The sequence below is a fragment of the Cervus elaphus genome, chromosome 25 (assembly GCF_910594005.1).
Source record: "Cervus elaphus chromosome 25, mCerEla1.1, whole genome shotgun sequence".
NCBI classification, from domain to species: Eukaryota; Metazoa; Chordata; class Mammalia; order Artiodactyla; family Cervidae; genus Cervus; species Cervus elaphus.
The window spans coordinates 27389716-27461804 of NC_057839.1; the positions used below are offsets into that span (position 1 = coordinate 27389716).

Genomic DNA, 72089 nt, shown 5'->3' on the forward strand with positions numbered 1-72089 from the left:
TATCCCTCCTCCTTCTTTACAGAGGTGGCATATTATATACATTGTAAAGCAACTTTTTTAAACAACATATCTTAGAAATATTTCCATGTCGAGATATAGGAAATGCCCTTGTTCTCTTACTACACCATCACAGCACACTATATGGATGTACCATAATACACTGAAACATTCCATCTCCCATTTGATGGATGTTTCTGGGTACTATTTTGATCAAGCTACCTTACTGAATTCTCTTATTGCTTATAGTTATTTTTTCTATTGATTGTTTTGAGTTTTCCTGGGTTATAATATCAGTTCCAATTTTATACTCCTAATTTCCTTTCCTTGTATCATGTCATTAGCTGTTAGAAGACCAGAGTTTTTAAAGGAATGGGGCTTAGATAGAGAGGATTGTCATTCCAGGTAGGAAGAACATCAAAGACTCAATGATTTAAAACACCATGCTGGGAGCTAAGAAATACAAGTAAGTAACAATAATAAAGGTAAGGTACAGAAGGACTTAAGGAAAAAACATGCTGTAGGGGGATGTGACTGGACAAGGATGAGAGGTATTTGAAATGAGCGAAATGAAAAGACCAGGCAGTAAGTAGTAAGATGGTTCTACTGAAGGACAGTGAACCTGAGGCCAGAAGCTCCTGCGGGAACTACTGAATGATTCCAGGTGAAACATGATCAAGATGAACAATGTCACTGAGAAGAGAGAGTAGAGGATGAAAAGAACAATACTACTTAAAAGGTAAAGCTTGCAAGCTTGAGGCAGAGGCATGGAAGATAAGAATCTGGACAGTTAGATGATGTCCCTAAGTGAGATAAAGAATGCAGTGGAACTCATTCTGGGAGGAGAAGTTAGACTTTCAAAATGAACATCTTGAAGTGTACTTCACTAAACGAAGGAAAGGTATTATGTTACCCCAACTTTGAATTGCCTGACAGCCATGTTGGTCTCCTGTTTGGCAAATGATAGAGCTTGGAATAAACCCAGCTTTCTTAATGCCAAGATCAGCAAACATGCCACAGTGCACACTGCTTTCAAAATCAGCAGAGCATGCAAAGAACATGATTGAAAACATGTACAGCGTTGAAATGAGGCAGCAAACTTCAGGAGAGAACAGTGGAGGAGGCCGTGCTAACTGGATAGATGGGATCCCACAAGTAGCAGAACCCTAACAATTGGGGCTTTCACCCCCAAGTTTAGAGATTGCAAATGGAAATTAAGAATTTTTTAAGGTTATGGACATTTTAAGTTATCCCCCTATAGCACCTCTGTCTGAAAAGGAATCTACCATGAAACCTGAAAGGCCCTTGGGCATTTTTGCTGGCATGTGGAGGAAGCAGGGCAATGATTTTCCCAGCTCATTTCTCAGGGTTGTTTGCTAAGGGCAACCTTGAGGAATGAGATCAAGTGTCCCCATGGGGCAAAGGGGAGGCTGTTCACTGCTGGTTCTTAAACAGCAGGTTTCCCAAGCTCAGCATTCTCTCCTGTTACACCACTCACTGCCTGCGCAGATGGCCATCCCAGGCCCCTCTGTTACCCCCAAGGGACTTGCCAGTGGCAAGAAGTCCTTGCCAATGTGGCAGTGGTCATGCTATGCCATGGGTACTAAAGTCCCATCTTGGTGAAACACAAGTCAATGTCTTCCACCAGCATTCATGAAATACTTAGGCTAATTTGTTAGCTTAGAAATAGGATAAAATCAAATCCCAGATCATGACCATCTCCCCTCTGCTAATTTTTATTTTATATTGAAGTGTAGTTGGTTTACAATGTTACATTAGTTTCAGGTGTACAAGAAAGTGATTCAGTTATATGTATACATATAGTGATTCTTTTTTTCTGATTCTTTTCCCATGTAAGTTACTGAGTAGAGTTCCCTGTACTATACAGTAGGTCCTTGTTGATTATCTGTTTTATATATGGTAATGTGTATGTATGTGTCAATCCCCAACTCCCCCACCTTCTCCCTTTGGTAATCATAAGTTTGTTTTCCATGTCTGTGAATCTGTTTTTGTTGTAAATAAGTTCATTTGTATGATTTTTTTAGATTCTACATAAAAGTGATATCATATGGTATTTGTCTTTCTTTTTCTGACTTACTTCATTTAGTATGATAATGTCTAGGTCCATCCATATTGCTACAAATGGCATTTTTCCTTTTTATAGCTGAGTAATATTCCATTATGTGTGTGTATATATAAGCTATTACTTTTATAGCTGAGTAATATTCCATTGTGTGTGTATACATGTGTGTGTGTGTGTGTGTGTGTATACACCCCCTATCTTCTTCATCCAAATTATCTTTCTTAAGCTAGCTTATAGCTTAAAAACAGGATAAAATCAAATCCCAGACCCTGACCATCCCCACCCCTTCCAATTTTGAGTCACAGCACTTAGTCTGCCCTCTTCAGCTCCTGGGAGCCCCCTTCACAGCCAAGAGAAGGTCTGGTGGGAAAAGCAAGGTCAGGGAGCCCACTGAGCTGGGTCTTTTGTTGTTGAGCAAGGACCACCTAACTTCCTCTCCCCACCTCATTGTCTCCTCATGATGTGGGTGATGTCACAGCTCTTGGCACCCTCATGACTCATGTTGACTCTCTAGAGAAGCAGAGAGTGAGTTTAGATTGTTCAGGGTATTTCTAAAAGTGCAGCATTGAATTTACACTCAACCATTTCTATAGTTCTCTGTCTAGTTTACTGATTGTGACTCCACCCTGAGCTTTCCCCACATCACCTGCCTCAGTCCACAGCCCAGAATCAACAATCAACAAAAGTTCATAGGAACAGAGAAAGCAGAGGTCTGAGAGGAAATGCAGCACCAACTCGTGATAAATGTACAGCAATCCATTCACTGCTTCCTTATTATTTTTATAACACTTCTTCCATGGTAAGTAATCCTTTGCTATGGCCTAAGACCCCAAAGACCTCTCCCATAACCACAAGAGAAAGAGTAAATCAGAAATAAACCAGCTTACACCAGGCATAAGGTTTATTGTTACCTGGTGGTTCAGAAAACCCCAGGCCTTGAACTTGAAGTAAGCTGATCCCAGATTGCCAGCACTTCCCAGAAATAAACAAAAGTCTTTTTTTGAGGATAATTAACACAAGCCTAGACTTTAAAATATTTTCATAAATTATTTTTTCAAGTACAACTCCACCTCTCAATGAGTGCCAGAAACATGAGGAGACAAGGCCCTGAATAAGAACCAACAGACACAACAGACCACAGATCCACAGGGAATCTAGCTGTTAGAATCGTCAGACACAGACTGGACGACAGTGTTCCAGCTTGGCTGATGTAATCTCAGTGCAGTGTAGACTTTCTCATAGAACCACTCACTTGTCCTCTCCAGCCCTTCCCGTCTTCTAGGAGCTCCCTCCCTCATCTTATCTTTTCCAGAATCTTCTCTCTTTTCCCAGAGACATCTTCTCTTTTCTTTTTCAAGATTCTCAGATTTTCTCAAAGTGGTTAAACATGCAGACTCTGGAAACAGCCTGCCTAAAATTCAGTCCTGGCTCCACAATTTACCCGGGGCGAAATTACTTAACCTTTAAGCCTGATTGCCCCATCTATAATCTGCCTCATAAGGTTGTTATTAGGGTTAAGTTAATTAATACAGACAGTGTATATAAAAGGGCATAGAGTTAGACAGTGCTCAATAACTCTTAGCTGTTAAAGAAAACTCCAAATAGAACTTCTCTGACAGTCCGATAGTTAAGACTCTACACTTTCACTGCATGGAGCACTGGTTCTATCCTTGTTTGGGGAAGTTGGAGCTGTGGCCAAGAAAAACGAAACAAAAAAACTCCAAATCACTAAGCTTTCTTGTTGTTGTTGTTCATTTGCTAAGTCATGTCCAACTCTTTGTGGCCCCATGGATGGCAACATGCTAGGCTTCCCTGTCCTTCACTACCTCCTGGAGTTTGCTTAAATTCCTGTCCATTGAGTTGGTGATACTCTCCAACCATCTCATAGGGTTATATAGTCAGGGACACAGCCAACTGCCTGCCTCTGCCTGGAGCTTCTGTTCTGGATTTCACTTCCGCCCGGGTTTCTGCTCCCATGACCACCAGCCCCAGGAATCCACCGCCCTCTAAAGCTGTGGCACAAGCTTGAACAAAACTCCACCCCCCTCACCCATCTCCTCAACACCACCATCACATGTAGGGGTTTCAAATGTCTTTCTTAATTTATCGAAACACAGAAAGAAAACCAAAGAGAGAGTATGGGATACATATAAACCTTTTGGCTTACAAGGTAGAGGTCTCTATTTCTATCACAACTCAGCTCCAGCTCGCCCAGTTTTGTCCCACTCTGCTCCCCATCACAGTATGTTTCTCCCAGCTTCTAAAGCGGGTAGGGAGTGCTCATGGGATCCCCTCCCTGACGCTTTACTCTCTACCTCTCAGCTTGCCTCCCTCCATCTGGGAGAAACCGTGTGCCCACACGGGAAGCACCAATAGGCACCTTGATTCTTCTGGAATTGAGGCTGAAGAATGAGTCGAGTTGTTTCTTACAGAAATGACATCACCCTCAGATGAGCTGCAGCTCCTTGGTAAGGAAGAGACCATCCCCACGATGGGCCAGATGTTACATGAGCACAGGTCAGGACTGGGATGTGTTTGCCCTCAGGTGCCCCCTCCCCCTGGCCAGTCCCCTCCTTTGTTCTGTGTCCTGGGGCCTGACCCCTCCTGGATGAATTTCCCAGGCTCCCCGTCAGTGAATGTCCCACTGGACTCGGTCATGGGAGGTGCTAGAGGGAGACTGAAGTGGGAGGAATTGAAACGCTAGAGGCTCCTCCCGCTCCCATTCTGGGGATGCTGTGGCAGCAGTTGCAGCTCTTCTTTGTCGAACTTTCCCACAGGCCCACCTCTACCAGTTTCTGCAGGTCAAACTGGTCTCTGCTTTACTGGTCCAGTAAAGCAGCCTCTTCCCTTTGACCCCCCCAAATCACAGACATGGCAAAGAAGTGGCTTCCTGCTGTTGCTAATTTCTAAGTTGTCCCACTGTCCTTTATTTGGCTTTTCAACTTTTTCTATCACCTACATAAGTAATATACATTAAATCCCCCAGTTTCAAATAGTCATGATGGTTTCTGCTTTTCTGGTGGGGTCTGGACTGATACACAGATCTTGATAACATAATCATGGCATTTTTATAGGAATAATTAAACACATATAATACCATGACTTGGGCATTCTGTTAAATTCTTTTATCTTAAAAGATCTTTGAAAAATCTGCTACCCTTTCCTGATTTCTTTTTATTGCCAAACTTCTCAAAAGTGCCCATTCACCACCACCACCAGCATCATCATAGCCAGCTTAAAACCCAGGTGGCTCTGTGGCAAAGAATTCACCTTCGGCCCGCCAAGCAGGAGATGCAGGTTCGATCCCTAGGTCAGGAAGATCCCCTGGAGAAGGAATGGCAACCCACTCCAGTATGCTTGCCTTGGAAATCCCATGGACAGAGGAGCCTGGCAGGCTATAGTCTATAAGGTCACAAAGAGTGGGACATGACTTAGCAACTAAACAGCAGCAAGCGCAGTGCCCCAGGAGAGTAGTGAACAGTATGGAGCATCACACAAACCAGCTGTCCGTTTCCTTCCCTGATGCACTAATGATGTAAGGGAAGAAGCCAAGCTTCATTTCCTCTCTTTTATGATTTTCAACTCATTATTAAATTTCCTGGCTTTGTCCTCCTCTTCTACCACTACTTTAAAGTAGCTGACCAGGAAATTCTCACATTGTACAGGTCAACTAACTTCCACAGCACTGGGTTGCCCATGTTCCCTCTTCTACTGGTATTTTTCTTCTTCCTCCTCTACAATCTATTTTTCAGGGAGCTTCACATGTCATGGTTTCAGTTCTTAAATATATCAACATATTAAATCTCAAACTCATACTTCCAGCCTTGCTTGTCTTCCAGGCAGATGCTTGGAAGGCAAGGCTGAATGAGGACATGTTTCACAAGCCCTACCCATCGGTGGCCCAGCTGATGCACAGAGGATCAGGGTCTACTTTTGTTCTGTCAGGGCTTCCCTCACAGCTCAGTTGGTAAAGAATCTGCCTGCAGTGCAGGAGACCCTTGTTTGATCCCTGGGTTGGGAAGATCCCCTGGAGAAGGGAAAGGCTACCCACTCCAGTATTCTGGCCTGGAGAATTCCATGGACTGTATAGTTCATGGGGTCACAAAGAGTCGGACATGACTGAGTGACTTTTTCACTTTCACTTCAGTTTTGTTCTGTCATATCCTCATAAATACATAATGTCCATTCTGCCAAACTGAAACCCTTGAAGCCCTCTTTGGAGCTAATATGATGAGCAATATAGAATTGTTCTTGAGCAGGAATACCATGGGATTAATCTCCCTTTTTCTTTTTATCTCTGAATCTAAACTCTGGTATCTGGCTTTTCAACCCTTCCATTGACCAGCCCTGCCTCCTGTACAATGTCACAAACCTCCATCCATAGTTCTTCAGGCACTCTGTCTATCAGATCTAATCCTTGAATCTATTTCTCACTTCTATTATATAATCATAAGGGACTTGATTTAGGTCATACCTGAATGGTCTAGTGGTTTCCCTACTTTCTTCAATTTAAGTCTGAATTTGGCAATAAGGAGACCATGATCTGAGCCACATTCAGCTCCTGGTCTTGTTTTTGCTGACTGTATAGAGTTTCTCCATCTTTGGCTACAAAGAATATAATCAGTCTGATTTTGGTATTGACCATCTGGTGATGTCCGTGTATAGAGTCTTCTCTTGTGTTGTTAGAAGAGGGTGTTTGCTATGACCAGTGCCTTCTCTTGGCAAAACCCTATTAGCCTTTGCCATGCTTCATTCTGTACTTCAAGGCCAAATTTGCCTGTTACTCCAGGTGTTTCTTGACTTCCTACTTTTGCATTCCAGTCCCCTATAATGAAAAGGACATCTTTTTTGTGTGTTAGTTTTAGAAGATCTTGTAGGTCTTCATAGAACTGTTCAACTTCAGCTTCTTCAGCATTACTGGTCGGAGCACAGCTTGGATTACCGTGATATTGAATGGTTTGCCTTGGAAATTCACAGAGATCATCCTGTTGCTTTTGAGATTGCATCCAAGTACTGCATTTTGGACTCTTTCGTTGACTATGATGGCTACTCCATTTCTTCTAAGGAATTCTTGCCCACAGTAGCAGATATAATGGTCATCTGAGTTAAATTCACCCATTCCAGTCCATTTCAGTTTGCTGATTCCTAAAATGTCGATGTTCACTCTTGCCATCTCCTGTTTGACCACTTCCAGTTTGCCTTGATTCATGGACCTAACATTCCAGGTTCCTATGCAATATTCCTCTTTATAGCATCAGACTTTACTTCTGTCACCAGTCGAATTCAAACCTAGGTGTTGTTTTTGCTTTGGCTTCATCTTTTCATTCTTTCTGGAGTTATTTTTCTACTGATCTCCAGTAGCATATTGGGCACCTACCAACCTGGGGAGTTGATCTTTCAGTGTCCTACCTTTTTGCCTTCTCATACTGTTCATGGGGTTCTCAAGGCAAGAATACTGAAGTGGTTTGCCATTCCCTTCTCCAGTGGACCACATTCTGTCAGAACTCTCCACCATGACCCGTCCATCTTGGGTGGCCCTACATAGCATGGCTCATAGTTTCATTGAGTTAGACAAGGCTGTGGTCCATGTGATCAGATTTTTCTGATTTTTCTGTGACTGGGGTTTTCAGTCTGTCTGCTGCTGTTGGAGAAGGATAAGAGACCCAAGAAAAAGAAATGTAAAAAGGCAAAATGGCTGTCTGAGGAGGCCTTACAAATAGCTGTGAAAAGAAGAGAAGCAAAAGGCAAAGGAGAAAAAGAAATATAAACCCATTTGAATGCAGTGTTCCAAAGAATAACAAGGAGTGATAAGAAAGCCTTCCTCAGTGATCAATGCTAAGAAATAGAGGAAAACAATAGAATGGAAAGACTAGTGGTCTCTTCAAGAAAATTAGAGATACCAAGGGAATATTTCATGCAAAGATAGGTACAATAAAGGACAGAAATGGTATGGACCTAACAGAAGGAGAAGATATTAAGAAGAGGTAGCAAGAATACACAGAAGAACTATACAAAAAAGATCTTCACAACCCAGATAGTCATGATGGTAATGATCACTCACCTAGAGCCAGACATCCTGGAATGCGAAGTCAAGTGGGCCTTAGGAAGCATCACTACAAACAAAGCTAGTGGAGGTGATGGAATTCCAGTTGAGCTATTTCAAATTCTAAAAGATGATGCTGTGAAAGTGCTGCACTCAATACACCAGCAAATTTGGAAAACTCAGCAGTGGTCACAGGACTGGAAAAGGTCAGTTTTCATTCCATTCCCAAAGATAGGCAATTCCAAAAAATGCTCAAACTACCTCACAATTGCACTCATCTCACACTCTAGTAAAGTAATGCTTAAAATTCTCCAAGCCAGGCTTCAACAGTACGTGAACTATGAACTTCCAGATGTTCAAGCTGGATTTAGAAAAGGCAGAGGAACCAGAGATCAAATTGCCAATATCCACGGGATCATCTAAAAAGTAAGAGAGTTCCAGAAAAACATCTATTTCTGCCTTATTGACTATGCCAAAGCCTTTGACTGTGTGGATCACAAAAAACTGTGGAAAATTCTGAAAGAGATGGGAATACCAGACCACCTGACCTGCCTATTGTGAAATCTGTATGCAGGTCAGGAAGCAACAGTTAGAACTGGACATGAAACAACAGACTGGTTTCAAATAGGGAAAGGAGTATGTCGAGGCTGTATATTGCCACCCTGCTTATTTACAGGGTACATCATGAGAAATGCCGGGCTGGAGGAAGCACAAGCTGGAATCAAGATTGCTGGGAGAAATATCAATAACCTCAGATATGCAGATGACACCACCCTTATGGCAGAAAGCAAAGAAGAACTAAAGAGCCTCTTGATGAAAGTGAAAAAGGAGAGTGAAAACGTTGGCTTAAAACTCAACATTCAGAAAACTAAGATCATGGCATCTGGTCCCTTCACTTCATGGCAAATAGATGGGGCAACAGTGAAAACAGTGACAGACTTTGTTTGTGGGCGGGGGGGGGGGGGGGGCTCCAAAATCACTGCAGATCATGACTGCAGCCATGATATTACAAGATGCTTGCTCCTTGGAAAAAAATGTATGACCAACCTAGACAGCATATTAAAAAGCAGAGATGTTACTTTGCCAACAAAGGTCCATCTAGTCAAAGCTATGGTTTCTCCAGAAATCATGTATGGATGTGAGAGTTTGACTATAAAGAAAGCTGAGCACTGAAGAATTGATGGTTTTGAACTGTGGTGTTAGAGAAGACTCTTAAGAGTCCCTTGTACTGCAAGGAAATCCAACCAGGCCATCCTAAAGGAAATCAGCCCTGAATATTCATTGGAAGGACTGATGCTGAAGCTGAAACTGTAATACTTTGGCCACCTGATGAGAAGAACTGACTCATTGGAAAAACCCTAATGCTGGGAAAGATTGAAGGCGGAAGGAGAAGGAGACAACAGAGGATGAGATAGTTGGATGGCATCCCCGACTCAATGTACATGAGTTTGAGTAAACTTTGGGAGTTGGTAATGGATAGGGAGGCCTGACATGCTGAAGTCCATGGGGTTGCAAAGAGTCAGACACGACTGAGGGACTGAACTGAACTGATTGACCAGCCCCACCTACCTCTTAGCCTCCTGTTGCAGCCTCTAAGGTGTAAACCTTCACCCTGATCAGGCTGGTTCTTTACTGATCACCCTCATAAGGAAGGATCTCCCCAACACCCTCTCTAGGACTGACTGAGAAATCACAAAGCAGAGAGATGTGAGAGAATGGTGTCTAGGGTCAGACTGCATGGGTTCAAGCCCTGGTTCTATTTCTTACTGATGTTGAACAAATTACTACACTTCCCTGGTGGTTCAGATGGTTAAGTGTCTGCCTGCAATACAGGAGAGCTGGGTTCAATACCTGGGTTGGGAAGATCCCCTGGAGAAGGAAATGGCAGCCCACTCCAGTACTCTTGCCTGGAAAATTCCATGGATGGAGGAGCCTGGTAGTCTACGGTCCATGGGGTGACAAAGAGTCGGACACAACTGAACAACTTCACTAAGTGAGTTTGGAAGAGGATTCACTGTGGTTAGTCAAGCTTCCAGATGAGGACTGAGCCCTGGTTGATACCTCATTGATGGCACCTTACAGAGGACCCAGCTGAGCCATCCTCTGATTTCTGACCCACTGTGAGGTAGTAAACATGTTGTTTTAAAGCCACTAGTTTGCAGTAATGTCTTGTGCAGCAATATATATATATATATATATATATATATATATATATGTATATGTATATGCTTAGATACCCTCAGCCACAAAATGGGGAAAACATAATATCTGGATCTCAGGGTTGCTGTATGGAGTAAGTGATTGGTATGTATAAAGTCTTTAGAACTTTCCTGGCACTTGGGTGACATGTGATTGGAAAATCAGGCATTGAGGAACTACATCACCTGTTTCTCTTCCCTAGCTTGGCTGTAGCACCATGGAGTCATCAAACAGGAAATGACTTTCTAATTTTAACCAATATTTTATATTTTATTCCAATGGCACAGAAGTGCAAATTGCTGCAAGTTTTAGGAAAAATTTGCTCTGCTAGCAGAAGGACTCTTTTTTCCTCCCTCCTGCCACCCAAATTCTATCCCATTCTTTAAGAGCCAACGTAAGTCCCACTTTCATGAAACTTTTCTGTTACTTCAGACTATAACAGACTCTCATTTCTGGACAAGTTAGCATTGAATTGTTTTTATGGGTCAGTATGTTCTGTTGGGGTCTCCAAGGGGGTTCCCTTGATAAGTAGGTCTCCAGAAATTCCCTGGTGGTCCAGTGGTTAAAAATCACCTGCCAGTGCAAGGGACTCGGGTTCAACCCCTAGTCTGGGAAGATTCCACACGCTGCATGGCAACTAAGCCTGTGTGCCACAACTACTGAAGCCCGCGTGCCCTAGAGCCCGTACTCTGCAACAGGAGAAGCCATCACAATAAAAAGCCCGTGCAACTAGAGAGTAGCCCCCACTTGCAACAAAGACCCAGTTCAGCCACAAATAAATAAATAAGTAAATACATATTTTTAAAAACTAGCTCTCCAGTTCTCAGACTGAATTCTGAACAAATGGAGAACTATACCAAATGGTTGGCTGGCAGAATCCGATCAACACTTGAATTGTTGACCAAGCTAAGTTGGAGGATGCGCTGTAGAGTGAGAGTCCAGTGACTCTCTAATGTACCTGCGTTAGAAAAATGTGTCTCTTGCTCATGGGGTTGCCCCCAAGGTTACCCCACTCCAGCTGAGTCACTCCACTTCTCGTGGAAAGGAGAAGAGCATGAGTGGCCCTGGATATGTTTCAGGAAAAGCCCTCCCCTTGCCAACCAAGAAGTGGGGGAAGGCCCACCCCTCTAGCATGGCCTTCCCATGTAAACCATAAATTCTTCGAGGGCCTGGCCTGGATCTTAAACTTATGATACATTTTCTGTAGTATTGAGAAGGATGGGGTACTTAAGAGCTGGGCAATAAGAATAATTCCAGGATCTGTTCTAATTTCTTTCCGCATATGAGCTTAGTCAATCCTTGCAGCAACACTATGAAGCAACTGGTATTAACACCCCTGTTTTCCTCAATGAGAAAACTGAGGCATAGAGCTGAACCCCATCTGACTGCAGTATGTATGTGCATATGTGCTCAGTCATGTCCAACTCTTTGGACTGTAGCCCGCCAAGCTCCTCTGTCCATGTGATTTTTCAGGCAAGAATAGTGGGGTGGGTTGCCATTTCCTCTGCCAGGGGATCTTCCCAACCCAGGGACTGAACCTGCATCTCCTGTGTCTCCTGCATTGAAGACAGATTCTTTACCGCTTGAGCCATTGGCGAAGCCCTGTCTGGCTTCAGAGTTCATGCTTTTAACCACTTGCTGACACTGCCCTCATTGAATTGCAAGGGCCCTAGTGTTGGTAGATGTGGAGATTGTGAGAATTCAGGAGCTAGATGGGAACAACATCATTAATGTCCAGCTAAGGGAAGTTCTGTAATGACTAGTGCTGAGAGAGAATTCTAAGAATTGGAGAGGATTCTATAGCACATGTCCTTTTTTCTAAACTGTCAGAAACTACCAGAAATCCTGTGAAATGTTCAGTTCTGTACTACTATATGAACTTGGAAAGAAGTCTGTTCATTCATCCTGCTGAACAACTGAAATAATTTATGTAATACTAGTCATGAATGCAAAAGTGTATTAAAGTGGTCACATATGACTGAAAGGTAGTCTCTGACTCTGTTTTGTTGCTCAGATGATTAAACCGCCATTTGTTTTATAATAGATAAGGTTATCCTTTATTTCATTGTTTTATAGGATGGCCTGAGAGTTAAAATTCTGTCCAAATATTTATTATATTTGACCCCATAATTTTGCATTCTTTCTATTTCCGTCTTTTCCATCTGAATCCAAGTGAAAAATAGATGTCCTTCAGGCGTTTTGCCTATTTACCACTAGAGGGCACTATCTAGTCTTTTATCTCTGAAAAAACAAGCCCGAATTAAGTGTTCTTTGTTTCCTGCATGTCTCTCACACGTGGAAGGAGGCCAAAAAAAGCTGTTTAACAATCTGTCTCAGATTTATTATAGGAAAATCATTTAAAGTAGGATGGTGCAGCACTGAAGTTCTCAGTGCTTTAGATACATTAGCTCTGAATCCCACAACCCTCCTTTTATGGATGAGGAAATAGAAGCTCAGGAAAGGCATATAACTTCCCCAAGGACACACAAGTACAGAAGGACGACTCAGTTTAGGCTCTGAACCTAAATCAGGATTGAATAAAAAAGGAAAATTTCCATGATGCCACCGACTGATTTCCTGAACTGAGAAGAGGCCCAGGAAGTTTCTTCCCACCGCAGTTCACTTTGATAATGCGAAGTTATAAGGAGTTGAAGATAAATAATAGCAGCAACTCTAAATGTATTTATAGCTAACAGAGTCTGACAAAACAGCTGTCTGGATGTACTAGACCCTTTGTTTTCAATTCCACAAAACCGAATTCGTCACCACCCTACTTGCTTGAATGTAATTAGTGGGATCATTTAAGGGGACAGATAAAGCAGTTTCTTTCCTAAAAGGAACCATGTTTCTGCCTTAGATCTGACCTTCTGCTAACCTTCATCAACTACTCTTTCTTGGGTGATCAAGTGTAAATGCCAAGGAAAGGGGCCATTTTTAGTGGTGGTTACCTGTGGGTCTTGATAGTACAATTTCTGTTATGAAGTGGTGCTATAATGACTTCCCATTTTTCCACAAACATGGCTTCATTTGGCAGTGATGTGCATTAAATTTATCTCACACTAAATAATGACTCCATGGAAATTGATTGAGGTATGCACTTTATAATCCCTCATTTCCAGTATTGGCCTGAATCTAAACCTGTTCACCAAGATCATAATGAGGTTAGAATTATTATAATGTCCTTGCATTTCCTGGCCTAGGTGCTATTAATAAGGTGCTTATATCATTTTCTATGAGGAGATGGAAAATAAATTTTCAGTCCTGACAAAACCAATTATATATAGAAAAAGGTATCCAGAGTTATCCTGTACGAAACCCATCCTACCTGGAGATAAAACCACTTAAACCTTAATCTTCAAGGAAAGGAATAAAGAATACACACTGTCAGTGACAGTTATTATAAAAACAGGACCAAGAATTAGTGTTTTTGTTCTGTAACCTTAGGCTACCAAGCCATTTCATATTAAGTCTGTGAAATGTAACGTCATAGCGCTAAAAAAATCTGAAGAAAGAAAAGTACAAGGAAACTTTATTCCACACATATTGCAAACACTCATTTCAGTTGAATTAGACATCAGGCACTTTCAGTCTGGAAATGTTTTTGGCTGGGATCAGGTTTTTAATTCTCTCTTCTCTGAGATCTTGGAGCCACTGTTGTTCCCCAAATAAGCTTGTTGACATAGATTTGGTTTTTTAATTACTACATTATTCTAATGATAAAGAAGCTTGTTAATTCCACTAACCAAAAACCTCTGAAAGAGCAATAGCATCTAAAGATTTTATTATTGAAATAAAGTTCATGTACAATATTGTTAGCTTCAGGTGTACTTCATAGTGATTTGACATTTGTATATATTACAAAATGTTTGCCATGATGTCTGATAAACCTGTCCCCATATAAAGTTATTACAATATTATTAACCATATTCCTTATGCTGTATATTATATCCTTGTGGCTTATTTATAACTGGAGATTTGTCGCTGTTAATGCCCTTCACTGTGGCAATCTAAAAACCAAAACAAAAATGAGACTCATAGATACAGCGTCTAGGGACTTTAAAATTCATTTGTAGGCGCATAGCCTTCTGTGCCATTGTTCTGTCACTATATGGTGCAAGAACTAGGCCCAAGTGTGCATTCGAGGCAGACTCAATTACGGTCTATTTTGATCACTGGCTTTCCGAGGCCTCAGGCCTCCCTCTTGAGCCTGAGATTCATTCTTTCTTATTCAAGGTGCAACAGTGTTTGAGAGAAGCACGTTCCAAATCACAGGGATCAGGTGACTCAAAATTTTCTTTCTGACAAAATTAGAATGCAAACTAGCTCAGCAATTCCTGGGGAATTCTGCATCACTTTTAAAGCTTTAAGTTCAATTATCATACGTGGAATGAGTTCGATATAAATAAGGAAACGTGATTTTAATTGCCTCTTTTGTTTTGAAATGATTGCAGATTTACATGCAGTTGTAAAAAAGTAGTTCTCCTGTACCATTTTCCTGTTTACCTGCAGTGGTCTTGCTGGACTGACTCTAGGACAATCTTGACTCACGGTCAAGAAATAGAGCTGAAAATAATTTGCTAGGAAAGTAATACCCTAGGAGTGATACCCCTTTATGGAGGATCTGTCAGTGTATCAAGGATACTATGGGAGAAGAGAGCAGTCATTTCTCTCAGATGTCATCCTTAAAACTCCAGTGCACTTGAGCATTTGCAGTTATTTTAAATCACTTGGGAGAGGGAGATGATCTTGAGTGCTTTGAATTCTCGTCTGCTCAGCACCTTTATTTCTGCCCTCGAACAGGCACTTTCCGCCCCCTTCCGCCCTGCCTTGTGCCCAGGGTGGGGGCAGCAGCAGGGAGCGGCCTTGGCTGAGCTGCACCAGTGGGCTCCTTGGACCATCTGGCTCCCAGGTCAGTTTACTAGTGAAAACCCAGGGGGCAGGAAGACAGTAAAGCCAGTGTGTATTCCCTTGGCCCTGTCTAGCATCCTCGGCTCACTGTGTCCCTCTCGGGACCACAGCCCCTAACGGACCGCTTTCTGCACAGAGCTCCCCTCTCCCAGCGCGGCGCGTCCTCCCTGCTCTCCCTGCTGCAGGTCTGGTGGCGGGCGGCCCCTCATCCCAGGCCACGACATTTCATAAACTATTTTCTGTCTCTCCCCTGGCGTCTGCCGTCTGTTTTTTCCCCGAGACTCCAACCGTTAAGTTCAGCAACCACCACCTTCTTCTTCTGTCTCTCCTCCTCCTTGCTTTGTGGACACCGGTCTCCTGGTTTTCCTACTCAGAGATTTGATGTAGAGGAAGTCAAGAATGAAACCCCAGGAAATCCCAGCATTTGAAAGGAGAACAGTTTTAACAAAGAGAATAGGATGCTTGGTAGACTCCCAGACTCTCATTCTGATTCCTAGCTTACAACACCTTTTTTGTGTTCCAGAAGCTTCTTTCTGGAGGCCCATAGAAGCCCCAAACTGAACACTTTATGGTGAATGCTATGATGAGTGGCCCAGAACCCTCCAAAGGTCCTAAATCACCCAGTTGGTGAGAATACTATTGGAAAACCACCTTCAGCTGTCTGACCTCTTCAGGCAAGAAAATGGCTTTGTCCAAAGAGATCCTGCTCTAAGGAGCTGTCTGTACCCCATTACTAGTCAGCAAGTCAGGCCTGACCTCCTCAGCCCAATTCAGGGCAACTCTTATTCCTTATCTATGGCCACATAATCTCAAAACTGGCAACTTAAGACAGCATTTATTATCTCACATTCCTGGAGGTTGGGAATACAGGTGTGCCTTATGTTCTGTCTCAGAACTTCCCAAGAGGTCATTCAAGTTGCCTGTGGGGCTGCGATCACTTGAAGGGCCCACTTCACTGTTGGCAGGCTTCGGTTTCTCCCTACCTGGCTCCTCCACAGAGTTGTTCATGGCATGGCAGTAACTGCTGTCAAAATTCCATTTTCCATGGAAAGTGGTCTTCCTTAATGACTTCAGCCCAATGCTCTAACCTTCTGGTCCCCTCAGTTACTTCCAGCTGTTTAAACGACTTCTCTCCCCAAGATTCAGTGATGTTTATTTCAAAGCTCCAGTTCCACATCGAATCACTGTCTCTCCCACCTCCTCTCCTGCAGCAGATAGGGTTGTGGCTGTGGTCTGATCCACACACACCTGCCCATGTTTTTCCATCAGATGAAAAGTGAAAGTCACTCAGTCATGTCCAACTCTTTGCAACCCCATGGACTCTACAGTCTATGGAATTCTCCAGGCTGGAATACTGGAGTGGATAGTCTTTCCCTTCTCCAGAGGATCTTCCCAACCCAGGGATTGAACCCAGGTCTCCCACATTACAGGTGGATTCTTTACTAGCTGAGCCACAAGGGAAGCCCAAGAATACTGGAGTGGGTAGCCTATCCCTTCTCCAGCGGATCTTCCCAATCTAGAAATCAAACTGGGGTCTCCTGCATTGCAGGTGGATTCTGCAGTGAATCCATCAGATGCCCCGCTGGTAAAAGTCAGGGAACAGGATTGAAGAAGGGAGAGTGCCTTGTATTGTCCTTGTGGTTAGTGTGGGCAGATGAAGGCTGACAGTGTTGCCTGACAAAGAATTTGCTCCTGGGCAGTAACTCTAGCTGCTAGGGGTGCCTCGTGAGAGAGCTTCCTTCTTGACTTCAGGCCCAGCCCGAGCCGGCAGCCACATATCCCGTCCCTCCTCGCCCAGTGCTGTGGCTTTCCCAGGTAAGACCAACCCTTCAGACATGATCTACTCACCACAGCCAACTCCTGTGTCTTCAGGCATATTGTAGGATTCATCTTCCAAACCTCTCGGACTTTGAAGGGGGACAGTCTTGACCCCGCTTCACCCAGCAGTTCCCCACCATAGCATCTCTTCCCGATGTACTTTTCCTCGATCCTGGTAATACAGGGGCTAGACAGAGAGCCTGTAACTGTCCAGACAGGGGCCAGCAACAGCAGAGACTCACACCTCTGAGCAGTCCTCTTGGCAGCTCCCTCCCTCAGCTTTGAGGATGAGAAGCGGCCCAGACCCACCCTGACCTTGTTCTGGGGGATAAGTAGTTCTGCATGAGCAGTGTATTTCTACAAGAGGCAACAGCCTTCTCCCCTTCAACCTCATCTTATATGAGGGTGTGAGGTGTTGGTGCTGGTTCTGCTTCCTGGTTCCTAGCGAGCCCTGTTAAGGAGGGGATGGCCCCAACAGCTGTGCTTCTAGGCATTTAGAATGTGGGGTATTTAGCTCATTTGACCCTCAGCTGTGAGTCTTAGGACAGCCTTAGTCACCAGTACTTAGCAGCTGTCACTCATGTTTAAAGTTAACCATCTTTCTCCCAATCACACTCTGATCTCTATTACCTATTTTGGTAAAAGTTATCCCTTTCCTTCCTGTAGGGTGATCACTGCCCTAGGATGAAGAAGCATCCGTACTGAAAGCAAGATACTCCTGGGAAATTGGAAAGGTCAGTCACCCTACCTCTCGTTTCAGTGACTCCAAGTGGGAGCTGTGAGTAGTTCTATTCCTCCCTGTCTTCATGGCCCCTGCGCTGTTACTCAGTGATGCTGTTCCTCTACCTTTAAAAGCCTGTGTATCTCTGCCCCCTTTCCATTCCGCACTGTCTTATGCTACTGATTCTCAACTGTCTTTCTTACCAGAATTGCCTGGGGCAGTTTAAAACTACTAATATCTGGATCCCGTCTCCAGAGATTCTGATTCAAATGATCTGGGGTGGGTCCTGGACAGTTACCAGGTGATTCTTGTGTGCCTTCTCTCACCTGAATGATTGCTAATCTGAGTGATCCCAGCTGCAGGTTCCCCCCTCTAATCCATCCTTCATGCTGCAGCCGGTTTTCTTTCTTTCTAAAACACAAAGCTGACCATGTCACAGCCCTGCTTAAAACTCCCCTCTGCGTCCTCATTGCTTTCAAGAAAAAGCCTTAATTCCTCAGCATGACAAAAGGGGAGCAGAGCGTGGGAGATGCAGCTGGAGCGGGAGTCAGGGGCCGGATCATTCAGGGCCTGGACCCTTAGGCTGTACTACTCGAGTAGAGATCAGTGATGAATAAATCAATCCCAGTCACAGACCTTCTCCTCCAGAGCTAGTGGGCTTAACCAGTACAGTGACTACAGTCAGCGTCCCCCCAGTCCAGGCAGAATGAACCATGCCCTTCCTTGTACCATCCTAATAACCTGAATGTGCTTTGACTCTAGCGCCTGTCACCTTTATTATTCATGTATGTAACTGCTTGGTGTTGAAGATAAAACAATGAAAATGGTATAATTCTTGACCTCAAGTCACTGATGCTATGGTTTTTAGAAAGTTACATACATGAATAATAAAGGTGACCATAGCATCAGTGACTTGAGGTCAAGAATTATACCATTTTCATTGTTTTATCTTCAACACCAAGCAGAGTGCTCAATCCATACTAAATGCTCAGTAAGCAGTTTGCTGAATGAAGGCAAGATACAATGGTTGAGTCTTTCCCCAGAAGTATTTAGAGCTGTGGATTTCACTCCCTTCATCTGTTAAGAATGTCACAGTTCTGTGCCTTCCGCTAGAATGGATTAATTATGGAAGAATAAGTTATGTATTCAGAATTGTCTAATTTGTCATACACATTGTGTGTGCCAGGTAGAGGGAATCCTCTCTCACAGGGGAAGTATAGGGGGTGACAGGTCTTCCTATGGCTCCTAAAAGTAAAACAAACCCTGGGTCATCAATTAGCCCTGCAGTAGAGATGAGTCATAGCATGGCCTTTGACTAAGGATATTGGCACATTCAAAGGCAGTCTGAAGGTAAAAAGAGGCATGGTCTTTTAATGGTAGAATTATGGGTGGTGAGGCTTGTTTTTGGTCAGGAATCATAACCCCTAACTTCTCTAATTAGCTCTGAGCAAGAGCACTAGAGAAAGCCACAGAAGGATGTCTGCTGAGCCCCTAAGAGAGCTCTCACTCAGCTCCCCGGTGGGAATTCCTTGCCCAAACTGGTGAGAGCCCCCCTCCACAATGCTTCCCAGGAGCAGGAAGAGCCATGTTGCCGCCTTGCCAGTGTGCCCTCCTAATTTGTCACTTATTCTGGAATAGACTACATCATACGTTTTTACTCAAGTCGAGCTTCTCAGTGCCAAAGCTATCCTCTCCTCCAGGGGCAGGCTGCACATGAGCCTCACAACCTTTGGCTCTAAAGACCAACTCAGTCTCACACTGATCTTCAGTCTCTTTTACTCACATACTTGGTTTCTCTGGCCCTTCAAGTCATCTGACTTGCTAATAATTGCTTCTGACCCCTATTTGTTTTATTTGTATTTGCATTCTCTTCCAACAATCACTAATTTTAAAATATGGTAACCCAGCAGGGTGCTACCAAAAGCAGTTACTCTTCCCTCCATCCCTGTCAATGTATTATTTCCCCAGGTTACTGGTTAAGTACCGTGATCAGCCATCCTGGTTAACATGGGACCTAAGATTTTAGTACAGGGCAAACTGGGACAATTGGTCATCCTACATCAGGTGGCTGGCTGGTAACATCAAAGGAATAATACAGTCACTAGAGACTCTAGGTCAGAAGGCAGGAGGGAGTAAATGCTAAAGAGAAAATGAAAGAGTAGATGGAGTACAAGTACATATATTTCTACTTGTACTACCAAGTTGAAAGAAGGCACAGAGGGACTGAAAGCATTTGTAGAAGAAAAAATCAAGAATAATCAAAATATTATTAGGAGAAGACAGAACTCTGGGAAAATGAAACCTTCCAGGTGTAGAGAACTATACCTGGGAACCACTGCAGAAAGAATAGAAAGGTAAATAGAAGGACAAGCACTGTGTATGCCATATTGATGAGCAGTGAATAGGAAGGGAATGAAGAGCAAGACTTGTGAAAGCATACCTTTCTACATGTGGTTATTTCTTTTTTTCAAAATGTTTCTTCTGAAAAGAATAGTATACTCTTTCCTGGTGTTAAATGTAAAACATAGCATTGTATAGTGTTTGAAGAAAATAAGAACAAGAATGAAATGAAAATGAAATATTAGTTGCTCAGTTGTGTCCAACTCTTTGTGATTCCATGGACTGTGTCCATGGGATTCTCCAGGCAAGAATACTGGAGTGGGTTGCCATTTACTTCTCCAGGGGATCTTTCCAACCCAGGGATCAAACCCAGGTCTCCTGAATTGCAGGCAGATTCTTTTTCTTTTTTTCCATTTATTTTTATTAGTTGGAGGCTAATTACTTTACAATATTGTAGTGGTTTTTGCCATACATTGACATGAAACAGTCATGGATTTACATGTATTCCCCATACCAATCCCCACTCCCACCTCCCTCTCCACCCGATCCCTCTGAGTCTTCCCAGTGCACCAGCCCCGAGCACTTGTCTCATGCATCCAACCTGGGCTGGTGGTCTGTTTCACTGTAGATAATATACATGTTTCAATGCTGTTCTCTCAAAACATCCCACTCTTGCCTTCTCCCACAGAGTCCAAAAGTCTGTTCTGTACATCTGTGTCTCTTTTTCTGTTTTGCATATAGGGTTATCATTACCATCTTTTTAAATTCCATATATATGCGTTAGTATACTGTATTGGTCTTTATCTTTCTGGCTTACTTCACTCTGTATAATGGGCTCCAGTTTCATCCATCTCATTAGAACTGATTCAAATGAATTCTTTTTAATGGCTGAGTAATATTCCATGGTGTATATGTACCACAGCTTCCTTATCCATTCGTCCGCAGGCAGATTCTTTATCAACTAAGCCACGGGGGAAGCCCCGGGAACAGGAATAAATCAGTTTAAAAATAATTGCTTGTGTGAAAGTAATTTTCCCTTATCCCTCAAAGAGAGGGAGGCTATCATCTGCTGGAAAATTACTAGGTCAGCCTATATTTAGTCTAACTTCTTGGGGTAGCAATCATTTTGTTAACTTGACAAACATTAATAAAGTGTCTAAATGAAGTGTCAAGTTCCATTTAAAATTCTGTACAGTCGTTTTTTTCCAGGATTTGTTTTGTGTTTTGTATTGGCTCAGTCACTGTGGGACGCTTAGCATCCTCAGTTCCAGGGCGTTAAGTGTTTGGAGGCCCCCAGGCATAGTAACAATCCCTGGTTGAGAACCATTTTCAAACTTGTCCCATCATACATATCTCAGGGGACACCAATCAATTACAAACTCAAGGGCTCTCCACCTCACATCTGAATCAGTATCTCTATTGGAGGAACCCGGAAATCTGGATATTCAATAGGAGTCCATCCCAGGTGACTCTTAAAACCAGGCAAACTTAGAAAACAATGACTCTGTATCCCTTCCCCCTGATATGCCAATGTGATCCCAGGTGCTTTTGGTCAGTCAGAAGTTTGCTGCAGTCTGATGACACCTGATAAGCTCCTGCCTAGTCTCCCCTTTATGTCACTAAATTGGATTGACACAGGTAGAAGAGAATTGACAAAGAAGTATACTCAGTAGGTTGTCTTAAATAGAAATGTTTTGGATGGGAATATTGTCTCCAAATGCTTGATGTCCCCGCAATGAAGGACATTTTATTCATTGTACTAAAAAGATTATTCTACGCATCTTATCATGATAAAGCTTCTTAACGTGTCACAAGTGCACTTTTGAAGAAATATGTACTTACATACTACTTCACAGAGCAATGTGAAGGTTTTTTTAAGACTTGGCTTCAGTAAGCAAAAAAAAAAAAAAAAATGTAGAACTTTAGAAATAACCAAGTAGACCTTTAAAAAGAACAGTAATTATGATCCACTAGTGAAGTTTATTTTTTTGGTCATATTGTTGTTCAGTCTCTAACTCGTGTCCGACTCTGTGCAACCCATGGACTGCAGCATGCCAGGTTTCCCTGTCCTTCACTGTCTCCCAGAGTTTGCTCCAACTCCTGTCCATTGAGTTGGTGATGTCATCCAACCATCTCCTCATCTGTAGCCTGCTCCTCCTCCTGCCCTCAGTCTTTCCCAGAATCAGGGTCTTTTCCAGTGAGTTGGCTCTGCACATCAGATTGCCAAAGTATTGGAGCTTCAGCTTCAGCATCAGTCCTTCCAGTGAATATTCAGGGTTGATTTCATTTAGGATTGACTGGTTTAAGCTCCTTGCAATCCAAGGGACTCTCAAGAGTCTTCTTTTGTTATATGTTTTAGCCTTTTTATTTCTTTGGTTGCTGTTCAGTCGCCAAATCATGTCCCATTGTTCACGACCCCATGGACTATAGCACACCAGGCTTCCTTGTCCCTCACCATCTCCCAGAGTCTGCCCAGGTTCATGTCCATTGAATTGGTGATGCCATCCAACCATCTCATCCTCTGTTGCCCTCTTCTTCTGCCTTCAGTCTTTCCCAGCATCAGGGTCTTTTCCAATGAATAGGCTCTTTGCATCAGGTGGCCAAAGTATTGGAGATTCACCTTCAGCACCAGTCCTTCCAGTGAATATTCAGGGTTGATTTCATTTAGGATTGACTGGTTTAAGCTCCTTGCAATCCAAGGGACTCTCAAGAGTCTTCTTTTGTTATATGTTTTAGCCTTTTTATAAAGCATAAAGTGAGATGTGTCTAGTTAACTTACATGACATGCCCATGAGAAAATTCTCAAAGATACTTGTAATACATAAAATAATGGCTATCATTTATGGATACTAGGCATTGTATAAGTACCTGACCTTTTATAGTGTGACCAACCATAATAGTCTGCCTGGAATGTCTCAGCTTTAGCACTGAAAGTCTTACCAAGAAACCCTTTAGGCCTGGATGGACCATGCCTATTTGTTACCCTACATATTCTTCTGATTTAATCTTCAAAACAACTGCATGTGATTTGTACTATAATTATACCCATTTTACAGGTGAGGAAACTGAAGCATAGAAGGGTTAAGCAAACTGACAAAAATGACTGGTCTAGAAAGTTGCAGAGTTGGTTCTCAAACCCCCATCTGTTTCCATTTGTTTGCTTCCAAAGTCTACTTTCCTAACTATTTTTTGCCAAGAAGTTACAGTCCTTACAGGTTTCATTATTTCTTCCTTGTCCCAGGAATAAGGTTTATCTATAGACTTAGCATCAAAGAGCCTATTTAAAATTTCCTAGCAAATTAAAAAAAAACAAAAATAGTTCCATGAGAAATTGTATCCCATTCGATAGCAACAGAAAATTAAAGCCACATTGAGTTCTCCAAGCCTTTGTATGTTGCTTGGAAAATTTGAGAATACTGGGCTTGGGGAGATGAGACAAGAGCACAGGGAAATCCCACCCTTTTGAAAAGTAGTGTTTGGGGAGAATGGTATGTGCCTGGCAGATACACTGAAGAGTGTGGCCACCCCAGCATTTCAAAGAGGATGAGATAGTGATTGCCCTATCCAGCCACATCCACAAGGGGAATTGAAGAAAGGGATATGTTTCCTGGCCTGCCATTCAACCAAGATGGCTCATTTGATTTCCCCCACTAATAAACCCTGAGCTTAAATGAAGTTTTGGGCTGCATCTCCAGTTCAAATTGGAAAATAATTTTCAAATTCACTGAAAACTAGACTTTTAAAAATTTGTGCTTATTGCATCTTATAGATCATATCCTCTTGGGATTGTTGGACCTGAAAATTCTGATTTCTTCAGAATAACCCAACAGAATAAAGATAGGACATATTCATTGAATTAGTAAAACATTTTTGCGTGTATTGAATCACCCTTGTGACCCAAGAATAAATCCATCTTGATTGTGGTATATAATCCTTTTTATGTATTGTTGGATTTGATTTGCTAATATTTTGTTGAGGATGTTTACGTCTATATGCATTAAAGATATTTGGCCTGTGATTTTCTTTTTTTTTTGGTAATGTATTTGGTTTGAGTAACAGAGTAATGGCCTTGTAAAGTGAATTTGGAAGTATTCCTTCCTCTACAATTTTTTTGAATAGTGTGAGAAGAAAGGTATAAGTTCTCCTTTATATATTTGGCAGAATTGCCCTGTGAAGCCGTCTGTTCCTAAACTTTTGTTTTCTGGGATATTTTCTTATTACAGATTTGATTTAGCTTCTATTCTAATGATCAATCTGTTCAAATTGTCTGTTTCTTCTTGACTCCTTCTTAATAGGCCATGTATTTCTTCTAGGTTGTTCATTTTATTGGCAAATAGTTGTTCATAGTAATCTCTTATGATCCTTTGTATTCCTGTGGTATTGGTTCTAGATTCTCCTTTTTCATTTCTGATTTTACTGATTTTGACTTTCTTTTTTTCTTGATGAATCCTATTAGAAGTTTATCAATTTTATTTTTTCAAAAAACTAGCTCTTGATTTCATTGATATTTTCATTTTTTTATCTCTGCTTTATTTATTTCCTCCCTTTGTTATTTTTTTCCTTCTGCTAGCTTTTGGCTTTGTTCTTTTTCTAATTTTTTTAGGTGGTAGATTAGGTTGTTTGGAGATTTTTCTTTCCTTTTTTCTGAGTAAGGCCTGTATCACTGTGAACTTTCCTTTTAGAACCACTGATGCTGCATCCCATAGATTTTTGGAAGTTGTGTTTTCACTGTTGTTTGTCTCAAGGTATTTTCTGATTTCCTCTTTGACCCATTGATTTTTTAGTAGCATGTTGTTTAGTCTCCTTGTGGTCATTTGCAAGTCTGATCATTGCAAGTTTTTCCGTTTATCTTTCTGTGGTTGATTTATAGTTTCATATCGCTGTGATCCAAAAATTACTGTGGTCTTAAATTTGTTGAGGCTTGTTTGGTGTACCAGTATGTGGTCAATCCTAGAAAATATTCCATACATACTTTAAAAGACTGTGTATTCTTTTAAGTTTTTTTTGGATGTAGCCTCGTATAGATATCAATTCAGTCCAACTATTCTATTGTGTCATTTAGCATCTCTGTTGCCTTATTGATTTTATGTCTGAAAAGCTGTCCATTGTCAGAGAAGTATTAAAGTCTCCTTTTATAATTGTATTCCTGTCAATTTTTCCATTTACTGTCTGTATTTGTTTTGCTCCTATGTTGGGTGCATGTATATTAATGAGTATAATATTCTCTTCTTGTATTGATCACTTTATATTATATAATGCCTTCTTTATCTTTCATTATAGCCTTCCTTTTAAAGTCTATTTTGACTGATATGAGTATTGCTATTCCTATTTTCTTGTTGTTTCTGTTTGCATGAAATATCTTTTTCCACCCCTTCACTTTCAGTCTGCGTGGGTCTTTCACCCTGAAGTGAGTCTCTCATGGATAGCAGATTGGGGGATCTTGTTTTTTAATCCAGTCTGTCATCCTACGTCTATTGTTTGGAATATTTAGTTTATTGACATTTAAACTAATTATTGATAAGTATATACTTATTACCATTTTATTTCTTGTTTTCCTGTTGTTTTTGTAATTCTTCTTCGTTTCCCTCATTGTGGTTTAACGGTTTTCTTTTGTAGTATGCTTGAGTTCCTTTCTTTTCTGTTTTTGTGTATCTATTGTAAGTTTCTGATTTGTGGTTACCATCAAGTTCATATATATTGACCCGTAATTGTATCGACTTGCTTTAAATGGATTATCATTTAAATTCAGACACATTCTAAAGGATCTACATTCTTTACTCCCCTCCCCTACATCTTGTGTTTGGAGTTTTATATTTTACATCTTCATGCTTATTATCCTTTTACTCCTGATTATAGCTACTGTTGTTGTTTAGTCACTAAGTCATGTTCGATTTGTTTGCAACTACATGGACTGTAGCCCACCAGGTGTCTCTGTTCATGGGATTTCCCAGGCAAGAATACCGGAGTGGGTTGCCATTTCCTCCTCCAGAGGATCTTCCTGACCCAGGGATCGAACCCGGGTCTCCTGCATTGGCAGACAGATTCTTGCCACTGAATCACCAGGGAAGCTCTTATTGTAGTTATGGCTGCTTTTATAATTTTTTGTCTTTTAATATAGATATTGGCTTAAGTAATCTTCAGTCCTTACTTTATATGTGCCTGTATTGGGGGGATTTTCCTTTCCCTAATAGATTCTTACTTCAGCATTTCTTTTAGGATAGGTTTAGTATTGCTGAACTCTTTTAGCTTTTGCTTGTCTGAGAAATTCTTTCTCTCTCCTATTCTAAATGATAATTGTGCTGGGTAGAGTATCCTAAGTTGCAAGTTTTTGCCTTTCAGGACTTTGAATATATCATGCTACTCCATTCTGGCCTGCAAAGTTTCTGCAGAGAAATCAACTGATAGCCTTATGGGGATTCCCTTGTATATGACTCTTCATTTTTCTACTGCTGCCTTTAGAATCCTCTCTTTAATTTAAGCTGTTTTAATTATGATATGTAGTGGTATGGGGTCATTTGGGCTCATCCTGTCTGGGACTCTATGCTTCTTGTACTTGGCGTCTGCTTCCTTCTTCAGATTTGGGAATTTTTTATTCATAATTTCTTCAAATACATTTTTGATCCCCTTCTCTCTCTTTTCTCCTTCTGCAACCCCTATAATGTGAGTGTTGGCACATTTTATATCATCCTATAGATCTCTTATGTTGCTTTCTTTTCATTTGTCTCTCTGTTTGCCATTCTGATTGGGTGATTTTCATTATTGTATCTTCCAGATCACTTATGCATTCTTCTCTGTCATTTAGTCTGCCATACATTGCTTTTAGAGTGCTTTTTATCTCAGAAATTGAATTATCTGTTTTTGATTGGGTCTTCTATACAGTTTCTAGTTCCTTATTAAAATGATCTGGGCTTATAAAAATCCTTTCTTAATTCATAAGTATTTTATTAACAACTTTTAAAACTCATTGTTTGGTAGACTGATTATCTTTCATCTATTTTTTCAGGGGCTTTTCTCTTGCTCTTTCAGTTGAGAATATTTCCTCCACCTTTTCGTTTTCTTAACTTTCTCTGTCTCTGTGAATAGAGGTGAAACAGTCCTATATTGTGGTGTTTTTATGTGGGAGCATCTCTATGTAGACTGCATGTGCCCAGTGTCTTTGGTACAAGCAATTTTATGTGAATGCCAGCCACGTCCTTCCTCAGGTGTGCTGGTCACTATCACCTTGATAGGGGGTGTGGCTTGTGTTGAAGGAGCTAAAACCTGCCCAAGGTGTGAGGTAGGATTTCCTCCCTGCTCAGTGGCTTCACCCTCTTATCAGAAGCAGGGTCTGTTCCGAAGTTTCTGGAATGGTAGCCTTGAAGGTTGGGCAGGTTTTGTTCCTTTTGAGCGTGTTTTCCCTTCTCCCCACACTGGGGCCTTGCCCTTTGCCCCAGAGGAAGGGAATGTTGAAGCATGTGGGGCTTGTGTGCTTACAGAGGTCCAGGGTGCTTTCTGTGTGTGTGTCTGCACCTCCACTCACACACAGCCCATGTTGTGGTTGTCCCAGATCTACTACAAGGTTGTGACATGAAGTCTGCAGGGCCTGAGTGTTTGCTCCACCAGTACTGGAGGTTGCAGCATTGCAGTTGCAGGAATTGAAACAGCTATGCCATAGTCAAAAGGCTGGGCTACTTCCATGGTGCTGTTGAGTGAGTGGCAGAATGGCTGCCATGGCCCCACCTGAATCACCTCCCCAGTCACCTCTACATCTCTAGATTAAGTCTTTTCTCAGGACCTGGCTGTCCTACATGCAGTGTAAAGCTAGGGCATGGAATGGGCAGGGAGCATTTACTCAGCTGGAACTGGGGATGGCCATGTTGCCGGGGGAAATCTTTCTTGCAGCCTTGGTTGTTTTCTTCCAGCCTTCTGTCAGTTTCCAGTTAGTTTTCTGTGAGAACTCTTCCACATATAGGTATATTTTTGATATGTTTATAGTAGGAGGTGAGCTCCATGTCTACTTACTCCACCGTCTCCTGACCCCTCTTCACTTTTGGCATTTTGAAACTTAAACTTTGATTCTTCTCTGCCTACAATAAGCTTTGGGCATGTCCATATTATGAAGTACAATACTTCCATTAAAATCACATCCCCAACAAAAACTTTTCGACATAGAGATATCCCCACAAAAAAAGGTGAAAATTTTATATACCTTTTCTTAAATTTATTTTTTAATTGGAAGAAGATTGCTTTATAATGTTGTGTTGGTCTCTGTAGTACAACAGTGTAAATCAGCCATAATTATACACACATCCCCTCCCTTCTGAGCCTCTCTCCCCTCCCCCCATGTATACCTTTTACAACTTGCTTTTCCTCCTTACATTTAGTGAGTATTTTTCCACTTCACTCAATATTTCTCTGGAAAATTATTTTTATTAGCAAGATAGTATTTTATAACTTGAATAAACTTTAGTTTGTGTAACAAATTTCTTACATTTTCAACATTTCCAATTAAAGAATGCCTCACAAATTTTATATAATTTTATTGTAACATTAGAGTAAATTCTTTAATTCTTGCTCTTCTACTTCTAAAATTATATTAAGAGCCTTAACATACTCTCTGGCAGAAAGATTGTTCTAATTTATGCTACAAATCAGCAACATAGAGGTATTGTTTACCATACTAAGCAACACTGAATATCATCATAATCTTACAGACTAGATAAAATCCCCCCAAAATGCAAATATTTCTTCAGTTCAGTTCAGTCACTCAGTCATGTTCGACTCTTTGCAACTCCATGGACTGCAGCACGCCAGACTTCCCTGTCCATCACCAACTCCCAGAGCCTACTCAAACTCATGTCCATCGCGTTGGTGATGCCATCCAACCATCTCATCCTCTGTCACCCCCTTCTCCTCCTGCCTTCAATCTTTCCCAGCATCAGGGTCTTTTCCAATGAGTCAATTCTTCACATCAGGTGGCCAAAGTATTGGAATTTCAGCTTCAGCATCAGTCCTTCCAATGAATATTCAGGACTGATTTCCTTTAAGATTGACTGGTTGGATCTCCTTGCAATTTCCTCTTATGTTTTCCTATTTTTTGTTGTCTTTTTGCTCCTTGGACACAAGAGGCCTTTCTTGTGCCTGAGGAAGGATATATAGGTGGATACACCATTCAGAGTTACAAAGGGACACAAAAAGCATACTTAGCTTGGATTTGTAAGAAATATATAATAAAATGATTATTTACAGAGATGTGGGCAGGGCTGAGGGACCAAAAAAAATGTTGAGGCACTGTGATATTGGGATTTCTAGTAAGAAACATATATTCCATCTTGGACTCCATTTCTGTCAAAGAGCTTCTAAAATCCTTGGAGTTTCCTAAGTAGAGAGAGAGAAAAAAGACATTTTTTGTTATGTTAAGAGTGACCTTTGGAAAGCCCCTAGGTGACCTAAGGATGAGGGCTGGTTGTCAGAAGAGCCAATCATGTGGTTAGAGGCTTGGAAAACTTCAGTCCTCATCCTTGGGAGAGAAAAGGAACTAGAAACTGAATTCAATTACCTATGGCCAAGGATTTGATCAATCATGCCTATGTAATGAAACCTCCCTAAAAACTCAAAAGGAGGTGGTTCATAGAGTTTCCATGATGGCGGACAATTCGAGGAGAAAGGCCCCCAGAGAAAGTATGAAAACTCTTCCCACTTTCCCCGTATCTTGTCCTTTGCATCTCTTCCATCTGCCTCTTCCTGAGTTTATACTGTATATTACAATAAACTAGTAATCTACTAAGTATTAGTAAAATGTTTCTCTGAGTTCTCTGAGCCAGTCTAGCAAATTAGTCCAATACAAGAAAGGGGCTATTAAAACTGCCAATCTGTATAGCCAGTTGATTAGAAATACAGGTGATAAGCTGGGCTTGCAACTGATGTCTAAAGTTGGGGTTAGAGGAGCAATCTTGTCAGACTGAACCCTTAACCTGCAGGATCTAAGGGTAGATAGTGTCAGAATTGAGATGAATTTTAGCATACCCAGCTGGTATAACAGAATTCCTTGGTGATATGGGGAAAACCCCCATACATCAGAATTGATGCACATTTATAGGCACCCAGAGACCAGTAACAATGGGAAGTCATTACCCCCTTGATCCTAAAGGAACAGGGGAAAGACAACAGAACTATCAATGTGGGCTGGAGCCAGAGGAGAAAAGGCAGTCTCATCAGGGCTGCTGACAGAGGGAGGCAATCCCAGCCACAACCTGGAATCAAAACAGCAAGAGGCAAGGAATAAAATACTTCAATCTGCCTGTCTTTCTGCAGGCTGCTGTCTTATTGGTGCCTTCAGCTGGGTAAATTGAACTTGAAATCAGAGAGTAGTGCCCTGAGGGCACAGAACAGGGCACAGAAAGACAAGAGAAAAATAGAATAACCAGCACAGTGTTGGTTGGATACTTTTAGCATTTTTTGTTTTTTACATTTAGTACTTCTATTTTATTTTTACATTCAGTACTTCTAAAATTCATTTGTAATTTTTCTTTTGATTGTAGTGTATCATAGGAATGAGCTTTTTATTTAGCTTTTATAGATACCTATATAGTTATCTTAGGTACACATGCTGTATCATATTCCTATCCATTTTATCAACTGCCATTATCAAACTAAATTTTTACAGTGGGGTTCTTTTCAGTGTTTCCTATTCTGTTCCACTGATTCATTTATTCTTGTGCAATAACACAGTAGCATGACATTATTGTAGCATGACAGTATGTTTTAACGCTAGGTACAGCAGCTCCCAAGTGTTCTTAAGTTCTGATGAAAATTATTAGGAAAAAGTAGCTTTGAAAACTAGGGGGAAATGTCAAATATAAAAACCTTAGTTATTCAGCTATGTTTTGAAATGGATACTGCTATGTGATATGTGCAAGTTTTCATTCTTTACTATGGAATCTCAATATATATTACTAGATAATAGACGGAAGTTTTTGTTTCATTATATTCATTATTTTGGCATATTTTTTAAATTCCACATACACATGATAATATACAGTATTTTTCCTTCTCTGACTTATTTCACTAAGTACAATATTCACCATGTCCACGTATGTTGCATATTGCAAAATTTCATTCTTTTTTTTAATGGCTGATTGGTATTCCATTGTGTTCATATACTGCAACTTCTTTATCCTCTCATTTGTTGATTGACACTTAAGTGACTTCCATATCTTTGCTGTTGTAAATAACGCTGCTATGAACATTAGGGTGCATACATCTTTTCAAATTAGTGTTTTGTTTTGGTCAAATATATACCCAGGAGTGGAACTGCTGTATCATATGGTAATTCTATTTTAGTTTTTTTGAGGAACATCTGCTTTTCTACAGTAGCTGCGCAAATTTACATTCCCACCAACAGTGGACATATCCTCGCCAACATTTGTTACTTGTGGTCTTTTTGATGAGAGAGTCTCTGACAAGTGTGAGGTGACATCTCATTGTTTTGATTTGCATTTCCATGATATTAGCAATGTTAATTATCTTTTTATGTGCCTGTTGGTCATCTGTATGCCTTCTTTGGAAAAATATCTATTCAGGTCTTCTGCCCATTTTTAACTGGGTTGTTTGAGTTTGTTTTGTTTGTTTGTTTTTATGTTGAGTTGCATGAGCTGTTTACACATTTTGGATATTAACCCCTTAGTAGTTGTATCATTTGCAGATATTTTCTCCCATTCAATAGATTGTCTGTTCATTTTGTTGATGATTTCCTTTGCTGTGCAAAGCTTTTACATTTAATTAGGTCCCATTTGTTTATTTTTGCTTTTGTTTCCTTTGCCTTAGGAGATTATTCATATATATTCTCAAATAGAAAACATACACATATATTATTTTCAAGTATACATAGTGCATTTAAGAAAAATTACTACATACCAGGTCATAGAGAAAATCTCAACAAATTACAAAGAATGGTATTCTAGAAGCCATCTTATATTACCTCAATATATTTTTTGTATTTGTCCTTGAAGTTAGAAAACACTAATAAACAGGATTTTATAAATATATACATGCAAATATACATGCTCTTATATAGTAAACAATGCTGAGGAAACATAAAAGAAAATAGTTACTTAGAATAATTTATTTAGTTACTTAGAATTCTTCATTTTTCAAATTTAAAATTACTATTCTGTTATTTTGTGGAGAACATCTAGCCAACTCAATTGCTAAAACAGAGTTATTTTCAAATTATGTCTAAGCTATAAATCAGCATATTGAACCAACATTTTAATTCTTGTTTCCAGCTAATTATTTGAGAGCCTTTGAAGAGAGCAGAGGTTATTATTGAAAAGCAGATTTTTGTTTAGTTTTAGTTTAGTTGCTAAGTCATGTCTAACCCTTTGTGACCCCATGGACTGTAGCCCACCAGGCTCCTCCCCCAGGGGATTTCCCAGGCAAGAAAACCAGAGTTGGTTGCCATTTCCTTCTCCCGGGGCTCTTCCTGACCCAGGGATCAAACCTGCATCTCTTGCATTGACAACCAGATTCTTTGCCGCTCATCCACCAGGGAAACCAGTATTTTTGTTAAGCTTGTGTAAATGATTATTAGGTATTTTGGATCTTTTTTTTTTTAACCTGAAGTTGTTGTATTTTTTAAAAATCCTTCTTCAGATGTGCTAAGACCATTAATAGCAATTTCCAGATAATCACAAGTAGGTGAGAAATAAGGTAAGGGCAGTCAGTGGGATAAAAATCTCCATTGATTTTTGGACTTCCAAAATCTTGGAGAAGTTTAAGAGGACTTACACTGCAGATTAAAAATTAGATCAAAATATGAGGTGATCCAGTGATTAAGATACTATGCCTCCACTGCAGGGGGGATGGGTTCTATCCCTGGTTGGGGAACTAAGATCCTGCATGCCAAGTAGTAGGGTCAAAAAATACAAACAGAAAAAAAAAAAAAAAAATACAAACAGGCAAACAAAAACACCAAAAAAACAAATATATATAGATAGCAAATATACATATTATATAATATATATAAATTATAATATATATCATATGGAGATGTATGTCTTTTGGGATATATAATATACATTAATTAAATTAATTTATATATTATATAATTTATGTATTATACATGTTATATATATAAAATATCACCATATATATTATACATATATAATATATATAACATCACCACATATATATTATATATGGTAATGTTATAATAATATTGTATATAATATACAATAATATAATGACATATATAATACATAATAATATAATATTATATATAATACATAATATCATATATAAGGTCATGTTAAAGTTTATAATTTGAAGTCAGTGTAGATGCTATAAGACTGACTTGCCTGGTACCCTCTTCCTACAGCTCTGGGTCTGAGACTGCTGTGAATACAAACCCTGTGTACCTTCTGGCCTGCCTCCTTTTTTTGCCGCTGCCGCCTGCCTCCCAAGCCAGGCTGCTGCCACCTTTGCCAGAGCCTCTGCTAAGCTTCCTCAGGTGGCTGCTGTTCAGGCGGAAGCCCCGAATCTGCTCTTTTCTCCCTGACTGAGCTCTAACCAGGCTGCGTCATCCTTCTGCCCCCAGAATGGATGAAATGTCACCCTGTGAGGCATGGGTCTGACTTTCTGAGCAGTCACTAAGGGGCTGCATGATGCCACTCAGAGTTCAGGAGAGTCTACTCCCTGTGAGTTGGAACCTGACTGATGAGATATGGGAAATAGTAGGGAACAGGGCAATTTCCCTCTCCTTTATACCCTGTGGAGTGCTCTAAGATTCGATTTCCCCCCGAAGGTCTTCTGGAGACTTCCAGGTGCCTAGCTAACACCCCTGCCCAGAGGCTGCAGTCTCTTTATATGTGGCCACTCTTATATGGCCACAATGAAAGATATGGGCAATCTTTCATTGTGAAACAGCGGCCAGCATGGCAGCACATCACATCACTTTGTTTCTCGTATTTTCTTGCCTTTTTCTCCCTATTTCCTTACCTTCACCATTCTGGGCTTGCATGTGCCAAATTGTATTGCAACTTGAAGGCACCCAAATAGTGTCTCAGGCTCTATCTTTTCGTAGAAAAGATTTCCTAAAAGAGAGCTATAGCAACAGTTCTCACTTTAGTGGAGAGCTGGTGTTTTCCCCTGGCCCCTATGAGTCACTCTCCACTTTTCTCCACCTTGCTCTCTCCCCTGGGAGGTTGCTGAACTGTATCTAAAGGACACCCACACCCTCTGGCTACCAGATAGGTCCAGCCAATAGGATACCCCGGTAGGAGATTGGAGGGAGAAAGTATTTATTTTCCTGGTGCCTATGAGTCACCTTGGCTGACTGTGTCCCTCAAGATGAAAGTCAGAGCTGGAGTTCTTCTCTATCTGACCTTCTTTTTGATTTCTGAGACCTGCTTCCTCCTCTCCTTTGGACCTAGGGAACCTAAGAGCTCCACACTGCTACCCCCAGGGTAGGGAGCTGCCTTGTGGCTCATGTCCACCCTGCCCACTCCTCTGTAATTTATCTCTTTATAAATAAATTATTCTAATTTGAATTATTCCAATTTGACAGTGCCATCTGCTTCCTATTGGGATGAGTAATGAGAAGGAATGGTTAAATGATATTGTTGTTTATCTGTGTTGGAATTGTGTGTGACCATTACACATCACTTAATGTTCTCTAGCAAAAGAAAGCAATGCAGTATTTTTTTTTTTCCTAATCACTTAAGAAGTCAAGCAATCAGGGTTCTAGCAAAAACAAACAAACAAGACCAGTCAGAATTCCATCTCCTGTGTGGATGAAAATAATCAAAAAGTAATCTATAATAGGAACAGAAATTATGTAAAAGAAAATAAAAAGAGTTTTATTTGAGCCAAACTGAGGACTATCACCTGGAAGAGAGCCTCTCAGCTCTGAGAAACTGCTCCAGAGACACTTGATTGTCAACATAGTTTTATATCTTATCAGAACCAAGAACATTAAATAAGTCAGGCATATACTTCTCTAGTGGCTCAGACGGTAAAGAATCTGCCTGTAATGCAGGAGACTCAGTTTCAATCCCTGGGTTGATCTTTCCAGGGAAGATCCCCTGGAAAAGGGCGTGGCAACACACTCCAATATTTTTGCCTGGAGAATTCAATGGACAGAGGAGCCTGGCAGGCTACGGGCCATAGGTTTGTGGAGAGTCAGACACGACTAAAGCAACTTAGCATTGCTGCACGCATACTCCTTCAAGGTTTCAGAAAAACAGATTAGAGTTAGTGAGTCAGCACGGCCTTTGCACCGAGGAAGGGAGTCTTATGGAAGGAGGACCAGCACTGGCATCCCAGGAAGGGAATCATTTGCTCTTTATTTTTAACATAGACATTCCTTAGTGTGCCCTTTTCTTTAATAATGAAAGCAGGTGTAAAACAGGCTGTTTTAGTTAGCAGTTAAAATTCAAGTCAACTCATGTATTAGCCAGAATGACTTCCTCATACCTCAACATGTGAAATTTTCTTTTATCACCTGAAAGGGTCTTTAAAGGGAATCAATAGGGAATTGTGAAGTACCAGGAACAAGAAATGGCAGAAGACATCACCACCCCAAGTGTTGAAGGGGCATAAGGAAGAAAGAGCGTTGGAATACTGGTGCCTGATACGAGTCCACGTCTTGGAAAAGAAGCTGTCCCTGCAGACCTCCAGTCCTGCGGAATGCAGGTCCTGCCAGAGCCTCATCTGCAGCAGGCTGGCAGTAGAGAATGAAATGCCCTCCTCTTCCGCCCCTCCTGCCCACCGGCTTCCTCTCTCCAGCCCCTGGTCTGCAGTCACTGCCTCCTATTGGCTGAGCCCAGTTGGAAACTAGAATGAATGGCCCATCAGGGTGGGCCTGCTTGGGCTCTGAGTGGGGCTGAGTGGGGCAGATGATGGTCTGGGTTGCTGGGAGGTGAGGAGGGCAACAGAAATTAACCAATATGATCAGGATATCAAACCCTTTGCAAATATAACCCTAATTTTGAGAAAAGTGATACATGCATTTATGTATAAGAGAATTCTGAACTATAAATTTAAAGTAGCTATCTCATGTAGTAGAAGAATAATCAATGGTTTTTATTTTTTATAGTGCTTGGTATATCTCCCAAATTTTAAAAAAAAAAGTATTACTTTAAACTTTATCTTAGGAAAGATAATTGCTAATTGAATGATGTGTTTAATATTAACTTTTAAAGGAAACATTTCCTATCAGTGGCTCCTCATGCTAAGAACTTCACTTTCTGAAATTTCTCAGATCTCACCTAGAGTAAGATCAAGGCCAATGAGAGGATGTTTGTGTTTGTTTCTCAAAGCACTAGCTTGTTTTCACACTATCCTGCCCAGTAATAAAAAAGAATAATCTGACGTGGGACAAAGGGCATCCCAGTCCTAGTGACATTAGTAGATGTAATCCATTAATTACTATTAACTTTGTTATGTAGCAGAGTTGGTCTATGACATTCAATTTGTCAAAGAACCAAATTTGTGATCCTAGAGTTGAATGTACAATCACCAACTTCATATAAACATCTAGCTTCAAAATGCTTTCAATTTAGTTAGACTATAAACTAACATCTCTGTTTTCAAAACAACTTGTGTAGCTTCTGATTTATTTTTCTTTTGTTTCATGTCTCTCGCATCTGCATGTAAACTACAAATAAAGCACCATAGAGGAACTCAGGGGTATTATCAGCAGTCAGCAGCTACCCTGCTGTTTTCCATACCCAGATTCCTCTTCTATTCATAGCATTGTCCTCAGCCTCACATGGGGTCTGGGGTAAAGGCAGCTACTTTCCCCCACAGAAATACTTCACATGTAGAGAATGAGATAGCAAATCCTTGGGATGTCACAGACCAGCTGTTGAAGGCAATTGTTCCTAACCACCAATGTCTCAGCCGCTCCTTTGGGCCAAGGCAGCAGTTGGGGGAGATAGAAGCAGCCAATGTTCTGTATAAACTCAGACACCCATGTAAGCTCGGGCCTCAGAACTTCATTGCCTGCCAAGCTATTTAAAGCTAAGGATTATGCAGTGAGAACAGATGCAGTACATTTTGCCATCTTCTGAAATCTAACATTTTAAGTAACATTTAAAGAGCATAGTTTAAATTTTCTTGAATTCAGTCATTGTACTTTTCAAAGTGGTTTCCTAAACTTCATATTAATTTAAGTATGACTTAATACATCTTAATATTTCATAAATATCCACAGAACATACACTGTACTTTGAAAAACGTTGCAGCTAAGATTCAGCTTAGCTTTTTTTTTAAAATGAGGTACATATTTGGAACTTTTAAAAATCAGATTTATATCTGAAAATTCCAGTGTAAGTTTAAAACAGTAACAAATGTAGTGACTCATAAATATATTTCAGATCCAATTTTCCAGTACTATTTTTTAACCTTCAAATTCTATATTTACAAAGCTATGCTGTAATAAAATACACTGAAAAGAAAAGCTTATTAAGCAAAGGCGATCACAGCTCTTTTTAGCAATATAAAACACTTTCATAAAATGGATAAGAATTTCTTAAATTGGTGTGGCTCTTTTGCCATCAACTATTACAAATGCAAGCTTCCCTGGCATTGTTGAAGTAAGGAAGAAATAATTCTGAGTCGTTTCTGCTATCAGACTACAGTCTTCTAAACTGTCAATGTTTCAGGTGTTAAGAATAGCATTAACTTGAGCTGTAGGAACATATTTAACAAATTTCCTTTCGGAATAAAAATAAGAAAGACAACCTCAACATACCAGGAACTATGTCTGTATTTTTAATCTTCATAAAAATCATTTCAAACGTGGGTAATACACACATTGCCGTGATACCATGGTCTAAACTAGGATCTTCCTCTCGACGTATGAACAGACACTAACCCGACACGATGTCACTTGGTCCCAGCCGAATCCTTTACTTCCACCACTAGAATTCCATCATGACAGAGGATCGCCGACAAATCTTTGGTTTCAATGCCGTCGGGCAGTTTATACTGTCGGGTGAAGCTTCTGGAGATAAAACCGTGCTCATCCATTCTGGTTCCATGTTGAGCTTTTATCAGCAGCCAGCCCTCGAAGGTCTGAATGATGATATCTTCGGGGAGGAATTGGACCACGTCCAGCAGGACCTGGAAGCGGGACTCGCCTCTCTGGGGCGGCATCTCAGCGGCGTCCACTGGAGGAGCCTGGGCCGCCCTGGCCTTCCCCAGGTCCACCGTGGTTGGCCCGGGCAGTGCATATAAAGCGTGGTCCAGCCTGCAGTCTTCCAGACCTCGAGCTTCGAACTCCTGTTCGTACCGCACTGGAGTCTCGATGAGGTGCCTCAGTATGATTTTTGCCATAGTGGAGGCAAAGCCGGCCTCCAGCAGCGTCCTCCCGGGCCGATGTCCGCGTGGAGCTTCGCCGCTGCCGTCCGACTAGGTTATCAGGGGAGAGCTGCTCTTCACTTATAACCCCGGCGCAGACGCAACCCTTTAATTAGACCTGAATCACAGTGCCGCACGCTCGCTCTTGTCTTTTTGCTCCTGCTGACAATGAACGGCTATTTATAGGGTGTGTTTCGAAGTTGCTTTTAGCACACAGCCTGCTCGAGCTGCCGAGTCAAGGATTGCCCTTACATTCTCAGTTATCCTTGGCAAGTGTGTAGGCCTCGCTTACCCAGAGAGAAAAAGTCAGAAACAGTATTTGAGAAGTATCTGAGTGCTCTGTCTTTGTGAACTACAGTGATCTGAGGGATCAGAACAACCTAGAGATGAGCACTTATCTTGTATGAACTAAGTCTGCACTAATCCTAGTTTCCCGGCGCCAAGTCAGGGGGAGGTGACTTGAGCTTTAAATTGATTAGGAATCAATTACACACACACAGGCACATTAAAATCTCAAACATTCAACAAGCCCTCAGCCCTCTGTCCTATACATTTGCTTTCATTTCATCCTTTAATCTTCTATCCTTAAGTGACATCTGAGCCAGGCCATCTGGGTTTATTAAATTTGACTCATGAAAAATGAGATCAAATGACTGAGCCAGACAGTGATGTCCAACCTCAGATGGGGTTGGAAAGGCATAGAACAGAGAATCTTAGCAAGGAAAATAGAGCTCCAGTGCAAAGAAAAAGGTTAAAGCTTTTTAACTCTTTGATACTAAAGCCCAGAAAACTAAGGATTAATCTAGTTGCAGCTCTGCTGTTGAAATGGCAAAAATAAATAACATACTTCTTAACTGTAACCCTCTTAACATTAAACATATTGAAAAAGAATGAGGTAACTATCCACTGCTATGGCAAGAGCTTCAAGACATGTTAAGTACAAAAGGAAAGTCCAGAACAGCATATATGTGCTGTATTTGTCTTTTTTTTTTTTAAAGTAGGCGTTTGCTTGTGAAATAGAATCTGAAAGTTATGTCATGGGGAACAGAAGTTGCCTTCTGGGATTGGAGCAGAGTGATCAGAAGGCAGGGGCTAAAGGGAGACTTGCTTATCACTATAAACACATTTGTGCTTGTAACTTCTATAGTGTGTTTGTAATGAACATACACACAAGAGGGTTTAAAATATAGAAAACTTCCTCTCCATGGAGGTTAGTATTCTCTAGAATAGGTAGACTCCAGAATACCTTTCCTTAAAACACATGTCCATTTTCTTAGAATTAAAAATAAATCTAACTAGCTTTTAGTTTTAGTTTTTTATGGTAAAGAATCTTCCTGCAATGCCAGAGACCCAGGTTTGATCCCTGGGTTGGGAGGATCCTCTAGAGAAGGGAATGGCAACCTACTCCAGTATTCTTGCCTGGAGAATCCCATGGACAGAGGAGCCTGGAGGGCTACAGGTCAATTTTTTAAAAATTAAAAATTAGAAAACAGAAGGGAACAATTTCCTTTAGCTCTTTTATAATATCCTAAAACTCTGAGTGGATATTTTGGTATATAGCTTAAAATATGCCTTAATTATGTTTTTCACACACAGCTTTTTTGACTTGCATTTTACAGGTTGATGACCCTCAATGGAAAAATGTACTCTTTGAAATATTAATGTCCATTGGCTCATAAAATATTGGAGAGGTGTTTTCATTGATGCTGCTCTGAGTGGTAAGTCAAAAACAGAACTCACTACCAGTGGTAGGAAATGTATAAGGTACCAAGGATTTGGCTTTAAATTGCTGGAAAGAGTCATAGCAAAATTGAGAAGAAAGCATATAGATTTTCTATATATCCCCTGCCCCGACACATACATAGTATCCCCCATTGTCAACATCCCCACCAGAGGGTACATTTGTTACAATCAGTGAACCTACATTAATACATAATTTACATTAGTGTTTACATCACTCTTTGTGTTGCACATTCTATGAATTTGCCCAGAGGTTGAAGGAAAGTTATGACCAACCTAGATAGCATATTAAAAAGCAGAGACATTACTTTGCCAACAAAGGTCCATCTAGTCAAGGCTATGGTTTTCCCAGTGGTCATGTATGGATGTGAGAGTTGGACTGTGAAGAAAGCTGAGCACCGAAGAATTGATGCTTTTGAACTGTGGTTTTGGAGAAGACTCTTGAGAGTCCCTTGGACTGCAAGGAGATCTAACCAGTCCATCCTAAAGGGGATCAGTCCTGGGTGTTCATTGGAAGGACTGATGCTGAAGCTGAAACTCCAGTACTTTGGCCACCTCATGCGAAGGGTTGACTCATTGGAAAAGACCCTGATGCTGGGAGGGATTGGGGGCAGGAGGAGAAGGGGACGGCAGAGGATGAGATGGCTGGATGGCATCACCAACTCATGGATATGAGTTTGAGTAAACTCCGGGAGTTGGTGATGGACAGGGAGGCCTGGCATGCTGCGATTCATGGGGTCACAAAGAGTTGGACACGACTGAGCAACTGAACTAAACATAATCACGTGTATCCACCAAAATAGTGTTATACAGAGTTGTTTCACTGCCCTAAAAATCCTTTGTGCTCCATCTGCTCACCTCCCCTCCTCCCAAGCTTTGCTCTGAAAAACTGCTGTAAAAAACAAGCCTGTTTATTTGCTGTGCTGGGTCTTCACTGCCGCACTCCAGCTTTCTCTAGTTGTGGTGCGTGAGGGCTGCTCTTCGTTGCAGTGCTAGGGCTTCTCTCAGAGGTGGCTTCTCTTTTGTGGAGCATGGGCTCTAGAGTGCAGGCTCAGTAGTTGTGGCACATGGCCTCATTGCCCGGGATCAAACCCATGTCCCCCTGCATTGGCAGGTGGATTCCCAACCACAGGACCACCGGGGAAGTCCAAAAAAAAAAAAAAAAAGGAATGTCTATTTAAAAAACTAAAAGTTCTCTAAAAAATAAATACCTTTTAGAAAGGTGCTGGTAGGGTTGACAGAGAAAAATATATCCAATTAGTCTTATGGTTTTCTTGCCTTTAAGGATCTCAAAAATAGGTGAGGAGGACTAGATATGAGTGATGTTTCCATGTTGCTTGTATGATTGAGTTGCTGAGGTTTAAAGGGAGTATTCACATTTCTGGCGCAAACACCCAAGACTTCTACTTCTGCTATTTCCCCCAAACGGCCCTTTGACCCTAATCCTGCGCCTTCTATCCTCCTCTAGGCTTCTGTTCAACCACTTACCTCTTTCTTGATGTTCTCTAGTCTCTCACTGTCCACAGGCTCCTCTCCATCAGCGTAAAGTCAGTTGTACCCCACCTTTTTAAACCAAAACAAGACCTACTAGCCCTTATGTCACCCGCTAGCTAATTATTCCCCTCCCAGCCCAGTTCCTTGAATTTTTAGCCTGTGTTCAATGATCACTCTTTGTGCTACTGCAAAATAACTCTGCCCTGGATTGATATCAAAGTCAGCCTTGTTGCCAAATCTATACTTTAACCTTATCTTCCTTAACCTCTTGAGCATTTGACATAAGCCTCTCATCAGGAAAGAATGTGAACTATTTTTGTCCTAGCCCTGTCAAGAGGACAAGTAGAGTTTTCTCTTATCCTATTCCATGCATTCTCAGTGGACGTGATATCACCCTCAAGGGGGCAAAAATTGGTTCTTATGGAGCAAATCAATCAAACAAAAAATCCATGTTATCTAAAGATTATACCAAATCTTAGCTCTAAGGAATGGATTATGGTCTTCCAAAAGGCCCAGGTACATAAACAGACATAAAGAATATCTGTGGAATTAAAATTTCATGGGGGAGAGGGAGGAGAAATCAGGTGGACAATGTCTTAAAGACTCCTGGGTGTGGAAGGCTGGAGCAATAATAAAGGAAAAATTGAGGATACAGTCCTAGTCGTCTTCATGCTCATCCAGAACCCAATGGCATCAGGGGCTCTTTGGGGGAATTTCAGTACCAACAAGGCTTAGGGTCTGAGAAGGTTCCCTAGAAAGAGTAATCTCATGGCCTGAACAAGAAGATGATAGAGTGGGACAAAAGGAGCTTTGGGAATTCAAGTGTTCCTGGCAACAGAATGACATGTTCCAGGGCCTGGAACCAGAAGCAAATTCTGTAATTGGAAGACAAAGGACACAGTGTGACCACAATGCAGGCCACAGAGTAAGAAGTGGGAGAAATGAGGCTGGAGAGGTGGGGAGCAGGGACCAGATCAGAAGAGACTTGTATGTCATTTTTGTTTTCAAGTATCTACCAGTTGCTCTAAGGGTGATTATCAGAATTCTTGTTTTATAGTAAACACTAATCTTTTTCTTCATAGTCAAAAGGCCCACTGAGGATTTTTTTTCCAAATTAAGGTTTAAATTCTATTCTGAAATATAGGAGTTAACTTCACAAAGACCCAAATCAGTACCTTTTTCACTTTTCTGACTATACCCACAATAAGAAACATATCATCACCAGTGAACACACATATACACATGTGTGTGCATGCTCAGTCATGTCCAACTCTTTGTGACCTCCTGGACTATAGCTCGCCAGGCTCCTCTGTCCTTGCGATTCTCCAGGAAAGAACACTTGAGTAGGTTGCCATTTCCTCCTCCAGGGGATATCTTCCTGACCCAGGGATCAAACCCACATCTCCTGAAGCTCCTGCATTAGCAGGCAGATTCTGTACCACTGAGCTACCTGGGAAGCCCACATATACCCATACTGGGTACAAAACATTTAGCTTTACTACATATAATGCACTCTGATGGTCTCTGTTTGATTCCATTTAGCTTAACAGTGAGCCTTCAGTTCAGTTCAGTTCAGTTGCTCAGTCGCGTCCGACTCTTTGCAACCCCATGAATCGCAGCGCGCCAGGCCTCCCTGTCCATCACCAACTCCCGGAGTTTACTCAGACTCATGTCCATCGAGACGGTGATGCCATCCAGCCATCTCATCCTCTGTCATCCCCTTCTCCTCCTGCCCCCAATCCCTCTCAGCATCAGGGTCTTTTCCAATGAGTCAACTCTTTGCATGAGGTAGCCAAAGTACTGGAGTTTCAGCTTCAGCATCAGTCCTTCCAATGAACACCCAGGACTGATCTCCTTTAGGATGGACTGGTTGGATCTCTTTGCAGTCCAAGGGACTCTCAAGAGTCTTCTCCAAAACCACAGTTCAAAAGCATCAATTCTTCGGTGCTCAGCTTTCTTCACAGTTCAACTCTCACATCCATACATGACCACTGGAAAAACCATAGCCTTGACTAGATGGATCTTTGCTGGCAAAGTAATGTCTCTGCTTTTTAATATGCTATCTAGGTTGGTCATAACTTTCCTTCCAAGGAGTAAGCGTCTTTTAATTTCATGGCTGCAATCACCATCTGTAGTGATTTTGGAGCCAAAGAAAATAAAGTCTGACACTGTTTCCACTGTTTCCCCATCTATTTCCCATAACGTGATGGGACCAGATGGCATGATCTTAGTTTTCTGAATGTTGAGCTTTAAGCCAACTTTTTCACTCTCCTCTTCCACTTTCATCAAGAGGCTTTTTAGTTCCCCTTCATTTTTGGCCATAAGGGTGGTGTCATCTGCATGTCTGAAGTTATTGATATTTCTCCCGGCAATCTTGATTCCAGCTTGTGCTCCTTCCAGCCCAGCGTTTCTCATGATGTACTCTGCATATAAGTTAAACAAGCAGGGTGACAGTATACAGCCTTGGTGTACTCCTTTTCCTGTTTGGAACCAGTCTGTTGTTCCATGTCCAGTTCTAACTGTTGCTTCCTGACCTGCATACAGGGTTCTCGAGAGGCAGGTCAGGTGGTCTGGTATTCCCATCTCTTTCAGAATTTTCCACAGTTTATTGTAATCCCCACAGTCAAAGGCTTTGGCATAGTCTATAAAGCAGAAATAGATGTTTTTCTGGAACTCTCTTGCTTTTTCGATGATCCAGCGGGTGTTGGCAATTTGATCTCTGGTTCCTCTGCCTTTTCTAAAACCAGCTTGAACATCTGGAAGTTCATGGTTCACGTATTGCTGAAGCCTGGCTTGGAGAATTTTGAGCATTACTTTACTAGCATGTGAGCCTTGCAACTCACTAATTGATTTTACAGCCACAGTTTGGAAAGCACTTAGTTAACTTTTTATATTATTAAGCAAAGTAGCTCATCATCCTTGTAGGGTGAATTATCCCTCTGTAGGGAGACTGTGATGGGCTCCACTGGTTTTTCTTCTGTGGCTGCAGAGAGATGTTGAGTGGGTAAGGAAGCAAGAGATGTAGCCAGACGGCATGGCTTGTGTCAAGTGCTGAAAGGTTAAGAACGATAAGGATGGAAGCTCAGACTTAGCAGTGAGGGTGTCTTTGATTCATGAGGGAGAGTCAGAGGCAAAATTGGGCAAAGGTTGAATTGCAGTTGTTTGGGGAGTGCATATTGCAATTTCAAGGAGTTGGGTTGGGATGAGATGGGACACATTCACTAGAGGCTGACATAAAGTCTGGAAGGCTTGTTTTGTTTTAATAAGATTTTCTTAAGAAAAGTGACCATTAGTCTGATGAAAAGGAGAGAACTGATTAGCAAGGGGCCCTGATGGACCACGGTTGATGGAGTTTGAGACCTGAAGGGCCAATATCCTAAATATTCCTTTTAAACAAAGTAATTTTCTTATGCCATTCTCAAATCATGAGTAAGGTTTTTGTTCAGTGTTTCAGCCTGGTGTCAGATAGGCTTTGAGAGAATTAAGGCAGAGATTGTACCAGGCTTTGGGGAAACCAGTGCAAAGGGCCTCTGCTATCCAAGGAAGCAGTAATGAGACAGAAGCGGATGATATCAGCAGTCTGGAAAGAGATAAAAGTGACAACCAAGTTAGAACATAGACACATGCCTGAAGGAACCCTAAAAATAAGTGAATGATAATTTGATTGCACCTTGCTGCAATCTTAGAGGCTGGAGTCAGCTCTGGAAAGTTGGCCTTATGGCCATGAAGGAATTTACATTTTAGATAGAAGCCGTAATAAGCATGGATACATTTTAACAGGGTTTGAAAGGACGGATCAGGAGTGAGCCCCTGACTGTGTTCACTCTGCCTTCCCTGAGTGCCTCCTGTTGGGTTTACCAAGGCGCCCACACTGAGGCTTGACCCTGCTTCTTCTCCCAGGCCCATTATAACCAACAACTCGTCAACAGCCTCAGCTTGCTACCACAGGAACTCACATCAAATCTGACCTTCTCAGAGCCTGTGGCATAGCCAACAACCAGGAGTCTGCCTGTCCTTCTGAGTCTCCAGCCAGATTCCAAATTAGAGTTGGAATCAACCAGCCCTTGGAGTTGGCCCAATTTGTAAAGCTGAATGTTGGCCGCGAGTTTCTCCTTTTGAGGCGTTCTTTCCTGCCAGGTTCCACAGGTCCTCTTAAGGCCTGGATACTGTTCTGAATCTCAGCTGGTGCCTGGGTCCAGGGGACTCAGGTAGAGCTGCCTATTCTTCCTGTAGGCATAGATCCTAGTTTCTCTGTCTTCCACCTTCTAGCTAGGCTCCTACCAAGCTATCTGCATTCTGGCTTAAAACAGCACCCGGGATCCTTGCCAGCCATAGAATGATGACCTGTAACCATCGCTCGAACAGCTGTGCCTTTTGACTTAGAGGTGGGGCCTCTAGTGCAGCCAGCGAGAGCAGCCAGGTAGCTTCGTACCTCCCCTGCCTCATCCTCCTTTTCCTGACGTGGATTTTCTGAGCACCAGTGGACCTCACTCCTGAACCTGGAGCCAAGTCTCCGTACTTGGGCCCGTCTCATTTCCAGTAGATCCACTACTTCATGGTGGTTAATAAAACAGACTAAACATGTATTCTTTGGCACACAGCTTCACTTGAGTATGTTTCAATTTCTTCATCTCTAAAACAACAGAATGTACCTCCCAGGGACATTGGTAAGATTAAATCTGATTCTGGCCATAAAGCATTTTCACTATAAGGCATTGTGCTAAGTGATCAATAAATGAAATGTTCCTGGTGATCTCTCTAAATCATAAACAGAATGGACACTTGAAGTTATTTGTTGTCAATCAAAAACTTTAATCCTTTTTCTCAGCTACTCTTTAGAATCCTTATGAAAAAGCATATAAATCTAATTTTCTAGGGCAATACATGTTACTGAAACCCTGATGGTATTTTAAATGGAATATATTCTAAAATCTTGGACACAGAGGGTGCTTTTGACTGTCACTGAGTGGTGTAAGGTTTCTACCTCCAGAATAAGACCAACCAAGCAGCTGTCTTTGGCTCATGTTAACATTCCCATTCGAAGAGGCGGTTTCTAAGATATACTAAGCTCCTTTAGTTGCTAGGCCAAAAAAGCAAGACATGACATATTAGTTTCAGACTGGAAAGAAGCTGAGATCCCGGAATTTCTACTGAGCTGTAAAACTAAATCCAGACGTGGTTGTGACGTGCAAGTCTGAAAATGAAGCCAGAAGTGGTTTCCTATTTTTGTGAGATAACTGCCCTCTGGTGGCAGAGATTAGAGTTACACTCATAAGAGACATACTAATAAACGAAATTCTGAATGAGCAACTCATTCCTCTTGTCTTTTGACTCTGTATTCCAGATAAAGGTGCTCATACACTGAGCCCATTTTACTATTCTTCCTAACCCTTTCAGCTTTTAGATCATTTGTATTGGGATGGGAGGTGGGATAAGGATTGGGAAATTTTTGAAGAATAAATTTTAAAATCTTGCTTTCTGATTGAAAACTACCAAGCATAAACTATGCTGATTCTATATAAATGTACCTAAAGAGTGTGATTAAAGGAACAGTTTTTAGGGGAAATAAAGACCTAAATTTGAATCCTCACTCTGCCCTTCACTATCTGTTTGATCTAGGGCAAGTCACAACCTCTCTAAGGCTTCATTTCTTCTTTGCCAGGAAAATGGGAAAAATACATATCTCTCTTAAGGTTGTTGTGAGGATTAGCAAAGAGATATAAAACATTTAGACTAGAACCTGGCACATAGAAAGTGTTCAATAAATATTAGATATTATTATTTCTAATATACAATAGGATTAGAGTTCTTTGGAGAAAGAAACTGATCCATTTCAACTCAGTGGTGGCTATTTTAAAAGCCCATGTTTCTTTAAATATTAATCAAGTCCTTGGCAAGTGTGAGATGTTATTGGATAACTATACAAGCCACTAATTCTGTGCAGATAAGATTCAGCTCAAGCCAGACCCTGGGAGAGATATACTAAGGCTTTCCTATCATTCCAGAGTGTCTTTATCAGCTATGATCAAATGATTTTTATTCTTTTTCCACAATTTGCTCTTAAGCCCTTTGTTAGTATTAACATTACTTTTTAGTTGTTGAACTACCATGCTTGAGAAACTCAAGTCTGATTTTTAACCTAAGGAAAATCGCAAGGAAATGCAGCTTGCCAAAGGTTCTTGGTGGGGGGGAGGGAGGTATTATTTCTTCCACAATGTAGTTTAACTTAGAGGTCAGATAAGGATGTCAGGTTAAAGAAAATGTAGGATTGGAGACTGTAAGCAGAGGGTAGAATGAAGAATTAGCAGTCAGTGGCAGAGACAGAAGCCAGGAGTCCTAACCAGCTTTGTAGCCCCAGGTAGGTATCCATGGACCTCAGTTCTCAGGTGGAAAAAGAGAAAAAGGGACTTAACTAAATTTATAAGGTCTTTTTCAAGTTAAAAAGATGGAGAAAAGAAGACACACTTAGGTACGATGCTGTTTCTACGCAGCTTGCCAAAGTGCTCTCCAAAACATTAAGCATTTTCTTCTTTGTTCCTCTGTTTTCCAGCCCTAGCAACTACCTTTCTGTCCACTTCATGCTCATGCCTAGCAGCTACATGTGGCCCCATTCCCAGGCCAGGTGAGTGGACCAAGAGTAGACCCCTGACAAGAGGTGAGCCAATGAGATTCTACAGGGGGCATGGCATTGGGATTCTGACATCAGGCCCTTGTTGGCCCTTGGGCTGAGGTGTGCATGGCATTGAATGGGCATTTCCTGCCACAACAGGTCCAAGGCAGAGAGGGCCAGTCCTCGAGTCCAACTTGCTCTCCTTTCTCTGTGGGGAACTGCAGAGAAGAGTGCTCATGTAGCCTCAGAGAGAATAGTTGTCTTGGAATTAGGAATTCCCTAGAAACCAAAAAATTGCTAAGAATCAATTCCCAAGTCACTTCTTGCCCTTGTGTTAATACTTTGTTAAACAACACTTATATCATTTGGATAAAATTATCTTTATTTCCAGAGCTAGTGTTAGTAGGTTTCTGTTAATCTTTAAAAAGCAAACACATATGGGTAAAGGAGCTTTGAGGAATTTATTCTGGGGCTCAAGACCCCAGTAAATCCATGGTTAGTCCTGGACTGACTCCAAGAAGGGGCATTTCGACACAGTCCAAGCTATTAGAGATATATTTGAAGACAGAAGAATCTTCTTGCTGCTGCTGCTGCTAAGTCACTTCAGTCGTGTCCAACTCTGTGCGACCCCATCCCTGGGATTCTCCAGGCAAGAACACTGGAGTGGGTTGTCATTTCCTTCTCCAGTGCATGAAAGTGAAAAGTGAAAGTGAAGTCGCTCAGTCGTGTCTGACTCTTAGTGACCCCATGGACTGCAGCCCACCAGGCTGCTCTGTCCATGGGATTTTCCAGGCAAGAGTACCGGAGTGGGGTGCCATTGCCTTCTCCGGAAGAATCTTCATAGGTTCCCTCAAATCCATAGCAGCTTCCTATGCTATTTTCCTGGCTCTACTGGGAATTCTAGAGGAATATACTTGATCAGACTTTCTGTTTTGCTTGCAAAGCAAACAACTAAGATCAATTGTTTAGTCGCTAAGTTGTGTCTGACTCTTTGCAACCCCATGGACTGCAGCGTGCCAGGCTTCCCTGTCCTTCACTGTCTCCCAGAATTTGCTCAAATTCATGTCCATTGAGTTGGTGATGCCATCCTACCATCTCATCCTGTCACCCCCCCTCCTCCTCCTGCTCTTTCCCAGCATAAGGGTCCTTTCTAATGAGTCAGCTCTTTGCATCAGGTGGCCAAAGTGTTAGAGCTTCAGCTTCAGCATCAGTCCTTCCAATGAATATTCAGGGTTAATTTCCTTTAGGATTGACTGGTTTGATCTCCTTGCTGTGCGAGGGCTCTCAAGAGTCTTCTCTGGCACTACAATTCGAAAGCAGCAATTCTTTGGTGCTCTGTCTTCTTTATGGTCCAACTCTCACATCCTTACATGACTACCGAAAAACCACAGCTTTGACTATATAGACCTTTGTAGGCAAAGTGATGTCTCTGCTTTTAATATGCTAAGATCTAAGATCTTGTAATGTAAAAGCACTCAAGGTGGTATTTTTATGGTCTAGACTCAGGAAGTCCTTTTTGGAGGCCCTTTTGGAGGAAGAATGAAGGCTTATCCAACTGATGCAATCTGCTCGCGTGCTCATGTGGCCCATCCATTCAAACCTTGTGACAGGCAGTGTTGCATGATGGTCAAGAGCATAAGCTACAGAGTTAGTTGCCTGAGTTCAAATGCTGACTCCACCCAGGACCTAAACATCTATTAATAGCTTAGTATCCAACTCATTGGGTTCTTTTAACACCAAATGAGTTCATGTATGAAGCATCCAGTAGGTAGCAGACACAGTTGTAAATACTTTTACATAAAAATAAAAGGTGGCCTGTATGCACATAAAGTGCTTAGCTTGTTGGTCACAGGTAGAACTAGAGAGACAACTGAGAAACTGGGTGTGTGGGTTGTCTACACATGGGGAAGGCAGGCTTAGTGCTTTGATAGTAAGACCCAGTTGGTATTAATTAAAGTTCATAGCAACTCACCACCCACAGCAATTGGTCAGTAATAGTCAAAGGGTAGAACAAACCCCAGTGGTTTCTTTACTTCTATATGTGTCAGCAGGATTGCTCACAGTGGACACTGTTCTGAAGACGTCTTTTCTAAGCCCCAGAGCAAGATGTGTTATCTCATGGCCAGTTCGTGGGCTTCATAGCTTGATGGAAGCAAAGTCAACAGGCTTGTCTCCTTGAGTGACATGTCAGAACACCAACACAGAGCACATACTCAAGGGTTCATTTCTTTCCTTTGCTTCTACAAAACATTAACTTTACTGGGTCACCACATCTTGTTGCAACAATCTGGCCATCTCTTAAGTACCTCCTTGTGATAACATCTTAGTAGTTACAGCATGTGCTTTTATAGAATGTATTTGTTTCATTTCTCACAACACTGTACACTACTTTTCCCAACCCCTGAAAAGTGTAGACTTCAATAATCTACTGCCTCCAGGACTATAACCTCCAAGGAACCTATCTTTACAACTTCACTGCCTGCATCTCCTTCTTCCTACCCTTCCTGCAGACACCCCCCACCCCCCTGTACACACACCTTGACATTTACCCGCTGAAACTTTTCTCCAGATTTCCATCTCCCTTCCTCCTCCTCTTCTACACAGGCATTTCATCCCAGCAAGCCTCTTATGCTTTCAACTCTATCTTGATGTCTGCTTCCCAGAGAACTCAACTAACTCAGTGGCCATACTTGGCCATGTATGGGGATTGAAGAGAAAAGGAAGCCAGTTCATACAGAGACTAGAAGAGAGGACAGGAGGATGGGCTGGTATTGTTGGTTTCCCTTTACCTGTTTCCACTTCCTTCCAGAGATCTGACTTCTTTTATATCCAGGACTTCCTTGGGACCCTATTAATAAATTTCTTGTCTCTTCTTGAGTTAACCTAGGCTTTTACTCTTTTGTCACAAGGATAATTAATTAACAGATTTTTTTGACATCCTCTTTAAAAAGAGGGAAAAGTCAGGGCCACAAAATCTCCATCCTAACTATTCCCCTTACATAGCTCTACCAGTACTCACCCCCAACCCACCTGCCATCCACAACAGTAAGTCTGAAAGGGATGGAAAACCACCAAGAAAATTCCCCCAAGACAAGGTGGAAGAGGGAAGCCAGGGCAGGAGATGATCAACAGTAATTGATATAATCCTCTTATTCTATGGAGGAAATGGGAATTCCTGCTAAGTTAACCAAAAGAGAAAAAAAAATGTAAAGGTGTAATTGAATTTTTTTCAATTGAATTAATTTTAATTGAAGCAATTAAAAATAAACTTTTTTTTAAATTGGCTCTGTGAGCAGCAGAAAAAATAAACTATAGAACATATTTCCACGTTTGGGGGCCTCTAACATTCCAATATATTTTAGCGACATAACATTGATTGAATACCTTTTATGTGCCAGGTCCGGAAAAAGCATTGGCTATGTGAAGATAAAAGACTCATTTCTTAAAATCTCAGATGAGCACAGGAGGCAAATGATGAAAAAGAAGACTAGTGATAAACACTCAGAATAAAACTTCCTTGACTTGAATTGTACCAGTTTTTAGTAAAGAAAGGCAGTAGCCAGGGACCAGTTAATGATGCATTGGAGCAATAAGAAAAAAATACCATTTTTCAAAGACAAATGGGAATTCTTTGAAAATTAGGCATGTTTTGAAATGAGGAAGAGAAATTCTATGCTAAATGTAACTATGGAGATCTATCAAGTGAAGAATGAGGGCTTCCCTGGTGGCTCAGTAGTAAAGAATCCTCCTGACAATGCAGGAGACACGGGTTCGATCCCTGATCTGAGAACATCCCACATGCTGTGGAGCAACTAAACCCATGCAGCACAACTATTGTGCCTGTGCTCTATTGATTAGGAGCCACAACCAGGCTCCACATGCCCTAGAACCCATGCTCCACAGCAAGAAAAGCCATTGCAATGAAGTCCACGCATTGCAACTAGAGAGTAGCCTGCACCCACTGCAACCAGAGAAAAGCCTGCGTGACAACAAACACCCAGTACAGGTGAAAATAAAGAAATATATAAAATAAATGAAAAAGAATTAAAAAGAGAAATGGAAAAGATCAGGCATTAATGTCAGCAGGACATTATCCTGAGCTGTGTCTCCTAAGAGCCCCAGCTCCAAGCCTGCTCTAAAGTCCTCCTGGGAAGTGTGGCACTGGTGAGGACAGCCCGGAACCTGAGCCCTCCATGAACCTCTCCAAATCAACTCTCTCCAGCTCTACTACCGTCATATCTTTTTGCCTTTTCAACCTAGACAATATATTAAAAAGCAGAGACATTACTTTGCCAACAAAGAAATCATTCTTCATACAACGTTGGAAAGATCTATTCATTTCTGAGATCACACAAAGTATCATTCTATTCATGTTTGCCTCTGGAAGATTAAAGAACCACAGTAGGTAAATAGCAACTCTACAGAGGGATTCTTAAGTGATCAAAGAGGAACGACAGCCGGAGCCCAATGACTTTCATCCCAGTGGCCTACAGGGGCAGAAATTAACAGGGAACCTCAGTGAAGGCCAATCAGCAGACAAAATGAGATTCTGTTTAAGTCAGGTTTCTAGGTTACACTCCCCAAAAGCAACTGCCCTCAAAAATCAGGTTTGCTTTAAGAACCAGCAGGTTAAATAAAGGACACAGAAGCAGAAGATTCATCTTACTGTGGCAGTCACTCTGGGGCAAAGCCAAAGGAAGGTGACTGTGTTCTACCCAGACTTGCAAATTCTGCTTCCACCTCTCCAAGATTCTACAACATCAACCCAGCCTCGCACAGACGTCTGTCCCTTCTGACAACCTAGCCTAAATTTCTCTAGGACATGTGTGCTCAGTCATGTCCAACTCTTTGTGACCCCATGGACTGTAGCCCACCAGGCTCCTCTGTCCAGAGGACTTCCAGGCATGATTGCTCAATTCTAGCCTCATCCTCTTCTCCTCATGATGGCCTGAATCAAGGATCTCAAATCAGGAAAACCTATGCTTGTTTCTGAGGCCTCAAGGACCAGCATATCTTTTAGCTGTGATCCTGAAGCTGAAGCTCCAATATTCTGGCCACCTGATGCAAAGAACTGACTCACTGGAAAAGACCCTGATGCTGGGAAAGATTGAAAGCAAAAGGAGAAGGGGTCAGCAGAGGATGAGATGATTAGATAGCATTACTGACTCAATTGACATGAATCTAAGTAAACTCTGGGAAATAACGAAGGACAAAGAAGCCTGGTGTGCTGCAGTCCGTGAGGTTGCAAAGAGTCAGACACGGCTTATCAGCTGAACGACAACAAAATCAGTAACCTAGCAAACCCTGAGCTCCTTTAATACCTCAGTCCTGCCTCTCCGAGCTTTAACTAGAGTTTTGCAGCCCACAGCACTGCAAAGGGGTAAGTCAGGAATTCTAAGACCCCACATTGAGCCCATCCATCTCAAGGCTAAAGCTCTGGGTCATGCCAGAGCTTGTAGAGGCATCTCTTCACCCTGTTCTCACTATTTTCCAGTTTGTCTGATTCTTTACTCAAATACATAGGTCAGAAAATCCCTGTTCCCTTTGTGGGGGTGGGGGTGAAACACTGAAATAATAGAGTTTTTTTTGCAGATTCTGACCTACCAGCTAACATATTATAATTGCACTTAGGTAATCACATACACAGATCAACACACATTTACACACATGTACATCTCTGTGTGTATATATGTATGGGTATGTGTAAATGCATAGAGAAAGTAACTTTAAAGAAGAAAAATAGTGTTCCCAATACTCTGGGTCTTGGTTTATCTCATCTGTAAAATAGGCATAAGACAGCATATCCTGGGGGTTGTTTTGATAATTCATTGAGCTGTCTGATAACAAAGGGCCTGGCATATATTGGCTGCAGAGCAAATAAGATCAGATTTATATGTTAAAATAAATGTAGCCACCTCTCCTTTCACAACTAGTGTCAGGGGTAGGAATTTTTTGTTGCTCTAAGAGTGCTGGACAAAGAAAGCCTGCATGGCCAGTCTCTGACTACCTCTGCAGAATCATCTACTTAAATTGTAAGAGGTTTGTCTACTTTATCTCACTGACAACAAGACCTAATGTTCTATAGAAAAAAGATCTTCATGACCCAGATAATCACAATGGTGTGATCAGCCAGACATCCTAGAGGGCTAAGTCAAGTGGGTCTTAGGACGCATGACTACAAACAAAGCTAGTGGAGGTGATGGAATTCCAGTTGAGCTATTTCAAATCCTAACAGATGATGCTGTGAAAGTGCTACACTCAATATGCCAGCAAATTTGGAAAACCCAGCAGTGGCCACAGGACAGGAAAAGGTCAATTTTCATCTAGTCCCAAAGAAAGGCAGTGTCAAAGAATGTTCAAACTACTGCACAATTGCATTCATCCCACACGCCAGCAAAGTAATGCTCAAAATTCTCCAAGCCAGGCTTAACAGTGCATGAACTGTGAACTTCCAGATGTTTAAACTGGATTTAGAAAAGGCAGAGGAACCAGAGATCAAATTGCCAACATCCAGTTGATCATCAAAAAAGCAAGGGAGTTCCAGAAAAACATCTACTTCTGCTTTATTGACTATGCTAAAGCCTTTGACTGTGTGGATCACCACAAACTGTAGAAAATTCTTAAAGAGATGGGAATACCAAACCACCTGACCTGCCTCCTGAGAAATCTGTATACAGGTCAAGAAGCAACAGTTAAAACTGGACATGGAACAACAGACTGGATTCAAATCAGGAAAGGAGAATGTCAAGATTGTATATTGTCACCCTGCTTATTTAATTTATATGCAGAGTACATCATGTGAAACGCTGGGCTGGATGAAGCACAAGCAGGAATCAAGATTGCTGGGAGAAATATCAATAACCTCAGATATGCAGATGACACCACCTTTATGGCAGAAAGCGAAGAAGAACTAAAGAGCCTCTTGATGAAAGTGAAAGTGGAGAGTGAAAAAGTTGGCTTAAAACTCAACATTCAGAAAACTAAGATCATGGCATCCAGTCTCATCACTTCATGGCAAACAGATGGGGAAACAATGGAAACAGAATTTTCTTAGGCTCCAAAATCACTACAGGTTGTGATTGCAGCCATGAAATTAAAAGATGCTTGCTCCTTGGAAGAAAAGCTATGACCAACCGAGACAGCATATCAAAAAGCAAAGACATTACTTTGCCAACAAAGGTTCATCTAGTCAAAGCTATGGTTTTTCCAGAGATCATGTATGAATGTGAGAGTTGGACTATAAAGAAGACTAAGTGCTGAAGAACTGATGCTTTCGAACTGTGGTATTGGAGAAGACTCTTGAGAGTCCCTTGGACTGCAAGGAGATCCAACCAGTCCATCCTAAAGGAGATCAGTCCTGGGTGTTCATTGGAAGGACTGATGCTGAAGCTGAAGCTCCAATACTTTGGCCACCCCATGTGAAGAGTTGACTCATTGGAAAAGACTCTGATGCTGGGAGAGATTGGGGGCAGGAAGAGAAGGGGATGACAGAGGATGAGATGGCTGGATGGCATCACTGACTCGATGGACATGAGTTTGAGTAAGCTCCGGGGGTTGGTGATGGACAGGGAGGCCTGGCATGCTGCAATCCATGGGGTCGCAAAGAGTCAGACATGACTTAGTGACTGAGCTGACTGAGCTGAATGCTCTATAGCCCTCAAGCTGTCTCTAGCACTGTTCTTGGGCTGTTATATCAGCTAGTTTAATCTTCACTTGAATCCTGTGAAGACCTTTTTCTTTACCCTTATTTGAGGAAATAAGGAAATGAGGACCAGAGGGGTTAAGTAAACTGTCAACACACAGCTGGACTGGGACAGAGTAGAAATTGGATCCTTACAGACAGGCTTGTCTGTGCTAGAAATCCTATGTGATAGAAAACACTGCCCTGCAGAAACACTTGTTCCACATGTACAAAAAGGCACATGCAGTTACGTTCACCGCAGTACTGATAAGTGAAGTCTTAGAAATCATCTAAGTGCCTATCGATAGGAAACTGAAGACATTTGTCATGGCACATTCATACTGTGGAATACCAGACTGAATTTTCTGGTTTACTTTGGTTTGGGTTTTATTGTGAACATCATGGAACAATGTTCCAGAAATATTAGGTGCAAATGTATGTCGCAAAATAGGTGCAGAATGACACCATTTATTTAAGATGTGAAAAGCTCCACATTTTCAACAGCTAGTTAACTCTGTAACTATAGATGTATAAAATGCAAAAGTATTTTAAAGATCTGAAAATAGGGGCCAAGTTACAGCAAGTTTTGGTGTTTCTGCATGTTTAAATGTTCTGACAATGGAAATTCCTCAGTCTCTTATCTGTGTGTGTATTTATGTGTTTATTTATTATTGAAGTGTGAATAAGTATAAACAAATTATTGAAGTATAGTTGATGGACAATATTATATAAATTACAGATATACAATATAGATATGCAATATATTGATATACAAATATACAAATGATTTCACAATTTTTTAGCTTATACTATGTTTATCATTATTACTAAATACTGGCTTTATTCCCTGTGCTGTACAGTAGATCCTCGTAGCTTATTTTTTATATAATGGTTTGTACTTCTTACTCCCCTACCCCTATCTTGCCTTCCCACTCCCTCCCCACTGGTAACCACTAGTTGTTCCTGTGAGTCTGTTTCTTTTTTGTTACATTCACTAGTTGTATTTTTTAGATTTCACATGTAAGTTATCTGTGTATTTAAATGAAATATATATATACTTTTAGTTAATAACATGAAATAGGCATTTCTCCTCACTTCTTCTTACATCCTTCAGTTTGTCCATCTTGGAAAAACGGATTCCCCTGTGCTATTCTTCTATCATCCCTGGAATGCTGGTTACCTGTTTCTACAGTAATCAGCCTTGGGAAATGGATCCCCGATCTCAAGCCTTCCTAGCCCCCCATATTTCAGTTCATATTTTTGTGGACTTTAACATCCTAACTTGTCTTTCTTCCCAGGCTACAAGCAAGAATCTCTGTAGGAAGAGGCGTAGACTTGAGAGAGAGGTAAGTATCTCTGATACAAACCAGTTGAAAACTTGACTTAAAAAATTAACTTAGGACCACACGTCTATGGCCACCTAATCTGTAACAAAAGGAGCAGGAATATACAATGGAGAAAAGACAGTTTCTTCAATAAATAGTGCTGGGAAAACTGGACAGCTACATGTAAAAGAATGAAATTGGAACAGTCCCTAATACCATACACCAAAATAAACTCAAAATGGATTAAAGACCTAGATGTAAGGCTGGATGTTATAAAACTCTTAGAGGAAACCAAAGGCAGAACACTTTTTGATATAAATCACAGCAAGATTTTTTTCATTCCACTTCCTAAAGTAATGAAAATAAAAACAAAAATAAACAAATGGGATTTAATTAAACTGACTTTTGCATGGCAAAGGAAACCAAAATAAAATGAAAAGATAACCCTCAGAATAGGAGAAAATATTTGCAAATGAAGCAACTGACAAAGGATTAATCTCCAAAATGTACACACAGCTCATGCATTTTAATATTTAAAAAGTTTAAAAATGGGCAGAAGATCTGAATAGACATTTCTACAAAGATATACAGATGGTCAAAAAAAGCACATGAAAAGATGCTCAGTTTTATTAATTATTAGAGGAGTGCAAATCAAAACTACAATAAGGTACACCACACAGTGGTCAGAATGGCTATCATCAAAAACTAAATGCTAGAGAGACTGAGAAAAAGCAACCCTCCTACACTGATGGTGGGAATATAAATTGGTATAGCCACTATGGAGAACAGTATAGAGGTTCCTTAAAAGCTAAAAATAGAGCTATCATATGATCCAGAAATCCCACTCCTGGGCATATATCTGGAAAAAAAAAATGTAATTTGAAAGGATACATGCACCCTGGTGTTTTTGCAGCACTGTTTACAATAACCAGAACATGGAAACAACCTAAATGTCCATCAACAGAAAAATGGATAAAGAAGATGTAGTCCATCTATGCAATGAAATATTACTCAGCAATAAAAAGGAAGAAAATAATGCTATTTACAGTGACATGAATGGACCTAGAGACTGTCATTAGAGTGAAGTCTGTAAGAGAAAGACAAATATATAATATCACTTATATGCAGAATTTAGAAAAATGGTACAAATGAACTTAGAATCAACCCTGAATATTCATTAGAAAGACTGATGCTAAGGATGAAGCTCCAATTCTTTGGCCACCTGATTCAAAGAGCTGACTCACTGTAAAAGACCCTGATGCTGGGAAAGACTGAGGCAGAAGGAGAAGGGGGTGACAGAAGATGAGATGGTTAGTTAGCATCACCAACTCAACGGACATGAGTTTGAGCAAATTCTGGAAGTTAGTGAAGGACAGGGAAGCCTGGCGTGCTGCATTCCATGGGGTCGCAAAGAGTTGGACATGACTGAGCGACTGAACAACAAAGAAAAAGGGTACAAATGAACTTAGAGTCACAGATATAGAAAACAAATGTATGGTTATCAAGCAGGGAAGAGAGTCGAGGGAGGGATAAATTAAGAGTTGGAATTAGCAGGTATTAAATACATAAAAACAAGGCATGGAACCCAATGGCTTTCCCATCTAATTCTATGAGTTGTTGATGTCTGCTCCCATTTGGTTGGGGAGTGGGAACATCAGATCACCATAGTGGATATTTTTACTGGGCTTTATTTGCTTGATTTAAGCACACATGAATGTCTGAAGCCCATGAGTGGCAGCTTGCAGGCTGTCTGTCCCTTCCATCCATTCTGGAGTCCTTTGAGATGGCATTTAAGCTGTCCTTAGCTAACTCTGTCCCTTGATGGGACCCCTGAAGGGTTTCCTAACCCGATGTCTCTTTCCTATCACCTCCCTATTTCCTGTGTAGGGGAACTTTGCCTGTTTTGATTGTCCTTCTTTTCCTCTGCAGTTAAACTGCTTGGGCTAAAGTTGTGTCAGCTATGGTGATCTTTCTTTTAGTCCCTTTTCATTTCAACATCTGGCTTTTCAACTCACTTTTTTCATTTATTATCTAAATACTTGTTGTTGTTCAGTCGCTAAGTTGTGTCTTTACTCTTTGCAACCCCATGGACTGTAGCACACCAGGCTCCTCTGTCCTCCAGTATCTCCTGGAGTTTGCTCATGTTCATTGAGTTGGTGATGCTATCTAACCATCTCATCCTCTGCTGACCCCTTTTCTGTTGGCCTTCAGTCTTTCCCAGCATCTGGGTCTTTTCCAGTGAGGGGGCTCTTCACTTCAGGTAGCCAAAGTATTGGAGCTTCAGCTTCAGCATCAGTCCTCCCAAATATTCTGTCCTGAATCAGTCTGGAATATTCAGGGTTGATTTTCCTTTAGGATGGACTGGTTTGATCTCCTTGCAGTCTAAGGGACTCTCAGGAGTCTTCTCCAGCCCCACAATTCGAAAGCATCAATTCTTCGGTGCTTAGCCTGCTTCATGATCAACTCTGCCTGGAGGTATGGTTCAGCGGTAGAGTGCATGCTTGGCATGCATGAGACCCTGGGTTCAATCCCCAGTACCCCCATATTCATATTTTGGACCTCCCTGGTGGCTCAAATGGTAAAGAATCTGCCTATAGTGCTGGAGATCTGGGTTTGATCCCTGGATTGGGAAGATCCCCTGGAGAAGGAAATGACAACCCACTCCAGTATTCTTGCCTGGAGGATTCCATGGGCAGAGGAGCCTGGCAGGCTACTGTCCATGGGGTTGCAAGCAGTCGGACATGACTGAGCAACTAAGCACAAGTACTCACATCTGAACACGACTACTGGAAAAACCATAGTTTTGCCAGCAAAGGTCTTTATTGTCAAAGTGATGTCTCTGATTTTTAATATGCTGTCTAGATTTGTCATAGCTTTCCTTCCAAGGAGCAAGTGTCTTTTAATTTCATGTCTACAGTCACTGTCCACAGTGATTTTGGAGCCTAAGAAAATAAAATCTGTTGCTTCTTCCACATTTTCCCCTTCAATTGCCATGAAGTGATGGGACCAGATGCCATGATGTTAGTCTTTTGACTGTAGAGTTTCAAATCAGCTTTATTACTCTCTCTTTTATCTTCATCAAGAGGCCCTTTAGTTCTTCTTCATCTTCTGCCATTTGAGTGGTATCGTCTGCATATCTGAGGTTGTTGATATTTCTCCCGGCAATTTTGATCCCAGCTTGTGATTCATCCAGACCAGCATTTCACACGATGTACTCTACATATAAGTTGAATAACCAGAGTGACAATATACAACCTTGTCATACTCCTTTCCCAATTTTGAACCAATCAGTTTTTCCATATTCCGTTCTAACTGTTGCTTCTTGACTTGCATACACCTTTCTCAGGGTACAGGTAAGGTGATCTGATATTCCCATCTCTTTAAGAATTTTCCACAGTGTTGTGATCCACACAGCCAAAGGATTTAGCATAGTCAATGAAGCAGAAGTAGATGTTTTTCTGGAACTCCCTTGGTTTCTCCATGATCTAACTAATGTTAGCAACATCTAAATACAAACGTGGACCAAAAAAATTACTCAATAATCAAAGAAAGAAAAGGAAAATTTTATTTGAACCAACCTGAGGATTATAACCTGGGAGAGAGTCTTTCAGAAAGCTCTGAGGACTGTTCTGAAGTAAGGGAACAGGTGGTCAGGATATATATATGTGTGTGTATATATATATATATATATATGCAAAAGGAGAAAAGCAGAGGATGCAATGGCTGGATGGCATCACTGACTCACAGGACCTGAGTTTGAGCAACCTCCAGGAGATAGTGAAGGACATGGACTGCATGTTGCAGTCCATGGGACCTCACGCGAAGCAGCTGGTGGGAAAAGTGGGGAAAACATTTATTTTTCAAAGCTTCAAATGATGAACATGCTACATATTTTTAAGTTGCGCATTAGAAAAGAACACTTGTTTGTGCTTCTTGGAAAGAAGACAATAACTGATGCCAACAGTGCCCAGTCCAAAACTCACCTGCAAACCATTCCCTTGGTGCTGATAGACTCTGCTTCTCAGCCGGAGGACGTTCCCTGAACCAGGGGGAGCTTGTGTGCAGGGCCACAAGGAAATTAACACCCTGGGATCCCCTTTCAACAGAAGAGGGCAGGAGTTTGTCAATAAATACCCCAACTTTGTCTTCTCTCAGCAGGACAGTTCTGGGGTATGTTCTATGTAGTTTCTCAGAGGCCCCCAGGAGGATTACACCCCAATACCCCCAGCAGTTCGTGCGTGCTCAGTCGCTTCAGTTGTGTCCGACTCTTAGCAAACCTCTGGACTTTAGCCCGCTAGGCTCCTCTGTCCATGGGATCCTCCAGGCAAGAATACTGGAGTGGGTTGCCATGCCCTCCTCCAGGGGATCCTCCAGACCCAGGGATCAAACCCACATCTCTTACTTCTCCTGCATTGGCAGGCAGGTTCTTTACTGTTAGTGCGGCCTGGGAAGCCCCCACCCACAGCAGTAATATGCTCATAAATGCATGTATGTGTTAGTTTTTTTTTTCCTCCTCTGTGTTACCCATTCCCTCACCATTTTTCCTGGGGTCACCTCTCAAATTAATAACCTCTATCCAGATCTTCATGTTAGGGTCTGCTTTCATGGGAGCCCAAAGACAGAAAGCATATACACAAATCTGGAATTTTATTTCACAAGTTTTACATTGTAGTCCCACAGACCTCCTGCAGCTGATTAATCTAATCAGCAATTAGATTTACCAACAGTTGGAAGCATTCTTACATCCTTTCACAGGCCAGGAAAAAGTAGTGGATTGGCTAGCTCAGAATGGCCTACAGTTGACAGTAACTGAGAAAGATGGTAAGACCTCTCTCCAAAGAGAGGGAGGTGGTTTAAATAAATGCCCTTAGGTAGTAGACCCTGGAGGGCCTGCCCAGGGCAGAAGGAGAAAAGACCTTTTGCTAGTCCTTAAGGATGAATCCAGCTCAACTAATGTCTTATAGTTGTTCATTCAGCAGGCATTAAAAGAAAAGGAAGATTGCCTTTTGCAAACCTGTTGCAGAAAGCAGCAGAGGAGGGAGCAATAGAAAGAGATAAGACAAACCAGGCCATGTGGGAGCACCCTGGATAAGCTACTGACAGTCACTGTGGGATCTCACTCTGCCTGAGACGGCAGCCTGCAGATCCTTGCTGTTCAGTGCAACCAAGAGAGGAGGCCCCTCTGCAATCAGAAGGCCATTGGAAGAAGACCTAGGGGTCAGCATTTTGCCACCAGAACTGTGAAGACGGACATAAGGACTTCAGCTCTAGCTGCCAGGCGATCCACTCAGGATCTGAAGGTGTTGGAGACAAGATGGGACAGATCTGGAAAAGAGCCCACAACCTGGGCAGCCAGAGCCATAGCTACACTTGCAAGGGAGCCGGAAGCCCCAACGTAGGCTCTGCTCTGAGCCCAGGGGCTTGGAAGTCTAGAAGGGCCATCATCCAGTCCTGAAAGGAGAATGCCTCAAGACTGAGTGCAGTAGTCCTGGCCAAATGATTTTTTTTTTAAACTGTCATTTAGCGGAAGACTACTATGTGGGAAAATAAGTGCTGCCCTGGGTGATTCAGAGGGCTTCCCAGGGAGCCCAGTGGTAAAGAATCCACCTGCCAAGGCAGGAGACGCAAGACATAGGTTTGATCCCTGAGTCAGGCAGATCCCCTGGAGGAGGAAATGGCAACCCACTCCAGTATTCTTGCCTGGAGAATCCCATGGACAGAGGAGCCTGGCAGGTCAATAGGGTCACAAAGAGTCGGACTTGACTTAGCAACTTAACAACAACACGGGTGATTCAGAAGCTAAAATCTTCTAAATGAGCATGAAGAATACCAGATGGGGCCAGTATGCAGCCACCTGCTCAATTTTAAATAAGTTGCTAAAATTAATACCTGTTGTTTTTTATTTCTTCATTTATTTCCCTAATGTGCCAAGTTATCTTTGATTGTCCCTCCATCTTTCTCCCGCCATGGGGCTGAGCAGTAGGGATTACATCCACAGGCATCCAAGCTCCCAGGCTTCCCTCTGGGTTCAGCCAATAGGAGCCAATAGGCAGGAGATTAGAGGGAGGAGCGGGGAGGAAGGCTGGGGTGTGGGTTCCCCAGCTCTCTCTGTAAGGTCACCTGAAGGTCACCCAGGCTGGCTATGCACCTCACCGAACATCACTGTATCTTTGAAGGGGACCTGCTGGACAGGGCTCATCCTTCCAGGTTTGAATCACCTCTCTGCCCTTTTCTGATCAGGCCTGGGGGGTAACCCCTGTTGCTGCCAGTCCTGGGTTTTCCTGCTGGGACTATGGTTCTCATGCATCCCCTACTCCTATATATTTGGTCCTTTTGAAAACAAGACCTCTTTGAAAGTGAAAGTGTTAGTCTCTTAGTTGTGTCTGACTTTTTGCAATCCCATGGACTGTAGCCCACCAGGCTCCTCTGTCCCTGGAATTCTCCAGGCCAGAATACTGGAGTCGGTAGCCCTTCCCTTCTCCAGGGGATCTTCCCAACCCAGGGATCAAACCTGGGTCTCCTGCATTGCAGGCAGATTCCTTACTGTCTGAGCCACATCTTGGATAACCTTAATTTGACAGACCATCTGTGTCCCCTTGGGTCCTAGCTGCTACAGTAGTGGTGTCTGGTGGGGAGAGGATGAACTGGGGAGCATGACCACAGCCGCAGGATCGGGGTAAAGAGAAGTGTTACCTTGGCAACAGGCCCCTGTGAGACCTCAGGAAAAGCTACAGACAACTCCGTGTCAGGTCCAAAGTTACTGTGACAGGACCCTCAGCAGCAGGGTCCTGTCTGGAAAGGGTTTTCCCTCCAGCTGAGTGGATGTGGGAGTGCCGAGTGCAACCCCAGACGCATGCAGGAACAGGGCACTCTAGCTTCCAGGCACGGAGCCTCCACTAACACTGAAGAGGGAAAGTAGATACCCTGTAATTGCTGTAGACACAAGTTCGTTTTTCTAAAACTTTGCTGCCAGTTTCCAACAAGCACACAGAAAATATATCTGACCTCCAAACCCAAAGTTTACTGCCATGCCATTTTTTTTAATCTTGTCTAGTGTGGTTTTCTATTTCTATTATACCTTCTTTGGAGCTCTGTGAGAGAATGAAGTCTTCTCAGTGGCTAAAAATAATTTTGTAGTAATAGTACCAGCAAACTTCTAAGTGCTTCAATTTGTGCTCGCCATATACAAAGCTCTTCATTTGCAGCTCTCATTTAATCTTCATAGCAACCCCGTAAGTGCTATAACCAAACTCATTGTCCAGATTAGAGAATCGAGGTACAGAGAATTGAAATAACTTCCATGTAGGTAGGGAGCTGGGGTATGAAGGGTGAAGTGCTAGAGTCCAAGCTACACAGAGGAGGCATCTCCTCTCCATACCCCCAACCACCTCACTGAGATTAGAGGACTATGCCTGGAAGTGCGATGATGATAGAAGAAATTCTTAAAAAGTTTTGAAAATAAATAAGGGAGAATATGTTTAAAGTGCACACACAAAACCAATTCTAATCTAGTAAGGGCTGGTTCAAAACCTTTCAGAAGTGCCCTTATCACATGCCTCTTGGCTGCAGTTCCTGAGCTAGAACAGGTGCCCCAGGAGAAGAAAAGCCCACTGGAGCAGATGCCTCCAGAACTTATGGCTTCTGTTCTCAATATATTTGAATGTCATTTCATTGGTTTTGTCCTGAACAAAATATATTTACCTTGGAGTCTAGTACACAATATGAACTACTAAAGAGTAATTAAAATCTGTTGTGATTGATGTAAACAAATATTGAATCATGTTGTACATCAGAAACTAATCTGTCAACTACACTTCAATTAAAAGAAACCAATTGTGCCATTTAAGTGAGCAAAACCACCAAGAAAACTTGTGAAAATACTTACGGCTGGCAGGGCCAGAAGTATGCTATGAGGCCCAGGGAAGAGAGTCAAAACTTAGTTACACTGGTTCTTCTCCAATTCTCCTTTTTGGAATTTGACAGGAAATAGTAAAAGAAATATGAAATTAATAATAGATATTTTTATATGTAAAAATCTAAATTTACCTCAAATCATATTTTTATGTATCAATAATTACTTTTTAATAAAAATCAGATACTTTATTAAATAGCAATTCAATCATTAAATGTCTACCTATTATAGTAGTAGCAATAATAATACCTATCATTTTACCTCAAATCATTATTATTAGGGATAAATCATACCTACAGGGCAACAATACTGTTTTCTCAGAATTAAGTGTAAAATTGGAAATATTCCTTTCTCCAATTGTGGCAGAAGAGAAAAAGGAGAGTGACATGCTGTCAAGAGTCCGGTACCCTATTTCTGAAATAGAACCTTCTCTCCTTTTGTTCTTGAATATCCTAAACTCCATTAACCCCCTAACCACCCTCCATCTTCCCTTATGCATTATGCATTGCCCCCCTGCCAAACGGAGCAATGAATTAATCGGTGAAAATTTAAAGATTGCATTCTTCTTTCTGTCTTAATTCATATTAAATAGTGGACCAAGAAATTGTAGAGTAAGTGATTTATAAAGAAAGAACTAGATCGAATTTAATGATCTGTTCATGACCAGACAAGAAGAACTAGAGATAGTAATAGCATATTTAACCATAAAGTTTAATCAGAATATTAACATGCCAAAAAATATAGATAGCATCTAGACCAATAAGAAAAGCCATATAGGTTTGCCTGATTATTTATTAGTACATAGGAGCAACCAATATATTAATTTATCACACAGAACTTCTAAGTTTGCTTTCCTGGAAGTATCATAAAGAGTCTTAGATGGACTTTTAAAAGGATGTCCTGGAGGTTAGACTTTTCAGTTCAGTCGCTCAGTCATGTCTGACTCTTTGCAACCCCATCAACTGCAGCATGGCAGGCTTCCCTGTCCATCACCAACTCCTGGAGCTTACTTAAACTTATGTCCATCAAGTCAGTGATGCCATCCAACCATCTCATCCTCTGTCGTCACCTTCTCCTTCCACCTTCCATCTTTCCCAGCATCAGGGTCTTTTCCAATGAGTCAGTTCTTCACATCAGGTGGCCAAAGTATTGGAATTTTAGCTTCAGCATCAGTCCTTCCAATGAATATTCAAGACTGATTTCCTCTAGGTTAGACTCTTAGCCAAGCTGAAAAATCTCTCTCCTCCAAACTTCACTGGCAACACCTATAAATGTGAGCAAATTCCTCTGTTCTTCAGGTCCCTCAAATTCCTCAAACTTCCTGGCCTGCCCAGAAGTGACCTTTCCTCTTCTCCTGAAGGATAAGGATACCTCCTTTAGCCAGGTAACAGACCAGTTTTAGGGGGAAGACGACTTTAGCTCCCCACAAGTCTTTAGTCATATCTGATTAAGTGGCATCTCTCCCAAATATGACATTCCAGGCATTCCATAATTAATTTTTCTAGTTATGGGCTGGTTAAAGGAACCCAGATTCTTTTCTTTTTGTTGTTTTTCCCCCCCAAACTTACTTACTTTTAATTGAAGGAAAATTGCTTCACAATATTGTGTTGGCCTCTGTCATACAACAACATGAGTCAGCCATAGGTAAGCATGTGTCCCCTCCCTCTCTAACCTTCCTCTCACCTCCCACACTTCCCACCCCTCTAGGCTGTTATAGAGCCCTGGGTTGAGGTCCCTGAACCATACAGCAAATTCCCCTTGGTTATCTTTCTCACATACGGTAGTGTATATGCTTCCATGTTCCTCTCTCCATTCATCCCACCCTCTCCTTCCTACCCTCTGCCCATGTCCATGAGTCTGTTCTCTATGTTTGTGTCTCCATTGCTGCCCTATAGACAGGTTGATCAGTACCATCTTTCTAGATTCCATATACATGCGTTAATACACGTTATTTATCTTTCTCTTTCAGACTTACTTCACTCTGTATAATAGGCTCTAGGTTCATCCGCCTCTTTAGAAGTGGCTCAAATGTGTTCCTTTTCATGGCTGAGTAATATTCCATTGTATATATGTACCACAATTTCTTTATCCATTCATCTGATGATGGACATCTAGGTTGGAAAGCTGGATTCTCGTTGAACCTTTGCAAATAAATCTATTGCTGTTTAAAGTAAGGATATTCACTAATATCTTCTGAATTCAAGTAATAGAGGAAAGGGGAGTTCAGCAAAAATATATACAGATACCATTTTAAAATGTTTTATTTCAATTTATAAAAGTCTATTAAACTGTTATGGGATACAGATAAAGATGGAAGGGCTTCCTTTTATATCCAGACAATATAGCATTAAAACAATATCAACAATATTCCAAATATATAACCACCATCATGCCTCAGGAGTTCATTCATCCCAGGTAATTAAGTCTTCTGTTGTGTCTCTAGTTAGCAGCTTTATGATGCCATCTGTTCTTAGCTAAAGAGTTCAGGAAATCTCAACTCAGTCCTCAGTGATAGACTAAAACATGCCTGAGCAAAGCCAACAGAAGTCTACACCCCAAAGTCTATTCTCTGAAGTATCACTAACATACCTGGTATAGTCTTTTTCTGTGGGGTTCTGAGACAGTCATTGTTTGAAGACACAAACTCTGATCAGTAGCTGACTACAGAACCTTCAGGAAGACATTAGAGTAAAATAATCTATTTGCGGATGATAAAGACAACAGCTGTGGTAAATGTATTATTGGTGATTTTTAAAGTAAAAGGTCTTTTGAGAGCTTTATAGTAAGAATATTGCAATTTATAAGTAAATTTGGTTGTTTTTGTGACATGTAAAATAAAAATAATGAAGTAGCTTAAAAAATGTTTTAGATAAAATGTCTATTATGACAATATTTAGCCAATTTTCAAGGTCAGTACGTATTTCATCTGATTTGTAAAAATGGATGAACCTCATTTTTACATATAATAATCTTGAGACATACGCTACCAAGACATAATATACCAATGACATACCAAGCATTTGCTAAGACTCTATGAAGAGTATATCAAGAAAATTAAGTAAAGACAGTAAGTCTGGGGTAAGTCCTGAGCATCTATATTTTAATAAAACTTCTTTGGTAAGTCTGATATGCATTTTAAAAACACTGGCCAAGAAGATGCTAGATTCAAATTAAAGAAGTAATGTTGCAGCCAAGTTTTAAATAATAAATGAAATCATGATCAATAACCCTATAGTGCAGTCAACTAATATCACCAAAAACAATCACAACTCTGATAAATACAGAAAACCTCATCAGAACTATTTCATATAAATTATTTCAGTATTTTTCCTAAGGTTGAAATATATTATTGAAACTGAGGGCATTTACATTTCTTAAGGACCTTCCCATGAAATACCACATTTCTAAAGTATTATTATATTGCTAACATTTTACCTATACAAATTTAATAGATTTAACCTATAGTTTAAAAAGAAAAGCATGATTCTTTCATAAATAATATCCATTATTAATGAACAATAACATTGAAAGCCAATAACCCTGAAATTACTTGTATATCTGCTTAATAATAATTTAAAAGAAGAAACAAAATCCAATGCATGTTTTGTGGCTATGTTGGAAAATATATATAAACTTGCAACATGTAAAGCAAGCTGTTGCGTTGGAGGAGGTGCAGAGGTGCCACTAGAGGGCACTATAAGCAGATTACAGAACCAACCTGTATTTCATGGTACAGAGCATGACTTTGTCTTAAAAAATCTTAAACCATTAGTAACAAAAGTGAGAAAGTACATCTCTTTGAGACTTGTGCACTCTTTTATCTCATTGCTGTGCTAGCTTTATGGATATTATATAGAGGATTTCTGCTATAGGTGGAAAGGCAGAAGGTAAGGTTGGTTAGAAGGCTGCACTGGTCCATGCTAAACTAGACCCTTCACATCAGGTTCATTCAAGTTCACTTCAACAGCTTTTCAAATATTTATTATACAACATGAAATTAATAAATGAATCTATGTACTCCTCTTAAGGTTTAATAGAGAGATATAGGTATTTCCTTCAGATGTTTTCAAGAAACGAAGACCAGTACAGGTAGAAAGGAAGCCTTTTGGAACCCTCTCCTAATTCCATTTGCTCCCTCCCTCCTTATATGAAAAAAATTACAAAATATACTACTATTCTGAAACTGATATGTCCATCCCACCCTGTGTTTAATCCTTCTATTACTTATAAGGAAGTACGGTTCATGTCCTATTGTATTGTTCCAGAGGGCACTATTCCTTCCCTCCATTTGTATTCTTTTCTTTATTCCTGCTACTGGATTAGAAAATATGTTTTCTTTTTATTCTTTTAGTACTGTATTTTCAGGCCACTATACATGCTACATTTAAGGACCTTAGCATCTTAAATCTGACCCTCGCTTATCCCATTCTTCATGTCATCTATCATATTGTTCTTTTTTACCACCATTGCGCACCACCCATTACTATCTGACCCCCTATTTCTGAGTTTTGGTACTGGGAGGAAATCTGCGTCAGTTCAGAATATCATGCAGTTGAAGCCCACAAAACACCTTCCAAGTGGTCTTCCTTCCAATTCATTTTAACCTTTTTATTAGATTAAAATATTTAATGAAGTGTGGCTGTATTCCTGGTATTGTATAATATATCCTTGTATCCTTGTGAGTTCCTTACTTTATACACAGTAATCTGTATCTGTAATCCCTCACGTGTATCTTGCCCCTCCACCCACCCACCTCCCCACTGGTAACCACCAGTTTGTTCTCTAGAAATCTATTTGTATTTTCTATAGTCATTCATTTTATTTTTTAGATTCCATGTGTCAGTGATATGGTACTTGTCTTTCTGTCTGACTTATTTCATTCAGCATAATACCTTCCAGGTCCATCCATGTTTTTGCAAATGGCAAAATTATATTCTTTTTATGGCTGAGTAGTATTCCATTCTGTGTATATACCACATCTCCTTCCATCAGTTGTTGATGGATGCTTAGCTTGTTTACACATCTTGGCTATTGTAAATAATGCTGCTATGAATGTTGGGGTGTATCTTTTTGAATTAGTGGGGTTTTTCAGATATATACCCAGGAGTGGAATTGCTGGGTCACACAGTAGTTCTATTTTTAGTTTTTTGAGGAATTTCCATATTGTTTCCCACAGCGGCTACACCAATTTACATTACCACCAACGGAATACAAGGTCTCCCTTTTCTCCACATCTTCACCAAATTTAATTGTGTTCTTTTAGATGATGACCATTCTGACAGCTGTGAGATGATGTCTCACTGTGATTTTGATGTACATTTCTCTGATCGTTAGCAATATTGAGCATCTTTTCATTTGCTTATTGGCCATCTGTATATCTTTCCTAGGAAAATGTCTATCCAGTTCTTCTGACCATTGCTTAATCAGATTGTTTGTGATTTTTTTGATATTGAGTTGTATGAGTTGTTTATACATTTGTTAACCCCTTAGCAGTCTTCTCATTTGCAAATATTTTCTCCCATTCAGTAGTTTGTCTTTTTGTTTTGTTGATAATTTCCTTTGCTGTGCAAAAGATTTTAAGTTTAATTAGGTTCTGTTTGTTTATTTTTGCTTTTATTTCCTTTGCCTTAGGAGACAGATCCAAAAAGATATTACTATGATTTATGTCAAAGAGTATTCTGTGTATGTTTTTCTCTAGGAGTTTCCTCCAGTCTTACATTTAGGTCTTTATCATCCATTTTGGGTTTATTTCTGTATATGGTATGAGAAATTGTCCTAATTTCATTCTTTTACTGTAGCTGTCCAATACTCCCAGCACCACTTATTGAAGAGACTGGCTTTTCTGCATCGTATACTCTTGCCTTCTTTGCTGTACATTAATTGACCGTTGAGAGTGTGAATTTATTTCTGGACACTCTCTCCTGTCCCAAAGCTTGTGTCAGCTCACTGGTGAGTGGGGCTGGGTACCAGGATGGCTGGCTGAGGGGCCCATGGTGTCTCAGAGCTAGTGTTGGCCTGCTGGTGGGTGGGCTGAATCCTGACATTGCAGGCTGTGGATTGCAGTCATCCTAGGGCTGGAGCTGCCCTGCTGGTGGGAAGGCCTGGGGCCCAGCGGGTCCTGGGGCTACTGCCTGCCCACTGGTGGGTGGAGCTGGGTCTTGGGGTTTCTGACCACAGGGCCCTGGGGATCCTGGCTCTGTTGCCTGCACCCTGGATATACCAGTGTGGTATATGTATGGGTTGTGTCCTGGGCCTCTGGTGGACATGGCCAAGTCCAGGGATGGCTATGGGCTAAGGGAGACTTAAAGCAACCTGCCTGCTGGTGGGCATGACCGTGTCCCTCCTTGGCTAGTTACTTGACTTACCCAAGTACTGGTGCCTACAGGTTGGTGGGTGATGGCAGGGCCGGATCCTGAGGTTAACAAGCTAGAGGGAGGATTGCAAACGGCAGCGGCCTGCACCAGTGTCCGTGCGGCAGCAGGGGCTCCCCGGAGTGGCTGTTGCCAGTCTCTGTCCCCAAGGCAAGGCTCTCCAAGATCAGCAGTTAGGTCTGACCCAGGCTCCTTTCAAATTAATGTTTCTGCCGAGTCCCAGAGCATATGAGATTTTGTGCACATCTTTTAAGAGTGAAGTCTCTATTTTCCACAGACCTCTAGGACTCCCAAAAGTAAGCCCTGCTGGCCTTCACAGTCAAATGTCCTAGGGGTTCAAATTCCCCTTGTAGGACCCTCAGGCTGGGGTGACCAATGTGGAGCTCAGACCCCTAGCTCCTTGGGGAGAATGTCTGCAGTTGTAATTATTCTTCCGTTTGAGAGTTTCCCTCTGGAGACATGGATCTTGTCTAGATTCATGTGAATTTGCCTCTCCTACTCATCT

The 72089-nt window shown here is 41.3% G+C and overlaps 1 protein-coding gene and 1 non-coding gene across 2 annotated transcripts; one reads left to right on the forward strand and one right to left on the reverse strand.

The window, feature by feature from the left end:
• Positions 1-29072: 29072 nt before the first annotated feature.
• Positions 29073-38759, reverse strand: HSPB3 (heat shock protein family B (small) member 3). The gene is made up of 2 exons (XM_043887840.1): positions 37967-38759; positions 29073-29466 (listed from the first exon to the last, which is right to left on the reverse strand). Exon 1 carries the CDS (start codon positions 38425-38427, stop codon positions 37978-37980), a length of 450 nt encoding a protein of 149 aa, XP_043743775.1. The 5' UTR covers positions 38428-38759; the 3' UTR covers positions 29073-29466; positions 37967-37977.
• A 21013-nt stretch (positions 38760-59772) lies between these two features.
• On the forward strand, positions 59773-59844 carry TRNAA-GGC. Its single transcript has one exon. It is a non-coding gene; the product is annotated as a tRNA-Ala (tRNA).
• The last annotated feature ends 12245 nt before the right edge of the window (positions 59845-72089 follow it).

Excerpts from the sequence above, each read along its gene's own strand:
- HSPB3 (XM_043887840.1), bottom strand. The coding sequence starts at position 38,427 with ATGGCAAAAATCATACTGAGGCACCTCATCGAGACTCCAGTGCGGTAC.